This window comes from Tachyglossus aculeatus, chromosome 3 (assembly GCF_015852505.1).
Source record: "Tachyglossus aculeatus isolate mTacAcu1 chromosome 3, mTacAcu1.pri, whole genome shotgun sequence".
In the NCBI taxonomy this organism is placed as follows: Eukaryota; Metazoa; Chordata; class Mammalia; order Monotremata; family Tachyglossidae; genus Tachyglossus; species Tachyglossus aculeatus.
The window spans coordinates 85,142,039-85,214,127 of record NC_052068.1 but is presented as its reverse complement, the minus strand read 5'-3'; the positions used below and the strand labels follow the sequence as shown (position 1 = coordinate 85,214,127).

At 45.8% G+C, this 72,089-nt stretch overlaps 1 protein-coding gene across 1 annotated transcript; it reads right to left on the bottom strand.

Moving 5' to 3' along the window:
- Positions 1-26,248: 26,248 nt before the first annotated feature.
- MEX3C (mex-3 RNA binding family member C) lies at positions 26,249-59,202 on the bottom strand. The gene is made up of 2 exons (XM_038744306.1): positions 58,699-59,202; positions 26,249-27,490 (listed from the first exon to the last, which is right to left on the bottom strand). Exons 1-2 carry the CDS (start codon positions 59,156-59,158, stop codon positions 26,265-26,267), a joined length of 1,686 nt encoding a protein of 561 aa, XP_038600234.1. The 5' UTR covers positions 59,159-59,202; the 3' UTR covers positions 26,249-26,264.
- Between the last annotated feature and the right edge of the window lie 12,887 nt (positions 59,203-72,089).

Genomic DNA, 72,089 nt, shown 5'->3' with positions numbered 1-72,089 from the left:
GCTTTGGAGTCGGAGGTCATGGGTTCAAATCCCGGCTCTGCCAATTTGGGCAAGTCACTTAACTTCTCGGTGCCTCAGTTCCCTCATCTGTAAAATGGGGATTGACTGTGAGCCCCCTGTGGGACAACTTGATCACCATGTAACCTCCCCAGTGCTTAGAACAGTGCTTTGCACATAGTAAGTGCTTAATAAATGCCATCATTATTATTATTATTATTATCGTTAAAAAAGTAAATAGAATAGTAAATATGTACAAGTAAAATAGAGTAATAGATCTGTACAAATATATACAAGTGCGGTGGGGAGGGGAAGGAGGTAGGGCAGGGGGGATGGGGAGGAGGAGAAGAAAGAGGGGGCTCAGTCTGGGAAGGCCTCCTGGAGGAGGTGAGCTCTCAGTAGGGCTTTGAAGGGAGGAAGAGAGCTAGCTTGGCATCGGATGTGTGGAGGGAGGGCATTCCAGGCCATGGGGAGGACGTGGGCCGGGAGTTGACGGCAGGACAGGTGAGAACGAGGCCCAGTGAGGAGGTGAGCGGCGGCAGAGGAGCGGAGGGTGCGGGCTGGGCTGGAGAAGGACAGAAGGGAGGTGAGGTAGGAGGGGACAGGGACTGTGTCTGACCTGTTTACCTTGTACCTGCCCCAGCACTTAGAATGGCGCTTGACACGTAAGTGCCTAAAATGATAATAATACTAATGATAATAAAAGCCTCCAGTTAGACACGTGGAAAATTATAGTGCTAATTAATCTGCAAACTATTTCCCTTTCCACGGTGGTGTGAGTGGGAGGAAGAAGAGGATAGGTGGAGAAAGGGAGTGGGAGGCAGAGCGGCCACTTGTCTGGTTGTTCACCAGATGGTCTGATTTTAGCCGATCAGCCTGGTACGGATAGGGCAAGGGCCGCCTTTCTGCCCAGTATTTTTATTTTCACCTCAGCTCCTGCTGTCAAGTGTCGTGACTTGGAAGCAACGCCTCCATTCACAGGGCCTGGAGAGGGCAAGGTAACTCTGAGAACACACTCTTGATTCCGCACATTTCCACAAAAGGCCCTGTGGGCCATCATTACACTGTGTGGCCTGTGAAATGCTACAGGTAAATACTTTATTTTTTTTTTTGGCTCTGTTAGAGTGTCAGCTCTTGGTAGGCAGGGTGTCCGTCACTTCTTTATTCAGTAGTTCCCAAGGACCTAGTTCAGTGCACCGCGCCAAGTGGACACTCAAAAAATGCTACCACATCATCAATCGTATTTATTGAGCGCTTACTATGTGCAGAGCACTGTACTACCATATGAAATGTTACTTCTGGGCAGCGAAGGGGTGTCAAAAACTAGCCATTTTACGTATGAGGAAACTGAGGCACAGTTCACAAAGCAAGCAATTGGCAGAGCCGGAATTCGAACCCAGGTCCTCTGAATCCCAGGCACGTGCTCTCTCCACTAGGCCAGGCTACTCTATCGGCCCTCTCAAACGCTACTAAATAACTCACTTGGGAATCACAGATCTCCACAGTGGGTCAAGCTCATATTTGCTAATGAATATATAGTAAGATTTAGACAGGTGAGCAAAACAGGTAGTTTCAGGGGCGAATTTGTAAATTTTTGCAGCTGTAGGTGAAAAAAGACCAGTTAATATGCCTTTAGAGGGCAGTGTCTGCCTAATTTGCCCGGATACCGTAAAATCTCTTTTCAAAAAACCTCAGGCAAAGGATTTGTTACTGGACGTCGGAAAACGAGGGGATTTGTGACCGGTTCGGTTCTATTGGGAGCATATGCAGACAATTCTAAAATGTTACAACAAAGTTTCAGATTGTGACACGTCACTGTGAACGACGGCGGGCTGCAGCAATCTTGTGCAGTTAGGGGTGTTGTTGTTTGACTGCTGTCTCACAGATTTTCCTAAGCATCTGTTTGCTAGAAACTGGAAATTGCCAGCTGAAATAGCAGCTCGCCTTTAAGTAGGGCAGATTAGAATCCACCAAGCCTGGCCCACAGGCTACGGATGCGTTTGACACTAAGCCATATTTCCACGCCTCTTACCCTGTTGGACAACTATAAGCCCAATCAGGGGTATTCACTAAGTGCCTAAAGATTGTGAAGCACCGTACTAAGCACTTTGGAGAAAACGAAAGGAAAACACATGGTCCCTGCCTTCAAGGGACTCACCATTTAACGGGGGGGGCCGGCAAAAAAATAATTTACAAGTAGTAGGAGGCTATAACAGTAAGCAGTGCAAATAGAATAATCGATCAATCGAGTGCACTTGTTAAGCGCTTACTGGGTGCAGGACATTGTACCAGGCACTTGGGAGAATACAGTATGAAAGAGTTAGTAGACACGTTCCCTGCCCAAAAGGAGTTTACAGTCTGGAATAATGGCACAATCTAAGGGAAAGCCAAATATAAACGCTTAGCTCAGCAGCCCACCGGGTCACTTTTTCCACTAATCATCATCATCATCAATCGTATTTATTGAGCGCTTACTATGTGCAGAGCACTGTACTAAGCGCTCGGGAAGTCCAAATTGGCAACATATAGAGACAGTCCCTACCCAACAGTGGGCTCACAGTCTAAAAGGGGGAGACAGAGAACAAAACCAAACATACTAACAAAATAATAAAATAAATAAAATAAAACTAATGGTTCTATCTGAATAGGAAACAATTGCCCCCGAGTTAAACTTCGCTAGAACATGCATTTCCTTCAGGGCCCCTAATATTAGTCCAAGCCAAGATGTCTGCCAGAAGTCACTGCCTGCATGAAAACTGAGATTTAAGGTGAAGATCGGTCCAGTTCCTTCACGCAAGAGAGCTGGGGGTTGTTGAGTAAACAGCATTCCTTCAACATGCTTCATCCCAGAACTTGAATATCATAAGGCCCAACAGCCCCTCAAAGCAGATACCCTTTTTTTTGTTGTTGTTATTAAGCGCTTACTATGTGCGAGGCACTGTACTAAGCACTGGGCGGGATACAAACAAATCGGGTTGGTCACAGTCCCTGTCCCGCATGGTGCTCACAGACTCAATCTCTATTTGACAGATGAGGGAACTGAGGCCCGGAGAAGTGAAGCGACACGCCCAAGGTCGCACATCGGACAAGTGGCAGAGCCGGGATTGGAACCCAGGTCCTTCTGATTCCCAGGCCCGTGATCTTTCCGCCAGACCACACCGTTTCTCAACCTTCTCAGCAAACGGCAGTTTGCAAAAGCCTCGGCTTGCCCCAAACCACACGGCAGCTTAAGGAACAGTTGAGGAGGGAACACGGGCACTCTGACTCATAACCCTTGGAAAACCCTCAGAGATTATTCATGTTGTGTCACGGACAGACCACCTATAGCTCGGATGATCAAAATAAAGGAAATGGGGGGTGGAGAAGGCGAGGCCAGGATGGAGATGAGCTCTGACACGGGGGGGGGAAACCATTTTCCAGGGCAGCCCTCGCTGGGCTGTACGCTTTCAAAGCCAAGTGCGATAGAAAGCCCCAGAAGTCAGACTTGGGGACTGTTACGGAGCGATTACCATTAACGTTCGTCAGTTTATGAGCATTTATTCCAGTCAGGTTTACTGATTTATCCACTTGGTGCTAGGCTCCTTTTGGGCAGAGACCGTATCTTATGTTTCCATCGGACTTTCCCACCCCACCCCGTTCCTCCCTTCAAGGCCCTACTGAGAGCTCACCTCCTCCAGGAGGCTTTCCCAGACTGAGCCCCTTCCTTCCTCTCCCCCTCGTCCCCTTCTCCATCCCCCCGTCTTACCTCCTTCCCTTCCCCACAGCACCTGTATATATGTTTGTACATATTTACTACTCTATTTATCTTACTTGTACATATCTATTCTATTTATTTTATTTTGTTAGTACGTTTGGTTTTGTTCTCTGTCTCCCCCTTCTAGACTGCGAGCCCGCTGTTGGGTAGGGACTGTCTCTACGTGTTGCCGACTTGTACTTCCCAAGCGCTTAGTACGGTGCTCTGCGCACAGTAAGCGCTCAATAAATACAATTGATTGATTGATTGATTGAAGGGATGGGAGTTTGGCTGGTTGTAGCGCATAGAGCACGAGCCTGGCAGTCAGAAGGTTATGTGGTTATTCTATTTATTTTATTCTGTTAATAGGTTTTGTTCCCTGTCTCCCCCTTCTAGACCGTGAGCCCACTGTTGGGTAGGGACTGTCTCTAGATGTTGCCAACTTGTACTTCCCAAGTGCTTAGTACAGTGCTCTGCACACAGTAAGCGCTCAATAAATACGATTGAATGATTGAATGAACTTTCCCAAGTGTTTAGTAAAACGCGGTACACACAGGAGGCACCATTATTATTATTACCATTACAACCACGACCATTACCACTTCCAGTTCCCTTTACAGTTCCCCCAACCTTAACAAGCAATAATTATGGTACTTGTTACGTGCTTTATATGCGCCAAGTGCTGCTCTAAGCACTGGGGTAGATACAAGTTAATCAGGTTGAATACAGTCCCTGTACTACATGGGGCTCACACTCTAAATCCCCGTTTTACAGATGAGTGCAGAAAATGACTTGCCCAAGGTCACACCGCAGACATGTAGCAGAGCTGGAAGTAGAACGCAGGTCCTTCTGATTCCCAGGCCCGTGGTCAATAATAATAATAATTTTGGTATTTGTTTAGTGCTTACTATGTGCAAAGCACTGTTCTAAGTGCTGGAGCACTGTTTCACGCTGTGGTATTTACTGAGTGCTTATTTTGTGCAGAGCGCTGTACTAACCACCTGGGAGAGTACAAAAGAGTTTACAGACAATCCCTGCTCTCATTCATTCATATTTATTGAGTGCTTACTGTGTTTGGTTGTATTTATAACTCATTTATTTGTACATATTTATCCTATTTATTTTACTTTGTTAATATGTTTTGTTCTCTGTCTCCCCCTTCTAGACTGTGAGCCCGCTGTTGGGTAGGGACCATCTCTATATGTTGCCTTGTCCTTCCCAAGCGCTTAGTACAAGTGCTCTGCACCCAGTAAGCGTTCAATAAATACGATTGAATGAATGAATGAATGCAGAGCACTGTACTAAGCATTCGGGAAGTACTCTCAAGGAGTGTAGAGTCTAGTAGAGGAGCCAAGACTTCGGGGTGTTTATTTCAGTTTTCTCTCAAGCTGATCTCTCCTGATTAGTCCAGAAGGGAGGCTGAGGGCCAGTTGAGCCCAATGTTGGGTAGGGACTGTCTCTATATGTTGCCAATTTGTACTTCCCATGCGCTTAGCACAGTGCTCTGCACATAGTAAGCGCTCAATAAATATGATTGATTGATTAAAAGGAGGCACGGAGGAAGAGGGTGAGCATAGCATTTGCCCGCAACTTGTCCATCGGGAGGGATGTCTATTGTTAACCTCAAAGTTTCCCTCCCGCCAGCCCCAGTAACCTTTCCTATCTATAGACGCCGACCCTGTAGGCCAAGTTTAGGCCACAGAACGTCCAGTTCAGAGGCAGGTGCCCTCGACCACATTGTCGCGTCTCCAAAATCCCAGGGGTCAGCATCTACAACAGGAGCTCTGTGCACTGCTCTAGACTGTGAGCCCGCTGTTGGGTAGGGACCGTCTCTATATGTTGCCAACTTGTCCTTCCCAAGCGCTTAGTACAGTGCTCTGCATACAGTAAGCGCTCAATAAATACGATTGATTGATTGATTGCTCTACCTGGATGGTAGAGCCAGAACGTGAGCTTACATACTCCTTGAATGGAAATCTTAGAGAACAAATAAGCCCCATGTGGGATAGGGCTGATTAGCTTGTATCTACCCCAGTGCTTAGTACAGTACCCAGCACATACTAAACACTTAAATATCATTAACAAATTAATGAAAAGCACATGCAGCTTTCAAGTATCTTTGGGGCAGAAGGAGGCTAATTTAACCAGAAACTACTTCACCTCAAGGGCTCGAAATCCTCCCCAGCCACCATCTTTACCAAAATTGTCTCCCCCTCGTCCCCGTCTCCATCCCCCCCATCTTACCTCCTTCCCTTCCCCACAGCACCTGTATATATGTATATACGTTTGTACATATTTATTACTCTATTTATTTTACTTATACATATCTATTCTATTTATTTTATTTTGTTAATATGTTTGGTTTTGTTCTCTGTCTCCCCCTTTTAGACTGTGAGCCCACTGTTGGTTAGGGACTGTCTCTAGATGTTGCCAATTTGTACTTCCCAAGCGCTTAGTACAGTGCTGTGCACATAGTAAGCGCTCAATAGATACGATTGATGATGTTAGCAAGCAGCACACTACTGCTGGAATTTCATCTCCTTTCATTTTCTCTTGCCCTCCCATTCCGCGGAGGAGGTGGTCGGTGACAGCAGGAAAGTAGAACCCGAGAAGCGAGGAATCCTTATCCCCAAATAACTGACTGTTGGGAAACCCCCTTTCCCAAACAGTTGTCAGCCTGGTGCGGCTGGGTTGGGGATTATGTTTTAAGCAGGAGCACTTTCCTGAGTAGGATCAGAACAGTCTGGAATAGGTGTGGAAAAAGGCCCCTTGGCGGGGATTTCCAAATCCCTAAACTGCTTCAGTTGGGAAAAGTCCGCTAGACTGCACGGGGGAAGCCCAGAAAGTCAGATTACGCACAGAGCGTGGCTTTAGGGGATACAGCACGGGCGTGGGAGTCGGAAGGACCTGGGTTCTAATCCCAGCTCTGCTGTGCAACCTCGGGCAAATCACTTCACTTCTCTGGGCCTCAGTTCCCCCATCTGTAAAGTGGGGATTAAGACTGGGAGCCCCGTGTGGGCCAGGGACTGTGCCCAACTTGATAACTTTGTATCTACCTTGGCCCTTAGGACAGTGCCTGACACAGTAAATGCTTAAAAAATACTGTGAAAAAAAAAAAGGATTGCTATTGCCTTTGAAATACCCCACCTTTCTTATACAGTGCCTGACACAGTAAATGCTTAAAAAATACTATGAAAAAAAAAAAGGATTGCTATTGCCTTTGAAGTACCCCAGCTTGCTTAGTACAGTGCCTGACACAGTAAATGCTTAAGAAATACTATGAAAAAAAAAGGATTGCTATTGCCTTTGAAATACCCCAGCTTGCTTAGTACAGTGCCTGACACAGTAAATGCTTAAAAAATACTGTGAAAAAAAAAAAAGGATCGCTATTACCTTTGAAATACCCCAGCTTGCTTAGTACAGTGCCTGACACAGTAAATGCTTAAAAAATACTATGAAAAAAAAAAGGATTGCTATTGCCTTTGAAATACCCCAGCTTGCTTAGTACAGTGCCTGACACAGTAAATGCTTAAGAAATACTATGAAAAAAAAAAGGATTGCTATTGCCTTTGAAATACCCCAGCTTGCTTAGTACAGTGCCTGACACAGTAAATGCTTAAAAAATACTGTGAAAAAAAAAAAAGGATTGCTATTACCTTTGAAATACCCCAGCTTGCTTAGTACAGTGCCTGACACAGTAAATGCTTAAAAAATACTATGAAAAAAAAAAAGGATTGCTATTACCTTTGAAATACCCCAGCTTGCTTAGTACAGTGCCTGACACAGTAAATGCTTAAAAAATACTATGGAAAAAAAAAAAAAGGATTGCTATTGCCTTTGAAATACCCCAGCTTGCTTAGTACAGTTCCCGACACAGTAAATGCTTAAAAAATACTATAAAAAAAAAGGATTGCTATTGCCTTTGAAATACCCCAGCTTGCTGCTGATTCCACTAAACTGCAAAAGTCAAGCCCGTTTATGACTAATTTACATGTATGTGAATGCATGTCTGTGCACATGCATACACACACACACACACACACACACACACACACAGAGAAATCAGCAGTGGCATTTAGTGAGCATTTACACTGTGCAGGGCACTGTACTCAGTTCATTCATTCAATCCTACTTATTGAGCACTTACTGTGTGCAGATCACCGTTCTAAGCATTTGGGAGAATACAAGAATAAACACATTCCCTGCCCGCAGTGAGTTTCCAGAGAGGGAGACAGATTAATATCAATTACAGATGTGTACATAAGTGCTATGGGGCTGGGAATGGGGGGGCAAGTCAGGGTGACACACAAGGGAGTGAGAGAAGAGGAAAGGAGGGCTTAGTCTGGGAAGGCCTCTTGGAGGAGGTGTGCCTTCAGTAAGGCAGAGTGTCAGATGGAAGGACTGTAAGCTCATTGTGGACAGAGAACGTGTCTACCAACTCTGTTGGGCCGTACCCTGTCTGCCGGCGACCGGAGACGTCCCCCTTATTTATCTTTACGTGTACAGCCCTGGGAGTGAGAGGACCTGGGTTCTAATCCTGAGTCTGCCAATTGCTGTGTGACCTTGGGCAAACTGCTTGGTTGTCTGGGCCTCCGTCACCTCATCTGTAAAATGGGGATTAAGATTGAGAGATTTTGACACCTGTCCACATGTCCACCTGTTCTGTTGTCTGTCTCCCCCTTCTAGACTGTGAGCCCATTGTTGGGTAGGGACCATCTCTATGTGTTGCCAACTTGTACTTCCCAAGTGCTTAGTACAGTGCTCTGCACACAGAAAGCGCTCAATAAATATGATTGAATGAATGAATATTATTTTGTTAATATGTTTTGTCGTCCGTCTCCCCCTTCTAGACTGTGAGCCCATTGTAGGGTAGGGACCGTCTCTACATGTTGCCAACTTGTACTTCCCAAGCGCTTAGTACAGTGCTCTGCACACAGAAAGCACTCAATAAATATGATTGAATGAATATTTATTTTGTTAATATGTTTTGTTTTGTCGTCCGTCTCCCCCTTCTAGACTGTGAGCCCATTGTTGGGTAGGGACCGTCTCTATGTGTTGCCAACTTGTACTTCCCAAGTGCTTAATACAGTGCTCTGCACACAGAAAGCGCTCAATATGATTGAATGAATGAATGAATGAATATTTATTTTATTTTGTTAATATGTTTTGTTTTGTCATCTGTCTCCCCCTTCTAATAATAATAATAATGTTGGCATTTGTTAAGCGTTTACTATGTGCAAAGCACTGTTCTAAGCACTGGGGGGGGATACAAAGTGATCAGGTTGTCCCATGTGGGGTTCACAGTCTTAATCCCCATTTTACAGCTGAGGTAACTGAGGCTCAGAGAAGTTAAGTGACTTGCCCAAGGTCACACAGCAGACATGTGGCGGAGCCGGAATTCGAACCCATGACCTCTGACTCCAAAGCCCGTGCTCTTTCCACTGAGCCACGCTCCTTCTAGACTGTGGGCCTATTGCTGGGTAGGGACCGTCTCTATGTGTTGCCAGCTTGTCCTTCCCAAGCGCTTAGTACAGTGCTCTGCACACAGAAAGCGCTCAATAAATATGATTGAATGAATGAATATTTATTTTGTTAATATGCTTTGTTTTGTCGTCCGTCTCCCCCTTCTAGACTGTGAGCCCGCTGGTGGGTAGGGACTGTCTCTATATGCTGCCAACTTGTACTTCCCAAGCGCTTAGTACAGTGCTCTGCACACAGAAAGCGCTCAATAAATACGATTGAATGAATATTTATTTTAATTTATTAATATGTTTTGTTTCGTCGTCCGTCTCCCCCTTCTAGACTGTGAGCCCATTGTTGGGTAGGGACCTTCTCTATGTGTTGCCAACTTGTACTTCCCAAGCGCTTAGTCCAGTGCTCTGCACACAGAAAGCGCTCAATAAATATGACTGAATGAATGAATATTTATTTTAGTTTGTTAATATGTTTTGTTTCGTCGTCCGTCTCCCCCTTCTAGACTGTGGGCCCACTGGTGGGTAGGGACCGTCTCTATATGTTGCCGACTTGGACTTCCCAAGCGCTTAGTCCAGTGCTCTGCACACAGTAAGCGCTCAATAAATATGATTGAATGAATGAATATTTATTTTGTTAATATGTTTTGTCGTCCGTCTCCCCCTTCTAGACTGTGGGCCCACTGTTGGGTAGGGACCGTCTCTATATGTTGCCGACTTGGACTTCCCAAGCGCTTAGTCCAGTGCTCTGCACACAGAAAGCGCTCAATAAATACGATTGAATGAATGAATGAATGCTTAGTGTAATGCTCTGCAAGCAGTAAACGCTCAATAAATATGGATTGACTGGGCGAGTACCACACAACCGAGTCGGCAAACACATTCTTTGCACACAGTGAGCTTACAGTCTGGTGGGCTAGTATCTTCCTTTAGGGGAAATGTCGGGCTTCTGTTGCAACTCCTGACTCGGAGATAGATCAGAGTCCTGTAGACACCTACGTCTTATCAGCCCACAACGCTCTTCCTTAGTTGTGCTGCAGCCACTCCCTGGGATGTGCCCAAAACATAGGCATCAGAAATGGAAGGGACACCTGCTCTTGGCTAGCTTGCTCACTTAACTGTTCGTAGCTTCTTGGTGTGGCAGGAAGCTACAATCCTGCACCCTCTCCAAACCTAATGGAGGAAAGATCAATCAATCAATCAATCGTATTTATTGAGCGCTTACTGTGCGCAGAGCACTGGACTAAGCGTTTGGGAAGTCCAAGTTGGCAACATAGAGAGACGGTCCCTACCCAACAGTGGGCTCACAGTCTAGAAGGGGGAGACAGACAACAAAACCAAACATAGTAACAAAATAAAATAAATAGAATAGATAGGTACAAGTAAAATAAATAAATAATAGAGTAATAAATATGTACAAGCATATATAAATATATACAGGGCAAGATAGGGGAAAGATCAATCAATCGTATTTATTGAGCGCTTACTGTGTGCAGAGCACTGTACTAAGCGCTTGGGAAGTACAAGTTGGCAACATATAGAGACAGTCCCTACTCAACAGTGGGCTCACAGTCTAGAAGGGGGAGACAGAGAACAGAACCAAACATACTAACAAAATAAAATAGAATAGATATGTACAAGTAAAATAAATAAATAATAGAGTAATAAATATGTACAAACATATATACATACAGGGCAAGATAGGGGAAAGATCAATCAATCATATTTATTGAGCACTTACTGTGTGCAGAGCACTGTACTAAGCACTTGGGAAGGACAAGTTGGCAACATAGAGAGACAGTCCCTACCCAACAGTGGGCTTACAGTCTAAAAGGGGGAGACAGAGAATAAAACCAAACATACTAACAAAATAAAATAGAATAGATATGTAAGTAAAATAAATAAATAATAGAGTAATAAATATGTACAAACATATATACATATATACAGGGCAAGATAGGGGAAAGATCAATCAATCATATTTATTGAGCGCTTACTGTGTGCAGAGCACTGGACTAAGCGCTTGGGAAGTACAAGCTGGCAACATATAGAGCCAGTCCCTACCCAACAGTGGGCTCACAGTCTAGAAGGGGGAGACAGAGAACAAAACCAAACATACTAACAAAATAAAATAAATAGAATAGATATGTACAAGTAAAATAAATGAATGAGTAATAAATATGTAGACACATATATACATATATACAGGGCAAGAGAGGGGAAAGATAGGGGCAGCATTGCACCAGAAAGCAATAACAAAACCAAACATACTAACAAAATAAAATAAATAGAATAGATACGTACAAGTAAATGATAGAGTAATAAATATGTACAAACATATATACATATATACAGGGCAAGAGAGGGGAAAGATAGGGGTAGCATTGCACCAGAAAGCAATAACAAAACCAAACATACTAACAAAATAAAATAGAGTAGATATGTACCAGTAAAATAAATAAATGATAGAGTAATAAATATATATAAACATATATACATATATACAGGGCAGGAGAGGGGAAAGATAGGGGCAGCATTGCACCAGAAAGCAATAACAAAACCAAACATACTAACAAAATAAAATAAATAGAATAGATATGTACAAGTAAAATAAATAAATGATAGAGTAATAAATATGTACAAACATATATACATATATACAGGGCAAGATAGGGGCAGCATTGCACCAGAAAGCAATAACAAAACCAAACATACTAACAAAATAAAATAAATAGAATAGATAGGTACAAGTAAAATAAATAAATGACAGAGTAATAAATATGTACAAACATATATACACATATATACAGGGAAAGATAGGGGCAGCATTGCACCAGAAAGCAATAACGAAACCAAACATACTAACAAAATAAAATAAATAGAATAGATAGGTACAAGTAAAATAAATAAATGATAGAGTAATAAATATGTACAAACACATATACATATATACAGGGAAAGATAGGGGCAGCATTGCACCAGAAAGCAATAACAGAACCAAACATACTAACAAAATAAAATAAATAGAATAGATATGTACAAGTAAAATAAATAAATGATAGAGTAATAAATGTGTACAAACATATATACAGGGAAAGATAGGGGCAGCATTGCACCAGAAAGCAATAACAAAACCAAACATACTAACAAAATAAAAGAAATAGAATAGATATGTACAAGTAAAATAAATAAATGATAGAGTAATAAATATGTACAAACATATATACATATATACAGGGAAAGATAGGGGCAGCATTGCACCAGAAAGCAATAACAAAACCAAACATACTAACAAAATAAAATAAATAGAATAGATAGGTACAAGTAGAATAAATAAATGACAGAGTAATAAATATGTACAAACATATATACATATATACAAAGCAAGATAGGGGAAAGATAAGGGCAGCATTGTACCAGAAAGCAATAACAAAACCAAACATACTAACAAAATAAAATAGAATAGATATGTACAAGTAAAATAAATAAATGATAGAGTAATAAATATGTACAAACATATATACATACAGGGCAAGATAGGGGGAAGATCAATCAATCAATCATATTTATTGAGCGCTTACTGTGTGCAGAGCACTGTATTAAGTGCTTGGGAAGTACAAGTTGGCAACCTACAGAGACGGTCCCTACCCAACGGTGGGCTCACAGTCTAGAAGGGGGAGACAGAGAACAAAACCAAACATACTAACAAAATAAAATAAATAGAATAGATAGGTACAAGTAAAATAAATAAATAATAGAGTAATAACTATGTACAAACATATACATACATACAGGGCAAGATAGGGGAAAGATCAATCAATCATATTTATTGAGCGCTTACTGTGTGCAGAGCACTGTACTAAGCACTTGGGAAGTCCAAGTTGGCAACATAGAGAGCCAGTCCCTACCCAACAGTGGGCTCACAGTCTAGAAGGGGGACACAGAGAACAAAACCAAACATACTAACAAAATAAAATAAATAGAATAGATATGTACAAGTCAAATAAATAAATGATAGAGTAATAAATATGTACAAACATATATACATATATACAGGGCAAGAGGGGGGAAAGATAGGGGCAGCATTGCACCAGAAAGCAATAACAAAACCAAACATACTAACAAAATAAAATAAATAGAATAGATATGTACAAGTAAAATAAATAAATAATAGAGTAATAAATATGTACAAACATATATACAGGGCAAGATAGGGGAAAGATAGGGGCAGCACTGCACCAGAAAGCAATAACAAAACCAAACATACTAACAAAATAAAATAGAATAGATATGTACAAGTAAAATAAATAAATGATAGAGTAATAAATGTGTACAAACATATATACATATATACAGGGCAAGAGAGGGGAAAGATAGGGGCAGCATTGCACCAGAAAGCAATAACAAAACCAAACATACTAACAAAATAAAATAGAATAGATATGTACAAGTAAAATAAATGATAGAGTAATAAATATGTACAAACATATATACATATATATAGGGAAAGATAGGGGCAGCATTGCACCAGAAAGCAATAAAATGCATTATCCCTTTGGAGATTTTCAGGATTTTGTTGCAAATCTCTCTCTCTCTCTCTCACTCTCTCTCATATCTGGAGCTCGAGAGCAGCTATTAAATCATGCCCCCAACTCTGTTCCTTGCTCAGACCGTTTCCAGAGGTCTTCAGTGCTGCCCATCAAAATAGAATTAAAAGGTTCAGAAGAACATCCGAGCACCGTCGTGGGGGTGGGCATCATGCTAGGAGAGGTGCAGGGAGAAAGTATTCCTTGTTAGGCAGGTGGATGAGAGGAGGGGGCCGGAAAGCAGCGGGGGGGGAACCCGCCTGACCCCCAAATCTGACTGCCTGAGCCCCCAAACTGTTGACGCTCTCAGCTCTTCATCACAGGCAGGTGGAAAGAACAGGAGGACTGAAGGAGGGCCTCAGAGGAAAGATGAAACCGCCGCATTATCCATGGACTGAGGATCGCGGCCCCGTTGTGAGGCCAGATGAAGGATCGGCAACAGCACGCGTCAGTCTCGGGGGGCTGCTCGCCACAATTTTGCCCCCCACGCCGGACGGGCATAGCCCACGGGCCTGGGTTCTAATCCCAGCTCCACCACGCGACCGTGTGACCGAAGTGTGTGAAGATGGGCTTAGAAGACCCTGGGAGACAAATAGGGAAGTTTGCTGAGACTCCCGTGTCCCACTTGGCACGCGGTGCCATCTCAGAAGGGGCTAGGGAGTGGGTATATAAAGAGAAGATTTTCTGAATGTTACCTTGTCGCACACCCGATCGGGCTAGGTCCAAGAGGCTGAGGAGTAAAGATGGGTAGAGGCTTGAAGATGGGAAGGAAGCGGTGCAACCAAAAGAGTCGAATGAGGAAAAGTGGAATATTTTCACTAAAATTGTATTTGAGCAATCAGCCGACAATATTTCATTGCACACCGTGTGTGCAGTGCTCGGAAGAATAGCATAGAGTCGATAGCATGATCCCTGCCCTCAAAGAGCTTACAATTAAAATAAAATACGGGGAGGGGGTAGGATGAGTACCCAAGTGCTTAGGGGGTGGGAATAAATGCCCGGGTGACACCGTGGGGATGGAGAATAAGGTGAGGACATGAGAGATTAGTCAGGGAAGGCTTCCTGGAGACGTGACTAATCCAAAACCGTAGAAATTTGAGGTGAAACTGTGTGCACTAAGCACTTCAGAATAAACCCCCCCCAAAGAGGAGTTGGCCCACCCACACCTTACAGAACTATGGAAAAATATGCACAAAGCTTGGCAGGCCTGTGTGCATTGAGGCAGGGAAAAAAAATGCCTACTTTGGTCACCAAAGTCACCGTGCCTCAGCCTCCCATCAAATTCAGTACCTGCTCTCCCTCCCACTAAGACTGTGTGGGACAGGGACTGTGTCTGACCTGATTATCTTCCCCAGTGCTCCGCATGGAGTAAGCACTTCACAAATACCACAGTTATTCTTATTGTTATTCCACCCCAGCGTTGAACTTACGGAGCTTCGAAGAACAGGAGGAGGGTTCCAAATTGGCATCCATCAGGGACCCCTCTGGGCATCTGGTCCACAGAGATCACTACGACACTGAAAGAACACCACCTGATCAGCATCGAAACCCACTCATCGGCCCCTTTCCCCTCCCTCTCTTCCGAGGGGCCCCAGGGGTTCATCTCCTACCCGCGGGAGACCGGCACAAGGCTGGATGGATTTGGGGGTGGAGGGGGGAGAGCACAAGTCTACAGCATCGAGGGAAAGATATTAACCCAAACCCACCTTATTCACGATCCTGGGGGGACAGATAGTCAGGCAACGATGGTCTCTCTCCAGAAGAAAGTGCACTACGTGGTCCACAGATCAGAAAGTTGCTGGGTGAATGCAGGGGAAGATTTTGCCTTCAAAAAAACCCAAACAGGCCATTTTGTTAGGCGGACCAAAGTAGGCATTTTTTTCCCTGCCTCAACGCACACAGGCCTGCCAAGCTTCGTGCTTATTTTTCCGTAGTTCTGTAAGGTGTGGGTGGGCCAACTCCTCATTGGGGGGTTTATTCTGAAGTGCTTAGTGCACACAGTTTCACCTCAAATTTCTACGGTTTTGAATTGGTTACATCTCCAGGAAGCCTTCCCTGACTAATCTCTCATGTCCTCACCTTATTCTCCATCCCCACCGTGTCACCCGGGCATTTATTCCCACCCACTAAGCACTTGGGTACTCATCCTACCCCCTCCCTGTATTTTATTTTAATTGTAAGCTCTTTGAGGGCAGGGATCATGTTATTGATTCTATGATATTCTTCTGAGAACTGCACACACAGTATGCAATGAAATATTATTGGCTGATTGCTCAAATACTATTTTAGTGAAAATATTCCACTTTTCCTCATTCGACTATTTTTTGGGGGGGTTACACTGCTTCCTTCCCTTTTTCAAGCCTCTACCCATCTTTACTCCTCAGCCGGTACCTCTTGGACCTAGCCTGATTGGGTGTGTGACAAGATAACATTCAGAAAATCTTCTCTTTATATACCCACTCCCTAGCCCCTTCTGAGATGGTATCACGTGCCAAGTGGGACACAGGAGTCTCAGCACATTTCCATATTTGTCTCCCAGGGTCTTCTAAGCCCATCTTCACACAGTTCTTCCCAGTTACTCCTCATAATCAAAAAGCATCCCGTCTCAGCACGTCTTGCTTCATCAAGCTAGGGGAGGGACACGGTTCTGGATAACTGGGCTCAGATTCTTGACTCCCTCCTCATATCCAACAAAAAATTACTCTCTCCGCCTTCAAAGCCTTATTAAAGGCACATCTCCTCCAACAGACCTCCCCTGATTAAGACCGCCTTCCCTCTTCTCCAACTCCTCTCTGCATCACCCTGGATTTGCTCCCTTTATTCATCCCTTTATTCATCTTAAATGCCAACATTATTATTTAGTATTATTATTAACCCCCCTCTCAGCCCCACAGTATTTATGTACATATCTGTAATTATTTGTACTAATTTCTGTCTCCCCCCTCTAGGCTGTACGCTCGTTGTGGGGTGGGGATGTGGTCTCTATCATTGTACTGCACTCTCCCAAGTGCTCCACACATAGTAAGCACTCAATAAATATGACAATGAATGACTCCTCTTCTACTCTCTCTTCTCCCGGTCCTATTTGCTGGTTGCCAAAGACCATCCCATTGCCTCCTGCCTCTGTTCCCAGCAGGGCCATTACTCAGCTGGGCAACAATTATATCCTCCTACAGGTAGGACAGGCATCGCTTGGTTGTCAAATCACGCAGGTGCTTGAAGGCTAATAATTAGTGCATCTTTCGTAAGGCTGTTTATATTGGAGCAGGGTGGGGAGAATGGCCCTTTAAGGGAAGCTGTCTGGCCTTGTAGAAAGAGCACATGCCTGGGAGTTGCCTCTAATCCTTGTCTTCTGTGTGACCTTGGGCGAGTCAGTTTCTCTGTGCCTCAGTTCCCTTATCATCTGCAAAATGGGGATTCAATACCCACTCTCCCTGCTAGACTGTGAGCCCCATGTGGGATCTAATTAGCTTGTGCCTACCCCAGCGCTTAGTACATAGTAAGTACTGAACAAATAGCGAGATTATTTTTGTTACCACAAGGAAGTGGTAATGGTATTTTCCGAGCACCCACTGGGTGCAATGCACTGTGCTAAGCCTCTGGGAAAGTAGAATCAAAAGACACATGTTTCCCCGCCCACAAGGAAGACACGTAAAAAAGAAATGTACTATTTCAGTAACCAGTTGGAATAGTTGACTATATATTTGAATAAGTATGTGTACACAAGTGCCGATGAGAGGGATAAACAAATACAGAAGTGCTAGGGTTGGCTGGTGAGGTTTTACGACACTTGGGATGTCGGGAATTGATGAAGTCCTGTTGGAAGAGATGGCCTGATTTGTGGAGGGGAGGAAGATCCAGAGCAAGGGAACAGTATGAGCAAGTGGATGAAAATAGGGGAGCAGAGAGAGAAGCAGCATGGCCTACTGGGAATCAGAGGTCGTGGGTTCTAATCCCAGCTCTGCCACATGTCTGCTGTGTGACCTTGGACAAGTCACTTAACTTCTCTGTGCCTCAGTTATCTCATCTGTAAAATGGGGATCAAGACTGTGAGTCCCATGAGGGACATGGACTGTGTCCAACCTGATTACCTTGCATCTACCCCAGTGTTTAGAACAGTGCTTCACAAATAGTAAGCACTTAAATAGCACAATTATTATTACTTGGTTGGGGAGGAATGAAAAGAGAGCAAACTGGGGAGTAGCAGGTGAACAATGCAGATACACAGGATGGGCAGAGTTGGGGAGCCTTAAAGCCAACTACAGGGGGCTTTTGCTTAATGTGCAGGGAAATGGGAGGGCAGTGGAGGCTTTCAAGTAGAGATGTGTGTCAAGCAAAGGTTCAAGATGATCCCTACACCACGTTATTGAATAGGTTGGTGAGGGCAGAAACTGATGCAATAGTTAGCCAAGATATGACTGAGCTTGGACCAGGGTGGAGAGGAACAGGCAAGTCAGATCCAGGAAGGGTTGCATAAGAACAGGCAGGACTTGGCAGTAGATCGAATGCGAGAGCCGAAAGACACCGATGAGTCAATTACCAGACCAAGTCTTCAAGTTCCTGGCTCAGCGAAATCGGCGGCGTTCTCAACAGAGATGGGAAAGCTACAAGTGGGTTTAGGGCAGGAAGGCAAGGAGTTCCACCTCAGGCATGTCGAGGATGAGGTGCTGGGTGACTGGAGACATCCTGGAGCCAAGGGGAGAAACAGGAGTGCAGGTTAGAAGGAGTGAAAGCCCATAAGGTATGAGCTCAATTCACAGGAGGGCCCGTGAGGGGTGCAAGCTCAGTACGAAAGCAGCAGGTGATGGCGAGAAAAGCCAGACTCCGGCTCACCCTAATGGAGGCAAGCCGGCTTGTTCTGACCAACAAAACGGACGGGAACCCAGGAGACGCCGTGCCCCGGCTCTCAGCGGACGGGAAGGCCCCCAATGGACTGTTGGTCAAGGCTGAGAACAGAAGACATTTCTAACCAGAACGGCGGTGTCGGGGGGCTGCCGTAGTGATGGGGCTCTCCGGAGGCGAGGGGAGGAGTCGGGAGCGAGAGGCTGCTCGGCCGGTACGTACCTGGAGCCTGAAGCGGAAGAACTATCAAATCAGTCATCTCAGTCCTCTTCCCACTTGCTCTGTCAGTGGGTGGCAGCCTTGACTCCTCGCTCTTTCAAACCCCATATTCCATCTGTTGCTAAACCCAGTCATTTTATTTCTTCAACATATCCTGGATCTGCCTCTTCCTCTGCATCCAGATGGCCACCACCCTGCTTCAGACACTTGCTATATCCCACGTGAACGACGGCATCGGCCTCCTCACTGCTGTCCCTGCTTCAACCCCCTCCGCTCTCTGGAGTCGCTCTGCTGTTCGTCTTTCTGAAACGGGGTTTCTAAACCCGTCTCTCCACTCCTCGAACACAATCTTCAACGGTCACCCATTCAGTCGTATTTATTGAGCGCTTACTGTGTGCAGAGCGCTTTACTAAGCACTTGGGAAGTACACTTTCTAGACTGTGAGCCCGCTGCTGGGTAGGGGACCGTCTCTATATGTTGACAACTTGTACTTCCCAAGTGATTAGTACAGTGCTCTGCACACAGTAAGTGCTCAATAAATGATTGAATGAATGAATGAATACAAGTTGGCAACATTTAGAGTCGGTCACTACCCAACAATGGGCTCATTCCTCTCCATATCAAAAGAGAAACTTCTGATCACAGACAACTCATCAACTTTCCACTTCTTGGACTTAACACCTCTCTGACCCAACCAATAGTCCCTCTCCGTCCTGCCCACACTCACCATCTCATAGTAGCTCATTCTCAACTCTCCATCCTTCGGCCCGAGTCACGACCTTCCCCCTGCCCGGAGCTGCCTTCCTTCGTATCCGCCGGACTTCAACCCTCCCCACCTTCGAAGTTGTTCTGAAATTCCACCTTCTCTGAGAGGCCTTCCTCCCAGATCACATCCTCTGGGCTACCATCTCAGCACTTGTCAACTCATTCATAGTATTTGTTGAGCACCAGTTGTGCCCAGCACTACGCTAACCCCTTGGGAGGATATCATGCATACGGGACATAATTCCTGACCACAGATTATAACAGGCAAGACATAAAATGTATAGATAGTTGGAAGCAGCGCTCTAAGTAGTAGGTTGTGTAAACACATAAATACATTTGTATAAGTGCAGCAGGAGGCTGTGAGTGCAAGTGTGCCACGATGAGTTGGGAGGTTGTAACGTGAAATCAGTGAAAGTCTCCTGCTGTCTTATACTTCTGTATACATTCATGTACATACTTAAGCCCTTCTATAACTCATTTTTGTGCCTTCCCCCATTAGATTGCAAGCTCCCTGAGGGCAAGGGGACATGTCTTTTGCTTCTGTTCTACTTCCTAAGCACCCTGGAGTAGCGAGTTGCACTCAGGAACTCAATTAGGGCCACTGCTTCCACTACTACTGAATGGCTTTCTCTGCTGTGGAGAAAGTCAAACTAAATCTCATTGGCAGCACTTCAGAGATCTGCAGTTAATAATAATAATAATTACGGTACTTAAGTGCTTACTGTGAGCCAAGCGCTGTTCTAAGTGCTGGGAAAGATACAAGTTAAGCAGGTTGGACACAGAACCTGTCCCATGAGTGCCCCATAAGACTAAGGGCTCTCAGACACCAGCTATCAATTTAGGTTCCTTCTGGGTGGCCTGGTGAGCAGGGAAGGTGTTTACTGTTATCCTGTACTCTCCCTAGCGCTTATTACAGAGCTCTGCACAAAAGTAATAATTGGGATTTAGCTTGCTGTTTGCAGACTAGGCTAGTCTTGGACGGAAAGAGCAATTTCAAGATACGCACCCGATCGAACTCACTTACTGGACGGGTGTTGGAAAGAAACTTCCAGTGTGTTCACATAATACAGTACGCTGCCCTTGGCAATACGCAAACAATGCAGTGGCGATACACACCAACCTGCCCTCTCCCAAATGAATGATTTTTAAAAGGCACTGGGGAAGGGAAGGATATCTTACAGATAACCTTGGGACCCTCCAAATATTCTGACATAAAAATATTGCCTCTCTGTCCCCCCACCCTCAACCAAAGCTTCATGGTTCAACTTTTCATCAGTAATCACGATTTCTTCTTTTTTGGGTACGTTCTACATTTTAACCTTCACTAGCTAAGAAGAAGGAACTATAAAATGTTTATAGCTGAACAAGTGACCTATAAACACTGGCAAAGCATTTCATATAATTCTTGTTGTCCATGCCCAACATTCTTCATTCCTTTGAAAACCACAGAATCCCATGATTTTTGAAGAAGCTCACTCCCTGATTCCCATCCTTAAAGATGATTCACCCTTGCCACCACTACCCCATTCTGGTTTTGTGCTGAGAGAATGCTGGTATTCCCCACCTCTTGGAAGGCTGGATATTGACACAAAACAGGAACAAATGCTCTTTTGGTTTGAGCATCTCACACGGGGAAGATGGAGTAAACACGCTTATGATTCAACTCTACTTCTATGGAAGTGGTTCTATTCAAGTTTCAAAGAGCATAATATTTTTCACCAAACAATTTTCAGTGATTTGATACTAAAACTAACTTGGCAAGCAGATCTTGGAATTGCCCGCTCTCACTAATCTGACAAGGCCAGGTCTTTCCAGTGCTTCATTATCTAACATTTGTGTAGCCCAAGAGGTGACGTAGCTGCTTCATCTCTGATATTTACTATTTAATATGGATTACATTATGTACATATGCCCAGAAGCCATTAAATACACTTTGAAAAACAACATAGTTCTGACCTTCATTTACTACTTTTCCCTGTACAAACAGCAGGCTTTAGGCTCTCAACCCAATTATAAATGTCTCTTGTAAGAAAAGCTCACTATTGGAGAGTTAGCCTATTATATAATTAAGGCTCAAAAACTTCCCTTCAGATTTTGGGGACTAGTCTCCCTTAATGGTCATGCTCATTAAAATCCATACCGAGTGCAGATTTTTAATTAAGCACGGATCACAGGTGAGCACATGAAACAGCGTGGCCTGGTGGATAGAAAATGGGCCTGGGAATCAGAAGGACCTGGGTTCCAATCCTGCTTCTGCCACCTGTCAGCTATGTGATCTCAGGCAAGTCACTTCACTTCTCTGGGCCTCGATGATCTCATCTGTAAAATGGGAATTAAGACTGTGAGACCCATGTGAGACAGGGACTGTGCCCAACCTGATTTAGCTTCTATCTACCCCAGCACTTAGGACAGTGCCTGGCACATAGAAAGCACTTAAATACCATAAAAAAAGAACTCTCAATTGGGAGTAGTAGATTAAAACACCTTCCTAAGCATTCCCACCCTTCAGAAAATACTTGCCATTAAGGGTTTAAGATTTTCAGAGACAGACTATGCATTTACTAGAAACCGAATCCCTCGACTTTCTATGTGGCTTTTCAGGTTTTGTGTTTTCTTTTTTTACCTGTAATCTTTTCCATTAGGATGCTGATAGAAGTTTCACAAAAAAATATTACAGTTATCCTCTCAGTGAGATCTGAACTGCCAGATCACCATTTCTGCCCCTTGGGCACACCCAACGGTTTCTCAGGGGTCCCAATGCCTCCCTACTCATTTGCCTCAAAATTAGCCAAGGAAATGATTTCCCTGCATAGTCAGAAAAATATTAATCTGTCAACTAGCATATTTTTACCAACACTCCAAACCGCCAAATGATCAGTCATCAAAACCTGATGTTCACTGACATTAGGTTCCCCAAATGGAAGCTGTTATTGAATTTAAAAATCTGATTTTCAGGTCCAGCTGAATTCACATTGGGCAAATGAACATCATCTATAGAAGGCTTAAAATTCAGTAGCTAGAGGAAGAGATGAGAACAAAATTACAGACTGACCCAATAATTCATCTCATTGCAAAAGGGTTTTTTAAGCTGATCATTATTTCATACATTAGCTCAGAGTCAGAGATCACCCTAATTTCTGATGAAAACAGTCACAAGAAGAACCTGGGAAAGGACTAGCAGTCACAACTCTTATAGCATTTAAAGGCCAAAAAGAAGTCAGTCCTTTGCCTATAATATGAAAAAGCCCTTGGGGTTACTTAGTAGTGACCAAGTCTTGGGTCAAGAAATAGCCTCACGGTTTCCCAAGTTTACTCTATCCCTACAGCAGACTGAATTTCTCAGTAAGCCTTTTAGCTTTTCATGGGCACAATTCTAGATTTCTTTTCGCCACCAGACTCCTCTGAACTTTATAAACTCTATAAACTCATTGTAAAAGAATCCCACTTTATCACTCTGGACCTTCGATTCTCCGGGATTTCATTGAATTTTTTTTTCTTTATTCAAAGCCTGGTAAGTTACAACTGCTATTTTTCCAGACAGTATTTTTATCTTAGTCCCCATCTGAGGAAAGACAGGTTTGTGACTAACTTCATAATTTTTAACCAGTACTCCCAGGATTCTTTGGTTTACTTCCAATTCATGACGGATTTTCCAGTTTTACAAGTCTAGTCAGGAAAGTTAGATTTTGAAATACATTTAAGGGCCACAGAAAAATAATCACATTGCTGCCTGACCTTGCCCCCAGCAGGAATTGAATTCTTAATTTTCTCTACTGGTCGGTTTCTGAGAGCACAACTACTAAAGAACGCCTGGAAGATATACCCATCTTACGCTTATTTGTCACAATTGCATAATCATCAATTGCATAGTCATAATTGCCCAATCAGCCTTAACTGATTTCAGGGCAAGAACCTTCTATTGTTCCATCTGCTAAAGTACTTCATGTAGATTGCTAATTTGCATTTTTACAAGCCACATTAAAATCCACCATATCTGACTCAAACACTTCCCCTGTGGTTGCCCAACATCAACTTACTGGTTAAGAAAGCTGATTTTAGCTTTAGGGCTTCAGTTCTTAAACAGAAGCAAAACTCCTCTATTCAAATACATGTTTAAGGTAATAAGGAAGGCATGTGCCTTCAGTTTGGCAAGAAACAAAAATGGCAGTAATTCACTGATTCCCCATCTTATCAGTTGTTAGAGTAGCACTTCTCAGCTATAAAACCCTTCAAACAGATGTTAAAAAAAGCCAACCTTTTAAATCAGTATCTTTTTTTTTTAATCAAATCAAATCCTCAAGTTCTCTTGAAACCAATCAGTTTTCGATCCCAACTAAAAAAGGGTTACTCTGTACATTTTTACCAAGTACCAACAAAAGTCAATCCGGTTCCCCAAATTCAAACACCTGAACTAAAAATCCTAAACTCTCAGCTCCAATCATTTGTTTGGGGACGGCTTTTCAAAACTCTCCTTATTCTGTATAGAAAAGGGACGGCCAACTTCGGTCATCAGTAGATCGAGGTTCAAAAGAGTAAGTCAAAAATACGGCCGCACTAACAGACAGGAATAAAAATGTCTTAAGATGGCTGGGGCCTTAAGGAAAAGGGGACGGAGGAGGAGAGAGAAGCAAACTCCAGCGGTGGCATTATAGCTCTTCCTCCCCCCGCCCCACCCGCAAACTGCTGAGGAACCCACGAAAACAGCAAAAACCAGAATACGTTCAAGTTAATGGAAACAAGTCTTTATTAAGTAACTTTTAATATCAGAAAAATAAAACTCTTATAATTCTCTTTACAGCAAATATATAATATCAGTGCTTTGGCCATCATAAGTTAAAGGCCCTTTATCATAAAATATATGGTTTTTAAACTTTACTCAAATTGAATTTATAATCCCTATGACCTCCCTACATATACATAACAAAAAAAGTGTAGTAAAATTAGCAAATACTAAACTATATCGATAGTTTGTCATTCTTAGTTTGTGGTTTATAGAAAGGTACACGCACCTAATGTATGTCGATTCCTTGGCTTATTAGTTGCAGTGTACAATGCAATAAAATACAAAATACATGCTTGTTGAACATTCGTTCGTATCTACAAGACGGCAGCTAAAGATTAGGTTTCAATACTGACATTTATCTAGTCTACAAGCAATTAGCATTAAAGTTATGCATTACATCATAATATGCCATCAAGGCAACTTTTATACTGAAAAAATCAAAATAAAAACCGTTATTTGTAAACTTTTATACGAAATGTAACTCTTCAAGTGGAAATAAAAAATAAAATTTCTGTTCATTTACTAGTTCAATACACGTAAGATTTTGATTTTTGTCATACTGAGAAAAAAAGCTTTTCTGCCTTGGGAAAATAATGCTTCAAAAAAATAATTAGTAGAAAAAACCCACTAGGAGACCATTTTGTCCTTTTGATACCAGCACAGATTTGGGAACGTACTGAGGATGATGAAGCTAAAAGACATCCACAGGCTGAAATGTAAAAAAAAAGCACGAAACAAGAGCAATCTTTCCTTGCAACTGGAAACACAGTTTTGAAATGAAGTAAACTGACTGCAGGAGACTGTCACAGCTGCTTTGTGAATTATACCGAGGGCACTGCCATCCGTCCCCCCACCCCCCCCACCCCGCCCCTTCCCTTCGATTACGAAAAATAAAATATATTTATAATGTGCAAGACAAGTATGGATTGAACATAAAACTGTTTCACATTTAGATCTCTAGACTCTAAAAGAAATGAATAATAGCTTGATCAGACTAATGAATGGAATGTTAGCATCCTCACTATTAGCCAAAATGTGCACCCCAAAGCCCTTATTGAAATGGGACAAATCCAGACGACTTTCCACATGACATTAAGAGATGCAATGGGTAGGAATTCACAATTGAGACAAAAATCCATTCCTTAACCTTTGATCAGACCATCCATGAGCACTCTGGGCGAGATGAAGGTCAATGCGGGTGTTTTCTTCCCAAATGATTAACAGCCATCAATTTTAACTGCCATCAGCCCTATCCATACCAGCAAGTCAAGTTATGCATTTAAAAAGTCACTTACAATACTGCAGAATTAGGCATAGGTCGCTGTAAAATAAAACAAACAAACCTGTTTTTTTGTTTTTTTTTTTCCAAAACTGGCAGTGTAAAGAAGGCAGCACTGGAAGTGTCTGAAACATCGATAATGCCACGTACCCTCCAGAAACTTGGGGAAAATACGGGTAGGCCCATGGGATTCATTGCCTTCAAATCTTAGAGGTGGTCAACTTAACTCGCGGGCCCGGGAAGCCCACGGTTTCATCCCCCGACGAGCTGAGTTTAAACCCAACTTCGTCCCGTAATCTCAGATCAACTGCGTCTCTGCTCGACAGGACACCCATTTAAGTCAGACTGGACAGAGACCACTTAGGTTTAGTGTTACCACAGCAGCCTTTCGGAAAGTATTATCAATTGACTAACAATTTCTGCCTAATCCCAAGAAAGCCTGATAACAGTCATAAGAATTCATTAGGAAGTTTACTGGGGGTACCACTTACACCCATGCCTTTAAGAGAGTCCATATAGAGCTAGAATATATTCATACACATATATAGGTGTATATATATATTTTATATATATATATATATATATATAATTAAGAGTGAATTTGGATTGCCTGAGTAACAGCTGTCTGGCAAACTGGACAAGATGGCGTTCTCTTTTCACAGATCTTGTTGGCACATTCCATGCAGAAGAGGTTGTGACCACACGGAACTAGGGCAGCAATCACTTCGTTCTCAAAGCATATCACGCAGTCGTGCTTCCGTCTCGATTCGGGGGGCGAGCTCGACGTGGAGCCGCCGTTGGAAGAGGAGTAACTGTTGGTACCATTAGAAAAAGCAGGGATGTAGATGGGAAGGCCAACGTGGTGCCCCGTACTGGGTGGGTCGCTTCTCACCCTCCGAGCGAGCGGATGTTCCAGGCTTTCGGGAAATGTAGGAGACAGGCGAGGGGTGGATGGCTGACTTCCTCTACGCTGGGTCTTCAGGTTTCCGGAAGGGTCGCTCCCGAAGCCGGAGAGCGGGTTCACGGGTTCGAACGGGGTCCATATGGTTTGGGAAGCTGCGGCTAAGGAGTCAAAGGCGGGAGAGTCAACCGCGAGGTCTTCGGAGCCCACAGACGGCAGGGTTTCTCCAAACCAAAAGTTCCCTGTGCTGAATGGACTAGTTGGGCTGAAGTCAGCCAACCTATTGCTGCCGAAGTAGGAATCTGTGGAGCCGCTTCCTAGAGAGCTGGAGCTATCGTTTCTGTAATTGGATATCATTCGGGTGCGACTGGGAGGGACGGGATTGGAAGAGAGCCACGCCGAGCCCAGAGTCCCCCCTTCAAAACTCACGTCGGTACCGTTGTAATGGAAATCGTTTTCTTCGTTCAGCTCGATGTAGTTGCCGGTGCGCATGGCGATGTGCATCTCGATCTCTTCCCGGGCTCGATCCACGTTTTCGGGCATCCCCGTCACCTCGAAGACGGGCTCCTTGTCTCGGCTCGGGGTGACTATGTACGTATGGGTCTGCTGCTGAATCCTTTTGATGGTGGCTCCTTTGGGGCCGACCACCAGTCCGACGACTCGATAGGGCACCCGGACTTGGACCGTGGTCTGACCTGGCAGGTTGGGAGTGCAAGGCAGCCCGCCCAGGGCGGGACCGTTTTTGTTGCGAGATGCTCGGATCATGGAAAAGTGCTCGGCGGCTGACAGTATTTCCCTCTTGGCCATGGCCACGTCTTCTTTCCGTCCGGTGACAACAAAAATGGGTTCTTCACCGCGCACCGGTGTTTTGATGTAAGTATTAGTCTTGGCCCTTAGTGCTTTAATCTTACAACCTGTTTGGAAAAGGAAAGAAAAAGCAGAAACGTTTATTCCATGTGTCTCGAAGTTCAAAATAACGGGAGACTGGGTCCCTCCCACCGGCTAAAACAGAACTTCAACCCAATTTCAAGGGGTGTACATGCATAACTACATAATTCAATTGCCTCAAAGTCAAAATGACTCAAGGAAACCTATTGCCCAACTGACCAGCACTGACATTTTAAAAGAAAAACCAGCTTAACATTAATTAGGTAAACACCGAAATGAAATTTAACAGCCTGCATCATGGATGGAGAATTGCATCACCTCCGCTTATTACATTCAGTATTTCTAAAAACCACACTTTAACCCACTGCCTTAAAAATGCACACTTATTACAGTGTTCACACACCGTGGCAAGATTATTCGCTTGTCAGTCAAGATCATTTCAGTTTGGTTTATGAAAGAAGCACATCCATACTAGGTCATTAACTCCCATCATATAATTCTAAAAGGATGTTTCACATTTACTTTTACGACTTCACTTCCTCCTCCTCGCTCTGTTAGTCACTGCAGGGTGATAACACAAAGCCCAAAGGGTGCTTCTCCCACACAAGGTAAAGGGTTAGTCAAAAGTCAAAGGTGCGCTTAAAAAAAAAATTGATTAAAAAAACCTTAATCACTGGTCTTTTAGTTTCACGCCACAGGTGAATTTTAGGTTCTTTAGGTACCTTTGAAGAACAATAGCGGAAGCTTGGGATAAAACAGTCATTCTGGTTTTGGAAAAGTGACTTTGCAGAAGTTGAGTAGTTAAAAATCACACCCATCAAGTCAGTGTACTAAGTGCTTACATTTTAGGAAGAGTTACAACTAGAGAGGCAGCAGGGCCTCATGGAAAGAGCAGGAGACTGGGAGGAGGCAGGGGGCCCAGGTTCTGGTCCCAACTATGCCAATGACCTGCTCAGTGACCGTAGGGTAAGGCACAACCTCCCTGGGCCTCAGTTTCCTCATCTGTAAAATGGGGGTAAAAGAGATGGTGAGCCCTGGGGTGAGGGGACGGGGTGGTGCCAATTTGATAAATTTTGTAAACTACTCGAGCGCTCAGCATATAGCGAGTGATGAATTAGGAACCATAATTAATGAAGCACCGCTCTGTGTCACTAGGGAGACTGTGTGGAAATGGATTAAGGACTCCAAGGGATTTACAATCTAAGAAGGAAGAGATTAGGATGGGGAGGAAGAGAGAGTGAGAAGTCAGAAGTCAGAACAATTAGAAAATTACAGAGCAGGTTGAAGCTCAGCTATTTAAGGGTTTCAGTAGCAAAGTCCAACCCTCTGGCCCTCCCCAACTCCAGGCAGAATTGTCACTGGTGAGCACCTACCCTAACTTTTCAGCTGGCTAACTGTTGCGAAGGTTGGGTTTCTCCCTCCGTGGAGGGTGAGGAAGGAGGGGAGGGAGGGGAACGAGGGAGGGGCTTGTCGCCTCAGCCTTCAAGGCCCTCTCCCTTCCTAGCCCTCAGAGGCCATGGGAGGGTGAGATTTTGGAATTATGAGCTGCCAGTTTTCTGCCCACTTCAGTTTTGCCTATTTTTGAAAGAAGTCCCATTAGAGCTTCCAGTCCCTCTTTCTTCCCCATCTACCTAGTTTTCTAATACAATGTGGAATTCATACTGGAAATGCCAAGTAGAAAGAGCCCAGGGCTGAGAGTCAGAGGATCTGGGTTCTAATTCCATTCTGTTCCTCGCTCGCTATGTGTCCTTAACTTCTCTGTGCCTCCATTTCCTTATCTGTAATATGGGGATTCAATACATGATGTCCTTCCTGTGTGGACTGTGAGCCCCATTTGGGCAGGGACTGTGTGCACCCTGATTACCTTGTATCAGCCCCAGTGACTAGTACAGTGTCTGGCATAAACTCAGCACTTAAATACCTCAATTATCTTTAGCCCTAAGCTTCTAATTCTACTTGGGTGCCCGCTGGAGCTGGAATAGGCTGTTGACAATAATACTGTGTGCAAATGTGATCGTTAAGAACGATATATGACCAACAACCCCTTCTACTAGTATGTAAAAATTGTCCTTTGATAGCTTGTCAAATTTTGTCACCTGCAGGACTGTGATAAGCAGATGGAATTTCAGTTCTCCCAACATTTCCAAGTTTTTACTGCATTCATAATAATAATACCAGTGATGGTATTTTATGAAGTGCTTACTATGTGCCAAGCACTGTTCTAAGCAATGGGATAGATACATATTAATCAGGTTGGTTCACAGTCTCTGTCCCCCGCAGGACTCACACTCTACATAGGAGGGAATGGGATTTAATGCCCATTAGATAACAGGCACAGAGAAGTTAAGCAACTTCTCCCAGGTCACCCAGCAGACATATGACAGAGCCAGAATAAGAACTCAAGTCTTCTGACCCCAGGGCCCGTGCTCTTCCCTCTAGACCACACTGCTTTTCAAGATTATGACTTTAAATGTCTAAGGACAATAACTGAGGCATGAGAATAGCTGTATGTGCAATAGCTTACTATGCCGTTGGGCACAATAAGTATTTTCCTAGTCACTAGTCATTCCAGGTTTGACTTGGGGATTTTATGGATCTGCATTCCCATCTTACTGACACTTGCCTTTAGATTCCTCTCTCTAAGTTGGCAGATAACACCAAGTTTGAGGGTCACCTTCCCCTCTCATCTCATGTGGAAGAGGAGAAACCTCTCTGCTCAACACCCCTTTAGAGATTGGGGAGGAGTTGGGATGGAGTGGATATGGCACAGTCCTACATCCCTCCCACTCCTATATCCCTTTCACGCCATGATCCGGCTAGGCTCTTGGTGAGGGACCAGGTTGAAAAAAAATCGTGCCAGGCATCCCTGGCGAGGAATTTAAAGCAGGTCTAGCAGTAGAAACAGTACACGTAGGAACCCCACTATGAGTGGTTGGTAATGGTGGGGAGTTGGTGGGTTGCCACGGTGGTCTGGTGGGCCATGTGCAGTCAGGAGGCTTGTGGTTAAGTCTCTACTGCTTTAGGATACTCACTCTCCCTCTTAAATTGGAGCCCCATGTTGGGCTGGGACTATGTCCAATCTACTCGTCTTGCACCTACTCCAAATCTTAACAACGAAAGCACCCACAATCCTTGCCGAATGAATACCATAATTACTATTAGGCTGGGATCAAAATTTACAGGGATTGGCCAAATTGTATTAAAAAAACCATCAGACACAGTGCAATCCGTAATAGATTTACAAGAGGCAGTATAGTGGGTAATGAGAATGCATTGCACAGATAAAAGGAGGGAAAAATAAGTGGCTAGGAACAATTATGGGAACAGGTATAGTAGTTACAAGTTGAAGGGTCAGAAATATAGTGCTGTTGAAAAAAAACCCAAAACAAACCAGCATGGTAGATGTGCAACACTGTGGCATGAGCCAAGAGGTAATTCTGCTCAACCTGACCTGAGCCATGACTTTGTTAGCACAGTAGGTCCAGTTTATGGATAGTGATGAGGTGGGGATTTAAAAGGGTTAAGAGAAGAAATAGACAGTGCTTTTGCTAACCACTTTTGACATCAATTACTTATATTAATATCTGTCTCCCCCTCTACACCGAAAACTCATTATGGGAAGGGATGGTGTCCTCTAATTCTGTTGTACTGTACGCTCCCAGGTGTTTAGTACAGTATTCTGCACACAGTAAGTGTTCAATAAATGCGACTGATTGATTTAGAAAGTTAATACTATGGATGTGGCTGGGAGGGGAAGAGGAGGAAAAAAAAAGTCAGGATATGGTCATTCAGAAATTTTAACACCTGATGTAGGCAGAGAGACAAAATTTATTTTTAAATCCATCAGCGGTATTCACTGAACCCTTACTGTGCGCAGAGCACTGTATTAAGTATTTGGAAGAGTCCAATACAATAGGTTTGGTAGACACGATCCCTGCCTTCAAAGGGCTTAAAAATTTTATGGGAGAGACAGTTAAAATAAATTAGTTAGGGAACTTGATTGACAGTATTTATTGAGTGTTTACAGAATGCAGAGCACTGTTCTACATACAATTCAACCGAGTTGGTAAGCATAATCCCTGCCCAAAAGGAAACAGCAGAATATATGGTTACGCACATAAATTCTGTAGGGCCAGTATTTGTTACTCTTACTATATTTGTTAAGTGCTTTCTACATGTCAAGCACCGTTCTAAGCACTGGGGTAGATACAAGTTAATCAGGTTGGACAGAGCAGTCAGAACAGTCTAAGAAGAAAGGAGAACAGGCACTGAACCTCCATTTTACAGATGAGGCAACAGATATACAGTCTCCCCATCTAGGACATAAGCTCATTGTGGGCAGGGAATTTGTCTGTTATACTGTACTCTCCCCAGCACCCAATACAGTGCTCTGCACCCAGTAAGTGCTCAATAAATATGATTGGCTGACTGATGTAAAATTAAGTGACTTGCCCAAGGTCACCCAGTAAACAACTGGCCTGTGCTCTTTCCACCAGACCACGCTGTTTTGCAAAGTGCTTATCCTTGGTGCTCTTTCAAAATAATAAACACAGACAACCATTTTTAAGTGGGTTAAAGTATCTGGTGATTAGTCAGCCTCCACTTCATTTGCTATCAACCAGTTGGATTTAGAAACCAAGTGTATATAGTCCAGGCAATCCATTTAGCTGAAGAGCGCCCATACTCCTGGAACCCTCACCCAAGAACGGGCCTTGTGCCAGACATGTTTGGATCAGTGGGGGACTGAGATGAAACAGAGTGACCGAGGACAGCTGCAGGATTCAGAAAGAGCAACTTCGAGTTTTGAGACAAGCTTCATGTGTGCAGAGAGAATCTGTGAACATGACAGTCTCCTTTGGGGACAAGGGTTATATGCGATGGAGGCAGGGTGGGGCAAGAGGAAGATTAGAGAGATAAACGGCAGAGAGTAAATTGCAGATTCCATTCTTGCATTGAGAACAGCCCTCTCAGGCTGACAGAGGGCAGATTAAAAGAAGTCACGGGGCAACCTAGGTTTTTTTTTTTTAAATGGTGTTTGTTAAGTGCTTACTATGTGCCAGGCACTGTACTAAGCGCTGGGTTAGACCAAACCTTAATTAGTCTGAACGTGGTCCACATCCCTCATGGGGGCTCACAGTCTTAATCCCCATTTTACAGGTGAGGTATCGGGCACAGAAGTTAAGTGCCTGACACGAAGTCATACAGCAGATAAATGGCAGAGCCAGGATTAGAACCTAGGTCCTTCTGATGCCTAGGCCCAAGCTCTACCCATTAAGCTATGCTGCTTCTCTTGTATCTTATTGGGCTCTGGTTTCAGTTTGGGTCTGGTTGTGGTTGTGTTATGCTTGCAGGTGGTTGGTGAAAACCTCAGTTACAGTTCTGAGTGTGCTATGGTTCCACTTACAACACAGCTCATAAGAGAGATGGAAATACTGAGGCCTGACAAAAGCAATTCCCCCCAGAAAAAACCCCCACATATACACAATTTGTGGCCCCAAAAATAAAAATTAATGTTAAGAACATAAACCCAATATTCAATTTCATTACACTGAACATCATTTGATTCATGATCCCAATTTGTGTGAGGGTACAATTTAGTTTTCCACACAAGATCTAGATTAGTAGGTGGTGACAAAATTGGCCATTTCTGCATCATAACTGGGGCAAGAATCTCCCTGAGAAAGCAATCTGCTTGTAAAAAATGATATTGGATAATTGCAAAGGAACACTAATGCTATTATATATTTTCTGCTTTTAAATGGACTTGAGGTCCCTACTTATTGCTAGTCAGCATGCTAGAGTTAGACAAAATCTAAATAGCTATTAAAGTAAGCAGTACTGCAAATTAGGATGGGACCAAGGGAAATACAAAAATATTTTCGTTGCAAAGGACTCTGAACTGCTTTAGGACATAGAAAGTACAAGGAACCAAGCAAAAAAGTGAGTATGCTTGTGCAAGACTTGAATTGATCACTCATATTTACTGTGTGCAGAGCACTGAACTACCTGCTTGAGAAGACCACAACTTAACAGACATATTCCCTGCCCACAACAAGTTTACAGTCTAGAGGGAGAGGCAGACATTAATATAAATACATATAATTGCACATACGTATATAAGTGGTGTGGGGCACATATGTAGAGTAGGCAGTTGGGTCACAAGCCTTAAAAGTTTAAGAACTTAGGCAGTAAGATCTTTCTATTCCCCACATCCTCCTCCTAGCTCCAAGTTCTTTTTCACTAGATAATATATGGTATAATTTTATTAGATTTTACCTGACTTCCCCCATCCTGTTTATATATATTTTTTAATTTGAGTAATATCTGAAATAATCTGGGTTGTTTTGTTCCCTAGATACCCCTGTAACTCATCTCTGGTTCTGTAGCTTTTTTTTTAAATGGTATTTGTTAAGTGCTTGTTAGGCATCCAACACTGTTCTAAGCCCAGGGGTAGCAGATAGAAAACAGTCAAGTTGGACAGAATCCCTGTCCCACAAGGGCTCACAATCTAAACCGGAGGGAGGAGGATTCAAACACCATTTTACAGATGAGGTACAGCTTGTTGTGGGCACTAAGTGTTCACTAGTTCAGTGCCAGGCACATAGTAAGCACTTAACAAAACCCGTTAAAAAAAGGGAAATGTGCCTACCATGTTGCATTGTATTCTCCCAAATGCTTAGTAGTGTGTCCTGCCCACAATAAGTGCTCAATAAATACCCCTTGATTGCTATCATCCACGGGGCAATTCCTGCTCCTTCTCTCTCCATCATCCTGTTCTCTTTTCCCTGTCTAGGTGGAGAAGCAGGAGAGAGAGGTGGCTGCTGTTTCCCCTGCCAAGTGCAAGGGCACCCGTTCTTTTTTCCCCACCTGCCCCCACACTACCCCTTACTACTCCTTTATGGAAGGGATTAACTGCAGCAGCTCTTGTCACTACTACTTCCTCTAAAAGCATCTATTCTGTCTCAGGTGACAATGATGTCACCCCTTCTGTAGGAAGCTCAAACTTGGAAATCATGGAAACCACCCCCCTCCAACTGTTTGTAAATTTCAGCCTAGAAAACCTGGTGATTACCCCTCAATTTATTATTCTAATTCCCCCAAAATATAACCCTCCCCCCCCCCCCCACACACATGAGAAATGACGGCATTTGTTAAGCGCTTACTATGTGCAAAGCACTGTTCTAAGCGCTGGGGAGGATACAAGGCGACCAGGTTGTCCCACATGGGGCTCACAGTCTTAATCCCTTTTTTACAGATGCGATAACTGAGGCTTAGGGAATTTAAGTGACTTGACCAAGGTCACACAGCTGACAATTGGCAGAGCCGAGATTTGAACCCATGACCTCTGACTCCCAAGCCTGTGCTCTTTCCATTGAGCCATGCTGCTTCTCATGCATAATCATCCAAAGGATTTAGAACCAAACTCAAGTGTAAGAGTTGTGCAAACAATAGTTCATAAAAGTGGGGAGAAAGGGAGAGATACAGGCTTCAAACAGATCAATCAGAAGAGAAGGCCATCATTTGGGGGTCTTTTCAGCCCAGACTGAAAACATTAAGTCTCAGACCTGGAATGAGTATGGTTGGGAGCTCAGCTAAGAAAACTTGGGTTGGCCGGGGGTGGGGGGAGTCCCCATGACCCTGAACACAAAGATAAACTTGTTAAGAAACCTCATTTGGACACTAGGAAGAAAAACATATATTCTACATCAGACTCCAAACATGCTTATTTACATAAAGTTCATACATCTCAGGTGGTAAACAGAAAGAGAGAAAGAAACTGCAGAAGACTGGGAAAGCACTGGGCTCAGTGCAAGGAACACTATTCAGAAACGCAGGGCAGGAGGAGTTAAAATATCATATCCATATCAGAGAGGCTGAACAATGCCACTGTCCTAAAGCTAGTGTTCCCGGAGTGCACTTAGTGAACGAAATACACTTCCATCCCTTCAGAAACTGATGCCTGCGCAGGGGCGGCAGAACTGTCCAAGGCATCAGGGTCAAAGATCGGAAGCTGTGTGACCAAGTTGTGGACAGGGATGTCTACCAACTCCGCACACAGCATATGCTCAATAAATACCACTGATTGATAAGTTTGGGGTCCCTGGGGAAGATGGGGCACAAGGCCAGCAATGAGATATTAACTGGGTAGGAAATTTAAGTTAGTGAGGGTTTAAAAAAAAAAAAAAAGCCAGTCAACAGCCGATCCTAGTCACCACCTCTTCACCATTACCCTAAAGAAAAAAAAATACAAGGACCCAATATAATTTTCTGAATACTGATTATGGGCTTCTCGTCCCTCAATTATTTAATTTTGGATAAGGCCTTAGGAACCAAATCTGAATCCGAGCATGCAAAAGGGAAAACCTTCCAAGTCTACGGAATGCAAAACCTCAAAGAAATAAGCTAAAATATGAAATGCCAACCTTCCGACCTGGAGAAAGTTAAACGAATCTAGTGCTTTCCATAACGTTTTTCAGGTATTAATGGAATTCTAATAACCTGAATGTAGTTCAACACATGGTCAACCAAAGCTTTAAAGTCCAGCACATGCTTATAGCCCAAACTCATACACATCAGTGTTGACTGAGAAGGCTCATCTGATGAGGCTGAGGAGCAGGGAGAATACTGGAGAGGAAAGAAAATGAAAGGAATATATTCAACAGGGTAAAAGGTCTATTCAGCTATGAAATATGAAACCTTGTACAATATCATGCATGATAATTATTAGTCATTCCCAACAGTTTTGCCAGATAAGTTAGATCATAACTTACCGCTCTCCTTTGGGATAGTGCTGGGATAAGGAACAGCCCGGGTACTGTACGCATTTCATTGCTAAGGGACAAACCTGGCTAAAAGGGGAGCCAAGTGTAGGTGTCGGCTTTTTAAGCTTCTTTCTCCGGGTTATGGTTCTGAACACTGCATTTTTTAATTCATTCATATCAGGATATTAGAGGACATTCTTTCATCTTATTTTTTATTACTTACTGGGGAAATTCGGGGACCTGTGCAGTCTCTTTCCTACACAAATCAAGCCCAGGAGTCACTTGCAAGAAAACATGAGGCCCAGGCATTCCACGGGTCAATCAATGGTACTTACTGAGCACTTACTGTGTGCAGAAAACTGTACTTAGTGCTTGGGAGAGTACAACATAACAGCTGACAGCAGAATCAATGGTATTTACTGATTACAACTGTACCCACAAGGAGCTTACAATCTAGAACTGTAAGGGGCCACCTGGGGTTTATTCCTAAGGGATGACTTTTAGGGATCTGCCCCTGGACAGAGAATCTCTCCAGGTTTCAACTCTTTAGTTCCTGTCACTCTCCCCTGGCTTTCTAAGTGACATAGCCAGGTAGTAAGGGAATCATCTGGGGTCCACCTAGCCAGCCTGCTTCCAGAGGGTTAGCTGCTGGAAGTTAAGTTTCTTTCCCATTCCTACTCTGCCTTGTATGAACCTGCCCCTGGCAGATGTGAGTATCATCCCATTTGAATGAAACAGCTTAGAAAAAAATCCCTACAAGGAGGATATCCACAAGGATACCTTCCCCAGGTACCATTTACTTTTCTGTTTCTCAGGCTGTGATGGCCAGCTCCACTGGCTCCCACGTTTATGAGAGGGAGGAGGCAGCTGGGAGAACTACTCTGTGGTTTCCCCCCCTTCCCACCCCGGGAAAGTGTAAGTACTTAGCCAAAGCCAATCAGAGAGAAGGACTGGGGAGGAAGTAAGGGGGGCAGGTAGTTGGAGGGAAAGAAAAACCATTTCCATCTTGGAGGCGAGGGGTGGCAAGCCTTGTGCCTGGGAAATGGGAAATGGGAAGAGCATGTGCTGTGACCCTGGAGGGGCCCAGGGAATAACAAGGGACTAACCCGGGGGTGGGTTAGGACACCCTGGGGTCCAGAGTTAGGATTCTGGAGGAATGAGCCTGTTGTCCTTGAAGGGGAAAAGAGGACATCACAGTACTAAGTCCTTGGGAGAGTACAATATAACAATAAAAAGGAATTCCCTGCCCAAAGCAAGTTTACTGGACTACCCCTCTAAAATATGTCCTAGCACCCGAAATGGGTGGTCCAGGAGTAGTTTCATTCTAGAACTGGAGTGCCCCCCTCTCCTCAGATCTGCATTTCTTTAGCTAGCATACAGAAAACACTACTGATGATAAAAAAAAATCTATCAAACAGTATATTTCCTAAGACCTTTTAAACTCTGGACGAGCTGGACTAATGAGAAGTATTGCTTTGTCTTTCCTCCCTCTCAAAAGCTAGTGTAAAGCAATCACGAAAAGAATTACATGTAAGGGTACGGAAATCAGAGGCTTTGGAAGTGAAAGGGGAAAAAACCCCCACTATAGTAATAGACAAGCTAACCACGATGGAATTAAAACCGATGAACTAACCTTACAGGTATTTTCCTTTACTCAGGTACCAAGAATTTGCCCATTCAATCATGCTACCTATTGTGGAAGAGGAGGAGGAACAGTCACCCATTTTTCCCCCAACACCAGGAGGGAGACAGGAAGGTAAGAGGGTACTTAAATTATGAGTCAGACACACACTTAATCCACAGCTAAATCTGGTTAACCTAATCTGAAATTAGTTTAACTGGTATGGCTCCTGGAGGGTCTTTCAGGGCTATGTTTCTGCCTATGCCCTTGAAGTCTGTCAGCATGGCAGTAGTTGAGCTTTTTTTTTTAAAATAAAAAAATGCACCCATGGAAGTTCAAACAATGACTGCTCCCTCCTACCCAAACAAATAAAAGTGGAAACTGTCTAGCCACAGCAGGGTGACATGCTAAGTTTAGGAAGATTCTCCCCTCTTCTAATAAGTATAAGGGAGCATTCAGAGTAACTCTTCCTTTCCTAGGCAGCAGGGCAATCCAGGCTGCCGAGCGTTGGTAAAGCCAGGAATCCCGACATAGTGCTCAGAAGAGTGCTTGGCACACAGTAAGCGCTTAACAGATACATTCATTATTATTAAGTCCTTAACCCCCTTTCTTTTCATTTAACCTTCCAGAGCCAGTCACCAAGCAAGAAGTCCAGGAGGGTCTAAAATGCCAAACTGACTCAGAGCAGCTCCCTTTCACTCCTCTGATCTCATGGAGGCAGCCAGTCTCCCCTCCCTAACCTGGGCCGAGCTGACTAGGCTTCCACTGACCCTGTTAGTGCAGGCCCCCACCCCCGCCAAACTCCCAGAAATGTACCACCTCCCCTTCTTCTTAATGACATTTATTAAGTGCTTACTCTGTGCCATGAACTGTACTAAATGCTAGGGTAGATAAAAAGATGATCAGGTTGGACACAATCCATGTTCTACACTGGACTCACAGTTTTAATCCCCATTTTACAGATGAGGTAACAGATGTACAGAAATGGATACTTTTATGGTATGTATTAAATGCTTGTTATGTGCCAGGCAGTGTACTAAGTGCTGGGCCAGATATAAGCTAATCATGTTAGACACAGTCCATGTACCACATGGGACCCACAGTATTAACCCCCATTTTATAGATGAGGTAACAGACACAGAAGTGAAGTGGCTTGCCCAAGGTCACAAAGCTGGGATTAGAATTTAACTCCTCTGACTCCTGGGCCCTACTAGGCCATGCTGCTTCCCTTCCCCTTTCTTCCCAAATCGAAAAAGCAAAAGCACAGAATCCCCACAGTCACCTAGCCGCCTCAGCCCCTCCTGCTTGAAATGCACCGGGTCCCTGCAGCCTAAGAGAGGAATTCCTCCCCATCACCCTGGCCCCACAAAGGAGACGTTGAAATTGGATGGATTTAAAGATGATACCATATACCAAGAGAAACCAGACTCCATTCCCTGCGGCTAGCCCATTTCTGACTGGACTGGTTTGATGTCACTAGGGAAAGGAGAGTTGGGGTGAAGAAGGGGATTAGGGCACAAAGTGGCTTGTTGGTTTTCTAGTCTCACCCTTAGTGGACAAAAGTGGAGCCTGCTGAGAACTGGGCAGAAGGGGAGGGAGGAGAGGAAGAGATGGATGCAGAAGCTGGCACCCCCAGGAGTGACCCAAAAGTTTAGAACGGAATGTCAGCTGGAAGGAGGAGGAAAAGCCACCTGGACAGTGGGAGAAAGTGTCCGCAAGTCCAGTGTAGGGTAAGGGGAAATGGCTCTGGAAGCACAGGGACAAGCCTTAAGTATATGGCAGTAGCTGGTTTGCATCTTTAATTTAAATAAATACTGTGATTTGGAACCCAATGCCGGTTCTAATATTAGTCATGTTTTGGGGTAGGTTTTGCCAAAATTTGACTTCCATTACTCTCAGAGAGGGAAAGCTGGCTATACGAGAATCAGTTTCTGACTAAATATTGCATGAAAGTTGCATGCTGTGAAGCATTTAAAAATAAAACCAAAGAGTCTTGGAGCTGTACACATCTGTCATCTAGTTATGGGCTGGAAAAATATGAAACCATAAGGCCTGCCATTCATTTTGAGGAGAGTTCTAAAAATTCTACCCATCACAAAGTTTGTCCCTAGTTTCAAGTTCCATTGTACTCTTATTGTGAAACTGACAGTGAAAACAGAGGTGGAAAACAATTTCCAGTCCCTGCAGGTTGGGGAAAAAAAAAGCAACAACAAAACACACTGCCTCACTTTTTAACAAGGCAATCAGACTGTAAGCTTTCGAGGACAGGGAATGTATACCTGCTCTATTATATACTGTACTCTCCCTAGCTCCTAGTACAGTGCTCTACAAACAGTAAGCACTAATGAAGTACCGCTGATGGACTGATTCCCCATTTTCACCCTCATTTTCATCAACTCAGTTCCCACAATGGATCAACCAGGACCTAGACTGTTCTTCTCAAAAACTTCAGATCCACTGGTACTACCCCAAATTTCCTTTTCTAGATTTGCACCTAACCCAATGACTTCAGTCCATTACATTTCTCAAGGAATCCTACATGCAATAGGCAATTATTCCATCTCCTACAGTATTCAGCCATATGGCTCTAGGCCTCTATTCTTCCTTTGCTCACATCAAGAAAGGCATGCATCATTTAGCCAAGACTAGCTGCATCCACATGTTCACAAGTTCCTACTGCCTTATTTTCAAACCCAATGTAACCAATGGTATTTATCGAACACCAGGTGTAGAACATTGTAATAAGCATCTGGAGACCAGAACACAAGACATACATACCCTCCCTGCCCTCAAGGGGTCTACAAATTCCTTGCAGCTTAATTTTAAAACAGCAGCCCCACCGGGCTCCCCCCCTCCCCACCCGATTGATCTTTTAGGACCGTACAACCAAGGAAATGGAAGAAAATGCCCTCTAAACACATTATCCCCGTGGGCCCTGCTGAGAGCTCACCTCCTCCAGGAGGCCTTCCCAGACTGAGCCCCTTCCTTCCTCTCCCCCTTGTCCCCCTCTCCATCCCCCCCATCTTACCTCCTTCCCTTCCCCACAGCACCTGGATATATGTATATGTTTGTACATATTTATTACTCTATTTATTTTACTTGTACATATCTACTCTATTTTATTTTGTTACTATGTTTGGTTTTGTTCTCTGTCTCCCCCTTTTAGACTGTGAGCCCACTGTTGGGTAGGGACTGTCTCTATATGTTGCCAATTTGTACTTCCCAAGCGTTTAGTACAGTGCTCTGCACATAGTAAGCGCTCAATAAATACAATTGATGATGATGATGATTATCCATGTTGTTCGCTGTCAGTTGCTACAGACTGAGTAAAGAGTTACAGTGTGAAAATCAACTACACACTAACTGCAGTATCAACTTGCTATTTGTAAGATGGAGAGCAATGTTTCACGTGGTGTCATTCATTATAGAACTCATTTGTTGAAATTTCTTAATCTTCCATCCTGCTCCTGGGAATTTTTAAGCAATTTCTGTCTGGCCAGGTTTATCCCCATTATACTGTAAGCCCATAGAGAGCAGTGGTTGTGTGGCCTGCTTCTGTTGTACCCTCCCAAATGCCTAGCATAATACCTTGGAATCAATAGACAGTCAGCTGAAATTCACCAGAGACAATTTGGTGAAAAAGGTCCACGGATTCATTGCCTCATGCATGCATGCAAAAAAAAAAAAAAAAAAAAAGTTTTCTCACTTTGTAACATACCCAATTTCACCTTTAAACTATGAGGGTGTCTACTTGTTGCTCTGCTACCACAGCTGCATATTGTGGATGAAGACTTCTAACATAAAATGACCTTTTAATGTGCAGGAGTGATTTCCGCCCTCCTCCCCCCACCGACCACTACAATTTTGGACATATTCAATTAACTTCTACAGTCTATAAACAAGGAAAAAAACAACCAAGTTATTTCTTGCCCTAATGGCTACATGTCAGAAAAGACTTAAAGTAGCTCACCTTGGGGTACTTGGGGTGGGTGTGTGTGGGGTGGGGTGGGGGAAGAGAATAAATAGGTGAAGAAATAAACCTTTTTCCCCCACTGGTGAGAGCAGAAGGGAAGTTCTGGGGGCTCTAGGACACTGATGGAGCCCCACACAGTATGGGGAAGAGGACCAATTTTCCTCTTTGTCTCTTTCATCCTTGGGTTTCCTCCCCCCTCCCCCAGTGCACACACCCCAACCCTCAATGAGGGGAATTTCAGGGCTGATGAGACAAAAACTCCACATTCACAACGTTTGGATTTATAGTTAGCACACATGGAGCCAAGCTGAAGGTCACTTCCTCTCTGGTTAAAGTGTTGAATTCCAGATACTACAATTAAGACTATAAAAACATCCTACTCCAAAGGCATTTTACTTACAAATGAATTTTCAGTCATACAGGCAAGTGGGACCCTAGATCTCCACCACCAACCCCACCCCCACCCCCCGCCGCCTGACCCCCTTGCAGAATGAGATTCCTCACCAACTATTTTTGACTTTTCTTGGAAGGATAAGGAAAGGACAGAGGAAAGGCAATGCCTAGTCAGAGTTTCAACACCAAAAGCTGGCCTCCCAGGATTTTAGGAAAATTCTGGGGAATCCCAGAACCAAAGGGGTTTCAGGTCACCCTCAAGGGCTTATTTTCTCTGTTATAGGCACCCCACGGAGAGAAAGAGAGCTGAACCTCTCCCCCCACTACACCCCCCCACCCCTTACTTTCCTGGTTCTGGGGTAACCAGTTCCATCCAACTTCTCCGTCATTCTCCTATCCCTTTAAAACTCCAGGGAATCCTCTGAAATGCCCTTCCCTAGAAGAAATCCCCAAAAGAAAAGCCACACCCAGCTTGGATTCCTCCTGGTCAGCTGCAGCACAGACCAAATGCCCTAGGAAACGGTTGGTCTGGCTAGGAACCCTGGCTTGGTCTCGCTTAGGAGGAGGGTCACAGGTCGCCTTGGGGCAAACTTTCTAGCACATGTATAGAAGTGAGTCACTGTGTTTGCTGGAAGCAGGAGGGAGAAGTCCAAAGTGAAGTGTGGGGCTTGGCCCAAGTTTCACCCTTCCATGACTTGGGCCAGAGGGGGCCTTTGGGGTTGTGCAGCTGGGAAAGCAGAGCGATGAAAAGACATTTGTCACCAGGCCTCTTCACTTTAAAGGACATCAAGTTGGTGACAACAATGCATGACTTTTGACTGAGTAAAAAAGCATGGTAGGGGCTCCAGTAGAGACTGCACGACCAGATGCAGGTCATCAGAGTCTTCTGTGGGTTCCAGATTCCCATTGCCACTTTGAGATTAAGGGCACTTAAAATTCCCATTACTCCTACTTGACCCTGACATGTAGGTTTTTTCCATCATCACTGTAGATCATCCCTCACATATGTTCGACAAGGCTGAGCTCAGACTACATTTAAGATCCTTCAGGAAAGAGAAGTAACAGCTGTGCATCACAATCCTATGAAAAGTGTCCGAGGCATGACAAAGATGCATCCTTCCATGTCAGTGACCTCTGTGAACCGTAATTAGTTGTGATGGTCTTGGAACCGTGGACAACAAAATGGGTCTTTCTAGTCATGAAACTTGTCAGATCCTCTACCTCTAGGGCTACCCCCAGGAAGTGTGCGTGCTGTCCCCACTGTCCTATCACAAAATAATTATCCTTCTTTGAAAAAAGCCATTATGTTTACTTGGGAGTGAACTGCTTTAGATGAGCAGTTTGACTCAAATTACAATAATTTTATCCAAGCAACTACTATTGATTTCAGATGAAGGGATTTAATTTATTCTCAGACTTTGCCTATTTCTACAATTTAAAACATCTGGCTCTCCCTCCATTGTGATTTTTCTCTACAGAACAATAAGTATTGATGGATGAACATTAAAACAGAGATAGGTTTAAAGTCTCAGCAGTTGGCACATCAATTTTTTTTTAAAAGCAATCTGAGTTAAGAATAATTTTCAGAGTGATGCTTAGCACAATAAGAGAAGCAGCGTGGCACAGTGGAAAGAGCACGAGCTTTGGAGCCAGAGGTCATGGGTTCAAATCCTGGCTCCGCCAATTGTCAGCTGTGTGACTTTGGGCAAGTCACTTAACTTCTCTGGGCCTCGGTTACCTCATCTGTAAAATGGGCATTAAGACCGTGAGCTCCCCGTGGGACAACCTGATCACCTTGTAACCTCCCCAGCGCTTAGAACATAAGAGTGCTTTGCACACAGTAAGCGCTTAATAAATGCCATCATTATAGTAGCAGCTAACACTTCCTCACACCATCAATCCAGCTAGCTCTGTCCCAGAACCAAGAATTGTGACCTTTTGATTTTTTTTTCAGTTTTGAAACACGTTATGATGCTAATAATTTCAAGACTTTTCAAAAACTTAACAGCTTTGACAAATCTATTTTCGGGATTCACCATGACTGGCATTCCTCAATTCCTTAACTCACTGCTATTTCCACTGGGCTCTCACTACATATTTAAAGGGGACACCCCACCACCGGGTTATTGGACAACGGTGACGCTAGACTACTCTTTAACAAACCAGCATCAGTAAGTCTTCATTCACACCACTGTAGTTAAGATCATCAACACTACCATTAGAAAACTATTTTCAGAATCTTAAGTATCATCTTCACCAGCATTAGTCTTAGCAGATCTCTATGGCAACCACTGGAAGCATTAGAGGAAAAGTTGAAGGAGCTTTTGTGCAAAAAGTCACCAGGGAGGCACAAGAAATGTGATGAGTGTTTATTTTTTTTAAAAATTCTTGTTTCACATAATGAAACCTAGGATACATCTGCCCCTTCGGGAAAACTTCAAAATCACCAGCAGATGGGCAACTTAAACTGATAACCTAGCAGCAGCCGGGATCTGTTGGGGCTCCTTAAAGGGACAGATCCCCACACCAGGCCTTCTAGTATGTAGATCTGCATTCACGAGCATGTGACTCAGCCCTTTGTCTGGGATTGCTGAAGTTAGGCTCTCTTTCTTAGTTCTTTAAATTTTAACCACCGAGGTCAGGGATTGAATCCTCTTTAACACAGCTAATTTCCTACTCAAAACAGCCAGCCCTGAACAACCAACTGGTGTTCCGGGGCGTCAAAATGTGTTTCATAAAAAAAAAAATATATATTCCCTGGACTTCTAATCTAAAACCGGTCGTTTTCAGAGCACAAATACGGCCCTCCTCAGAGATGGAAAAAAAAATGAAGATTATCCAGGGTATTGCCCCTTTAATCCTATAAGTAATTAGTTAACAGAGCAGCAGAAACAGTGAAGTATTGAGGATGACAAACTAAAACAACAGGTCCAAGCACAAAGACACAAAACCTGACCGGTGACAGTTTTGTGTCGAATGATGGCGCGGCTCAGTGGAAAGAGCACAGGCTTTGGAGTCAGAGGTCACGGGTTCAAATCCCTGCTCCGCCAACTGTCAGCTGTGTGACTTTGGGCAAGTCACAACTTCTCTGGGCCTCAGTTCCCTCATCTGGAAAATGGGGATTAAGACTGTGAGCCCCACGTGGGACAACCTGATCACCTTGTACCCCCCCCCAGTGCTTAGAACAGTGCTTTGCACATAGCAAGCACTTAAATACTATTATTATTATTACTATTACCCAGTATGTGAGTTCTAATCATTTCAGTCCAGGAACTGTTAGACCTACAAGTACTAGCACCTTTTCCATAAACTGCATAGTATTAAGTTTTTTGATTCTGATATTTGAGTATGCCTTTGTTTAAATCGGTCTGTGCTTGAGCACAATTTAAAAGTATGTAAATAGGATGTAAGCACAAATATGCAAAAAAAAAAAAGATTTCTACACAAGTATTTGAAGAATCCAACCTTTACAAAATTCTCACTTGGGAGAGGTACCTAATGCAGCACTCTGAGCAGTCCAGGTATATGAGCAATTTTTAAGATCCTGGGGTACTTTTTCTGGGCTGCTGGAAAACAGGGCGAAGAAAAGAAAAAAGAACCCTTTCTAAATGCTACAACTTTTATTTCTCCTCATTTCCTACCTTGGGGATAAGTATAGTTTATCGGTTTAATAAGGCAGGAAGAGAAAAAGGAAGGAGATTCTTCACCCACTTCAGAAACAATCAGTAATTTAGCCTCTCCCAAAATGCCAGTTAGGAACACAAATAACTGATTAAGATTAATATAAACCCTGGAGAAGTTGCAGTATATCTATCCATCTATCTAGATAAATATTTATATATATTTTTCAGAGTGTGTGTGTATATATATATATATATATATATATATATATATTTTCCCCGGAAGGCTGTGCCTGTAGAAAGGCAGGAGTTCTAGTTTATTTCAGCAATCTGTATTAGGGATTAATTTGGGGCTTGCAGTTGGGGATGACGTGGGCCCACACAAATTCTTCCTTTTTCTCCCAGTAAATTAGAACTAGAGACAATGAACAAAAATTTAAATGTCTGGAACTGAAATTAACCTAAACACCCACCAGGATGCTGCAAGAACCCATTTCTTTACCACCAGTAGGTAAAATGAGATGTTTGCCAAATCAGGGACACTATGCCTGTTTTCCTTAATTATTATGAGGCCAAGTTTTTTTTTTTTTTCCACTACAGCCTTATCTTCCCCACGGCAAGATTTCTAATGGGAACCTTATTTAGTAAGGTAGAGCTTTTAACCATGTTGATTCTTTCTGACCAAAAAATCAAATTCTAAGGTATAGCCACCTGGTGTGCTCTCTTCCAAGCGCTTAGTGTGGTGCTCTGCACACAGTAAGCACTCAATAAATACAATTCGTTGATTTGGACATAAATTAGTTACTTCAAAATAGATATAGTTATTGCTGTGAAAAGATAACTAGTAACCAAGAGGCGTAGACCTATTTTGTGAACTCTCTAATGATCTTATCTTCACAAGATCACAGATTAGTACTGCCATCTTCCTCCCTCCTTGAAAAGTTGTCACACCTAAAATACTATCAAATGGCAAGAGATGCCCACAGATAATGACAGTCTTCTCTGCGATTCCATTTTGTTGGGTTGGCTACAATGGAATTGCAAGCATATGCTATGTGGTGCAATGAAGAGAGAGCACTACCAAAGGAAGAACTGGCCCAAGGATACACCTAAGCACAATTTAAAGCAACACGGTAATGAACAGCAGCAAGCATGTCAATCTAGTGCCTATCACACTGGGGAAAGCCCTGTAGCACGGCAATCATCATCATCTACAATGGCATTTTACTGAACACATGTGCAGAGCACTGTACTAAGCTCTTGGAAGAGTACAACAGAGTTGGCAGCCACATTCCCTACACGCATCCATGGCACTTACAAATCTGCCTATTCAATTACATATCTGTCAACTTCATACCGACACAAACCTGCTACCACCTGTTATAGCCTTTTTCTTCCACTACTGGTGAAAAACTTGTCTGCCTGTCTCCTCCTTTGACTATAAACTTCTTGAGGGTAGGGAACGTACTTTCCCATGCCCTTAGACATTCCACACACTGCAGGTGCTCCATAAGTACTATCTGAGCAATCTGGATTAGGTGAACGTGAAGCTTCCATCTAAAGTTCAAAATTGTACCGCTCTCCTGATTCAGATTCTTGGCTATTTTCAAATCAGTAATTGTTCTTCTATCCATATAATATCTACAAACTGCACATAATGGAAAAAAATTAAACCTCTCCTACATACTATATTTGCAATGAATTTTGCAGGTACTTCCATCGACTCTCCAGCTATAGGCATGTTTCACTGGACTTCAAACGATATAGAAGTTGGTTTTGCGACTGACTCAAAAGGCTGTACAAGAAGCAGAAAGAGTGCCATTTGTGATGTGGTGCCTGCGATCGTATGGGATTCTGGGTTTCAAAATGAGGCGATGCCAAAAGTATTCACCATTTTTCAGAACACACGTATCGAGGAATGGATGTGGAACTGTTAGTGGCAGTCAACTGGGCTGAAGATGCCCAATGATACTAGAAGTCAACTCCATGGAACCGAAGCCCCATTTGTTCTAACCCTTGCTTGCTATCAATATATTTACAGAGCACTGTATTAGGCACTTGGAAGAGTACAATATAACAGAGTTGGTAGTTACCTGCCGACCACAAGCTTAGCTAGTCATAAATTATTTCATCTGTGGCAATGATCACTTCCTTAACCAATTAGAGAGACCTCAAATAGAGCACTATGACAAAATAATGACTGGGGTCGGAGTGGATGAAATTCCTAAAGAAAAAAAAAGACATCCTCTTCTGTATGAATACCCAAAGAAATAAGAGAGCATTAACAAGCTAGCTAAGTTCAAATTGCTAAAGTGGCAAATGAATTACATGATACAATGGTTGTGGAAAGTTTCCACCTTACAGGTCACCTTCAGTGCTGACCGACAAGTGTCCATCAGCGGATCCATTAGCCTATCGGTTAATTAAGAGACCCAAAGCCATTTTAGTTTTAGCCAGGTGGTTTGGCTCTCGAGGACTCCAAGGGGGTCTGGATCACCCAGCGCCATGCCAATATCCCTGGGATCCTCTGTAAGAAAGGTGATGCTGATGCTACTAGTTCAATGCCCCAAACCATCAAAACCTAGCCAGAACTGAACCAACCATGAACACGGTGCGAACTGGACAGCTGTTTGAACCACGAGGACATTTCATCTATTTATCTGTTTGAGGGGAGGGGTCACCTTCCAGGGCGTTAAAGAGCCTCTAGCTAACCCCTGCCAGCCGAGGTTTTGAAAATAATTTGGAGAGCAGGGCGGAGAAAGGGTTCATCTCACAGCTTGGATCTGGTAGATTCCCACTTTTGGAGAACTTGATTTCTCTGAATCAAGGCGGTCCCCTGTGTTGCCGACAATGGTGGCACGAGTGGCCCCGATCAATCAATCAATCAATAGCTTACTATGTAGACAGCACCGGTCTGAGCTCTTGGGAGAGTACGTTACAACAGAATTAGCCGACATGCTCCCTGCCCATCATGAGCTTACAGTCCAGAGGGGGAGATGGACATTTAATATGACTTTGCCTCTCTCCAGGAGCAGAGGCAAAGTCCCCTTCCACTCGTGGCCAGCTTCACCCCTCGGGTGGTAGACACTGGAAGGGGTGTCCCCCTACTACTGTCAGCCAGTTCAACTTTTAGGGGTGGAGGAAATCCCTGTTCCTCCCAGCTGACCATCTTGCAAGATGGGGAAGGATATCTTCAGCTCTCTATAGTCTCCTGTTCACAACCAACCTCCTAGGAACAAAGCTGGGACTGTAGCCCAGACTAGTTCTTCCAAGTAACACAAAGCAACCTGGAAGTGGCTTGCATTCCCTCCCTCCCTCAGCCCCAGCACACAGTTGGAAGAGGCAGGGCTGGGGGGCCACGGTTGAGAGTCTGCAGGCTGCCATAAATTACACAGTAGGAGGAATAACCTACAGGCTTGTGGTAGGTTGGACCACACTGCTCCAAAAAAAAAAAAAAAAAGAAAAAGAAAACCCCCCAAAACAAATAAACAGAAACAAAAAACCTGAGGTCAGGAGGATGCCGACCCTTGGAGAGAAGAGGCTGTTTCACCAAAAGAAGATAAATTACTCATCAGATCCAACGCATAAGCCACTGCTCTAAAACAAAATTCACAGGGGTACAAAAATTAAGTTATTAGGTTTTTTGAGTGTTCTACTTAAATGTGCTGACTACCAGGCTAAATGGAAAAATTGATTCTACATTCCTTGGCACGATCTAGTTGCTCCCCGATCTGAGACTGCACTTTAATTGTCCCTATATTCTGAGATTTACATTTGCATTTCTTTGAGTGTTCACGAAGGAAAACCGAGGCTTTTAAGGGCTGTTCAAATTCTGTCTTATCTGACAATATGGACACGGAGTACATACATGGGCCTAGGAGCCAGAGAACCTGAGTTTTAATCCCTGTTCTGCCACTTGCCTGCTATGTGACCTTGGGCAAGTCGTTTCACTTCCTCTGTGCCTCAATTCCCTCACCTGTAAAATGGGGATTAAGACTGAGCCCCAAGTAGGACCTGGACTGTGTCCAACCTGATTACCTTGGATCTAACCCCATCATTCAGTACAATGCCTAGCACGGAGTAACTGCTTAACACCATTTTTAAAAAAGTACAGAAATCTGGGATTAACTCAGTCACTTTAGCTGTCACCTACCCTAATAATAATAATACTAATAATGGCATTTGTTAAGCACTTACTATGTGCGAAGCACTGTTCTAAGCGCTGTGGGGGGGCAAGATGATCAGGTTGTCCCACGTGGGGCTCAGTCAATCCCCATTTTACAGATGAGGTAACAGGCGGAGAACTTAAGTGACTTGCTCAAAGTCACAGCTGACAAGTGGCAGTCAGGATTAGAACCCATGACCTCTGTCTCCCAAGCTCGTACTCTTTCCACTGAGCCAAGACTTGACCTGCTGTATATAAAACAAGACTTCTTATTTTCAGACCTTTGAAATGTTCCGCGAGTCTTCCATTTTAAACAACGGCAAGTCACTGGCAAACGTTTACAAGTCTAAGACACTCACCAAATGAAACTTCCAGAGGACCCTTACTCCATACAATCCAGGATGTGCCCTTAAAGTGGATCCCGATCACATCTCGAACATCCCTTCACTGTGGAACCCAAGCGTCCCCCTTCCATTCGCTGTCCTTAAATGTCACTAACGGCACAATGATGAGACATATGGGGAGGAGGTGGCACAGACGGAAACCTCTTTCTGAATCTGCCCGTCGCGGCCATGTTTGAGATTTCATTCTGTTCCCCCATGGCTCAAGCCACTATTCCCTAAAAAGTCACCTTGAAATATGGAGCAAGAATGGCAACCCCAAGTGGGTTTTTTTCAGGTTATACTACAGAAACGGTTTCTTTTTTTCGATCAAATTCATCGGCTTTGATCCGAACTATCCAACTCCGTTAATGAGAGACTTGAAATCATCTACTCTCTCTAGATTTCAGGGAATTCCTCAGACGCGTGCAGGGGGCAAACCTGTGAGACGAAGCCACCATTTTGACGCGCCTCTTATTTGTGTCTACTTCAAAGATGAGATCACTTGTGCCGCAGCACCCTCATCTCTCACTTGACCCCGGCGGCCCATCACAGTAAGGCGAGCCACCCGGGGAAGGCATTACAGGGAAGGATTGATCGTCGACCCGGTTCGACTGGACCGTACGGAAGTTAATTCGGGCAGACGAGGCTCTCCTGAGACCGAGGTTGATTTCTGCTCTCTTAAGGACCTTCTGGTCTGGGTCAAAAGATGCCCCATCTGGAAGGGTTTCCAGACCTCTCTTTTACCCCTCTCCCCATCCAGCCCACCTCCACAGCACAACTCCTGGAATCTGAGACACACAGGCTCTTTGTCTGAACAACGTGGGAGGAGTTTAATCTGCAGGGCTAGGGAAACGAGGAAGACAATTTACTGAATATTAGGTCAAGAGGCAGACTGGATTGACTCGGTGACCCTGTCGGGACATCTTGCGGAGCGTTTTCCTCTAGATCCGAAGGGGCTTGCCCCGGGGCGCTTTATTCATTCATTCATTCGATCGTATTTACTGAGCGCTTACTGTGTGCAGAGCACTGTACTAAGCGCTTGGGAAGTGCAAGTCTTTAGAAGAGAACTAGGCTCTGCACACAGTAAGCCCTCAATAAATACGATTGAATGAATGAACTAGGCATCATTCTGTGATGCCCCGGGACCACTTTACCTTCGGAGGGGCGACGGCATTCGAGTTTCCAAGCATCACAAAGGGAAACCCAGGACCGTTGACCTCATCTGCCTCCTCCCTCCCAAACCAGCTCCCCGCCCAACTAACCCCTCGTTCGGAATCATCCCCGTTGCTCTTCCCAACGGGTTCGGGGAAAAGGTGGGGGGCTATAGGCTCCCGGAGGGTCCCCCACGAACGGTGTGGGGGGGACGGGAGGGGTCTCGGCATTTGGGAAGCTTTGCCGCATCCCCCGGGAGAAGCACTGTGGCTTAGCGGAAAAGGCGAGGGCTTGGGAGGACGTGGGTTCCAATCCCGGCACAGCTATTACTGGGTGCGGGGCACTGGACTAAGCGCTTGGGAAGTACAAGTCGGCAACACAGGGGGCCGGTCCCGAACCAACACCGGGCTCGCCGTCTAGAAGGGGGAGACGGACGACACCAACCTGCTGTGCGACTTTGGGCAAGTCGCTTGGCGTCTCTATGCCTCCGTTCCCTCATCCGGAAAATGGGGATTAAAAGTGTGAGCCCCACGTGGGGCTCTTAAGCGCTTGGTCCAGCGCTGTGCACGCTGTAAGCCCTCCATAAATACGACAATGAATGAATGTGGGACAACCTGATTACCCCGTATCTCCCCCAGCACTCAGAACAAGTGCTTGGCACACAGTAAGTGCTTAAACACCACCATCACCATTATTATTGCTATTATTACCAGTAACAGAGGGGTCCAGGCGTTTGGGCAGCTCTGCCACACTATTTTACTTGTACTTATTTTGTTAATGATGTGTATATAGTGATAATTATATTTGTCCTGACACCTGTCTCCATGTTTTGTTGTCTGTCTCCCCCTTCTAGACTAGGAGCCCGCTGTTGGGGAGGGACCGTCTCTCTATGTGGGCCGACTTGTACTTCCCAAACGCTTAGTGCCATGCTCTGCACATGGCAAGTGCTCAATACATACGATGGAGTGCATGAATGAGTGAATGAACCAACGAATTCTACCCTGTGAGCCCGTTGCTGGGCAGGGGCCATCTATGTGGTCGACTTGGCCTTCCCAAGCGCTTCGACCAGTGCTCTGCACACAGCAAGCGCTCAATACAGTGCAATGAATGAATGAATGAACAAACTCTAGCCTGCGAGCCCGTTGCCGGGCAGGGGCCGTCTATGTGGCCGACTTGGACTTCCCAAGCGCTTCGTCCAGTGTTCTGCACGCAGCAAGCGTTCAATAAATATGACGGAATGAATGAATGTGGAGCAATGTCCAGTGCTCTGCACTCAGTAAGTGCTTATTCATTCATTCAATCATATTTATTGAGCGCTTACTGTGTGCAGAGCACTGTACTAAGCGCTTGGGAAGTCCAAGTTGGCAACATATAGAGACGGTCATTCATTCAATCGTATTTATTGGGCGCTGACTGTGTGCAGAGCACTGTACTAAGCGCTTGGGAAGTCCAAGTTGGCAACATCTAGAGCCGGTCCCTACCCAACAGCGGGCTCACCGTCTAGAAGGGGGAGACAGACAACAGAACAAAACCTATTAACGAAATAAAATAAATAGAATAGTAAACGTACTAGTAAAATAAATAAGAGTAATCAATCCATACAAACATATACAGGCGCTGTGGGGAGGGGAAGGAGGTATGGTGGCGGGGGAGAGGAAGGAGGGGGCGCTCGATAGGATGGACTTCATTCATTCATTAATTCAATCGTATTTATTGAGCGCTGACTGGGGGCAAAGCACTGGACTAAGCGCTTGGAAAGTCCAAGGTGGCAACATCTAGAGCCGGTCCCTACCCAACAGCGGGCTCAAGGTCTAGAAGGGGGAGACAGAGAACAAAACAAAACCTATAAACGAAGTAAAATAAATAGAATAGTAAATAGGTACAAGTAAAATAAAGAGTAATCAATCTGTACAAACATATATACAGGTGCTGTGGGGAGGGGAAGGAGGTAAGGGGGGGCGCTAAGATAGGATGGACTTCATTCATTCATTCATTGTCATATTTATTGAGCACTTACTGTGTGCATTCAACCATTCAATAGCATTTATTGAGCGCTTACTATGTGCATTCATTCAATCGTATTTATTGAGCGCTTACTGCGTGCATTCATTCATTCGTATTGAGTGCTTACCGTGTGCATTCATTCATCCATTCAATCGTCTTTATTGAGCACTTACTGTGTGCAGAGCACTGCACTAAGCGCTTGGGAAGTATAAGTTGGCAACACAGAGACAGTCCCTACTCAACAGTAGGCTCACAGTCTAGAAGGGGAGGACAGACAACAAAACAAATTAATAAAAAAGAATGGTAAATATGTAATATACGATTGAATGAATGAGTGCATCCCGTCGAGCTGGTCCCGACCCAACGGCAGGGGATGGAGGGATGGATTCATTCATTCAATCGTATTTACTGAGCGCCTACTGTGTGCAGAGCACTGGACTAAGCGCTTGGGAAGTACAAGTTGGCAACATAGAGAGACGGTCCCTACCCAACAGTAGGCTCACAGTCTAGAAGGGGAGGACAGACAACAAAACAAATTAATAAAATAAATAGAATGGTAAATATGCAATATACGATTGAGCGAATGAGTGCGTCCCTTCGAGCTGGTCCCGCCCCTTTGGTGGGGTGTAGAGGGATGGATTCATTCACTCATTCATATTGATTGAGCGCTTACTGTGTGCAGAGCACTGGACTAGGTGCTTGGTTCATTCATTCAATTGTATTTATTGAGCGCTTACTGTGTCCAGAGCATTGTACTAAGCGCTTCATTCATTCATCCGATCGTATTTATTGAGCGCTTACTGTGTGCAGAGCACTGGACTAAATGCTTGGGAAGTCCAAGTCGGCAAGGCAACATACAGAGATGGTCCCTACCCAACAGCAGGCTCACAGTCTAGAAGGGAAGGACAGACAACAAAACAAATCAACAAAATAAATAGAATGGTCAATAAGTAATATACGACTGAATGAGCGAGCGCACCCCGTGGAGCCGGTCCCGCACCAACGGCAGGGGAGGGATGGATTGATTCATTCATTCATTCAATCGTATTGATTGAGCGCTTATTGTGTGCAGAGCACTGTACTAAGTGCTTGGGAAGTCCAAGTTGGCACCATATAGAGACAGTACCTACCCAACAGTAGGCTCACAGTCTAGAAGGGGGAGACAGACAACAAAACCAACAAAATAAATAGAATAGTCAATATGTAATATATGATTGAATGAATAAGCGCATCCCATGGAGCCAGTGCCAACGGCAGGGGGTGGAGGGATGGATTAATTCAATCGTATTGATTGAGCGCTTACTGAGTGAGATGGTCCCTACCCAACATTCATTCATTCATTCAATCGTATTTATTGAGCGCTGTGTGCAGAGCACTGGGCTAAGCGCTTGGACAGTCCAAGTCAGCACCATTGAGAGATGGTCCCTACTCAACATTCATCCATTCGTATTGATTGAGCGCTGACTGCATGCAGAGCACTGGACTAAGCGCTTCATTCATTCAACTGTATTCACTGAACACTGTGTGCAGAGCATTGGACTAACCGCTTCATTCATTCATTCATTCAACCGTATTGATTGAGCACTGACTGTGTGCAGGGCCCCGTACTAAGCGCTTCATTCATTCATTCGTATGGATTGAGCGCTGAAGGCGTCCAGGGCACCGTATTAAGCGCTTCATTCATTCATCCGTATGGATTGAGCGCTGAAGGCGTCCAGGGCACCGTATTAAGCACTTCATTCCTTCATTCATTCATCCGTATGGATTGAGCGCTAACGGCATGCAGGGCCCCATGCCCCGTACTGAGCGCTTCATTCATTCATTCACTCGGACTGAGCGTTGAAGGCGTGCAGGGCACCGTACTAAGCGCTTCATTCATTCATTCATCCGTATGGATTGAGCGCTGACGGCGTGCAGGGCACCGTCCTAAGCGGCTAAGCGGCGGGGCAGTCCATGCCGCCCCCACCGGGGGCCGGTGCCTGCCCAACGGGGGGGGGGGCTGACGGTGTATTGGACGCCCCGCCCCCCTCACCCTATTGATTGAATGCTGTGTGGAGGTCACCGTACTAAGCGCTTCATTCACTCATTCATTATTGAGCGCTGACTGCGTGCAGGGCACCGACTAAGCACTTCATTCACTCATTCATTCGAATGGATTGAGCGTTGACGGCGTGCGGGGCCCCGTACTAGGCGCTTCATTCATTCATTCATCCATATTGATTGAGCGCTGTGTGCAGGGCACCGTATTAAGTGCTTCATTCATTCAACCGTAGGGATGGAGCGCTTACTGACGGCGTGCGGGGCGCCGTCCTAGGCGGCGGGACAGTCCAAGCCGGCCCCACGGGGGGGGGGGGGGCTGATGGTGTATTGGACGCCCCGCCCCCTCACCCTATTGATTGAACGCTGTGTGGAGGGCGCCGTACTAAGCGCTTCATTCATTCATTCATTATTGAGCGCTGTCTGCGTGCAGGACACCGTCCTAAGCGCTTCATTCATTCATTCATTCGTTATTGAGCGCTGTCTGCGTGCAGGACACCGTCCTAAGAGCTTCATTCATTCATTGTTGATAGCTGTCTGCGTGCAGGGCACCGTACTAAACGCTTCATTCATTCATTCATTCATTCACTCAACCCCAGGGATGGGGCACCGTCCTAGGCGGCGGGGCAGTCCAAGCCGGCCCCACGGGGGGGGGGGGGGGGGGGGCTGACGGTGTATTGGACGCCCCGCCCCCTCACCCTATTGATTGAACGCTGTGTGGAGGGCGCCCTACTAAGCGCTTCATTCATTCACTCAACCCAAGGGATGGGGCACAGTCCTAGGCGGTGGGGCAGTCCAAGGCGGCCCCACCGGGGTGCCGACGGTGTACCGGACGCCCCGCCCCCTCACCCTATTGATTGAACGCTGTGTGGAGGGCACCGTACTAAGCGCTTCCTTCATTCATTCATTCAACCGTGGGGATGGAGCGCAGACTGACGGCGCGCGGGGCGGTCCAAGGCGGCCCCACCGAGGGGCCGACGGTGTATTGGACGCCCCGCCCCCCCTCACCCTATTGATTGAACGCCGTGTGGAGGGCGCCGTACTAAGCGCTTCATTCATTCATTCATTCATTCAACCGTGGGGATGGAGCGCAGACTGACGGCGCGCGGGGCGGTCCAAGGCGGCCCCACCAGGGGGCTGACGGTGTATTGGACGCCCCGCCTTCACCCTACTGATTGAACGCCGTGTGGAGGGCGCCGTACTAAGCGCTTCATTCATTCATTCATTCAACCGTGGGGATGGAGCGCTGACCGACGGCGCGCGGGGCGGTCCAAGCCGGCCCCACCGGGGGGGGGGGGGGGGAGGGCGACGGTGTACTGGACGCCCCGCCCCCTCACCCTATTGATTGAACCTTGTGAGGAGGGCGCCGTACTAAGCGCTTCATTCATTCATTCATTCACTCAACCGTAGGGATGGAGCGCTGACCGACGGCGCGCGGGGCGGTCCAAGGCGGCCCCACCGGGGGGGGCCGACGGTGTATTGGACGCCCCGCCCCCCCTCACCCTACTGATGGAACGCTGTGTGGAGGTCACCGTACTAAGCGCTTCATTCATTCATTCAACCGTAGGGATGGAGCGCTGACTGACGGCGCGCGGGGCGGTCAAGGCGGCCCCACCGGGGGGGGGGGGGGGGGGGGGGGCGACGGTGTATTGGACGCCCCGCCCCCCCACCCTACTGATGGAACGCTGTGTGGAGGGCGCCGTACTAAGCGCTTCATTCATTCATTCATTCAAGCGTGGGGATGGAGCGCTGAGTGACGGCGCGCGGGGCGGTCCAAGGCGGCCCCACCGGGGGGGGCAGACGGTGTATTGGACGCCCCGCCCCCTCACCCTACTGATGGAACGCCGTGTGGAGGGCGCCGTACGAAGCGCTTCATTCATTCATTCATTCAAGCGTAGGGATGGAGCGCTGACTGACGGCGCGCGGGGCAGTCCAAGGCGGCCCCACCGGGGGGCCGACGGTGTATTGGACGCCCCGCCCCCCCCACTGATTGAACGCCGTGTGGAGGGCGCCGTACTAAGCGCTTCATTCATTCATTCATTCATTCAACCGTGGGGATGGAGCGCTGACTGACGGCGCGCGGGGCGGTCCAAGCCGGCCCCACCGGGGGGGGGGGGGGGGGCAGACGGTGTATTGGACGCCCCGCCCCCCCTCACCCTACTGATGGAACGCCGTGTGGAGGGCGCCGTACTAAGCGCTTCATTTATTCATTCAACCGTGGGGATGGAGCGCTGACTGACGGCGCGCGGGGCGGTCCAAGCCGGCCCCACCGGGGGGGCTGACGGTCTATTGGACGCCCCGCCCCCCCTCACCCTACTGATGGAACGCTGTGTGGAGGGCGCCGTACTAAGCCCTTCATTCATTCAATCATTCAACCGTAGGGATGGAGCGCTGACTGACGGCGCGCGGGGCGGCCCAAGGCGGCCCCACCGTGGGGCCGACGGTGTACTGGACGTCCCGCCCCCCCCCCCTCACCCTACTGACTGAACGCCGTGTGGAGGGCGCCGTACTAAGCGCTTCATTCATTCATTCAACCGTGGGGATGGAGCGCTGACTGACGGCGCGCGGGGCGGTCCAAGGCGGCCCCACCGGGGGGGGGGGCGACGGTGTATTGGACGCCCCGCCCCCTCACCCTACTGATGGAACCTTGTGAGGAGAACGCCGTACTAAGCGCTTCATTCATTCATTCATTCAACCGTCGGGGTGGAGCGCTGACTGACGGCGCGCGGGGCGGTCCAAGGCGGCCCCACCGGGGGGGGGGGGGGGGCCGACGGTGTATTGGACGCCCCGCCCCCTCACCCTACTGATGGAACCTTGTGAGGAGAACGCCGTACTAAGCGCTTCATTCATTCATTCATTCAACCGTCGGGGTGGAGCGCTGACTGACGGCGCGCGGGGCGGTCCAAGGCGGCCCCACCGGGGGGGGCCGACGGTGTATTGGACGCCCCACCCCCTCACCCTACTGATTGAAAGCCGTGTAGAGGGCGCCGTACTAAGCGCTTCATTCATTCATTCATTCAAGCGCGGGGATGGAGCGCTGAGGGACGGCGCGCGGGTCGGTCCAAGGCGACGGTGTACTGGCCGCCCCTCCCACACCCCCGCGGTCGCGTCGTCCCCCGCTCACCCTGGCGCCCGACGATCTCGGCGACGTGCTCGGAGCTGGGCACGGGCACGCACTCGGTGGTGTTGACGCTCTTCCTCCTCAGCAGCAGCGCCGCCTGCTCCCCGTTCAGCGCCGCCGCCGCCGCCGCCGCCCCGTAGGCGTGGGACAGCATGGCCGCCATGACGGCGCGGGGGGGGTCCCCTCCGCCGCCGCCGTACGGCCCCGCGCCCGGCAGCAGCGCCGAACCGGGGGGCGGCTGCGAACCGGGGGGCGGCGGCGGCGAGGACAGCAGCAGCAGCCGGCCGCCGCCGCCGCCATCCTCCTCCTCCTCCTCCACGTCCTCGTCCCCTTCGTCGTCGTCGTCGTCGCCGCCGCCCCGGGGCGGGTCGTCGAGGCCCAGCGCGGACAGGCGGTCGCGCAGCCCGTCGGGGTCCGAGGGCGGCGGCGCCACCACTAAGGCGGCGGAGCTGCCGCTCGGCATGGCGCTGTCGATGGTGGCGGTCAGCCCGTCATGGCGGGGCCCGAGGGCGTCGGGCCGTGGGCCGCCGGCGGCTCCCCTCAGCCTTTCTTTTGTCTCATGGCCCCGGACACGGCGGCCGACGCCCCGCGCCGCCCCGGCGCGCCCTGATTGGCCGCCGCCGCCCGGCCCGCCTCCCCATTGGCTGCCCCGCGCCCACCGGCCGGCGCGCGCACGCGCGGGGGAGGGCGGCGGGGGCGGGTCCCGCCCCCCCTGAGGCGAGCCGGGCGCCCATTGGGCGCCGCCCCCGTCCGTCGGCCCGAGGTCGTTGAAGGTGGGGGGGGCGGGGCGGCCGGAAGGGGCGGGGAGGGCGCGCGCACGCGCGGCGGTTGGGCTCGCGCATGCGCGCGGGGTCAGGCGGGGTCGCGGGGGGCCGCGGGGCCCTAGTCATTCATTCACTCGTATTTAATCAATCAGTCAATCAATCAATCAATCGTATTTATTGAGCGCTTACTATGTGCAGAGCGCCGTACTAAGCGCTTGGGAAGGACAAACTGGCAACACGTAGAGACAGTCCCTACCCCACAGCGGGCTCACAGTCTAAAAGGGGGAGACAGAGAACAGAACCAGACATACCAACAGAATAAAATAAGTAGGATAGAAATGTACAAGCAAAATAAATAAATAAATAAATAAACAGAGTAATAAATGTGTAATTATTAATAAATAATAAATCAATCCATCCATCGATCAACAGCAATCGTATTCATCGAGGGCTCCCTGGGTGCAGGGCACTGTACCGAGCGCTTGGGAAGTCCAAGTTGGCCACATCTAGAGAGGGTCCCTACCCAACAATCAATCAATCGTATTTACTGAGCGCTTACTGTGTGCAGAGCACTGGACTGAGCGCTTGGGAAGCCCAAGTTGGCCACATAGAGAGACGGTCCCTACCCAACAATCAATCAATCAATCAATCGTATTTATTGAGCGCTTACTGTGTGCAGAGCGCTGGACTTAGCGCTTGGGAAGTCCAAGTTGGCCACATATAGAGACAGTCCCTATCCAACAATCAATCATCAGTCGTATTTATTGAGCGCTTACTGTGTACAGAGCGCTGGACTGAGCGCTTGGGAAGTGCAAGTTGGCGGCATGTAGTGACGGTCCCTACCCAACAATCAATCTTCAATCGTATTTATTGAGCGCTTACTGTGTGCACAGCGCTGTACTGAGCGCTTGGGAAGTGCAAGTTGGCAGCATGTAGTGACGGTCCCTACCCAACAATCAATCTTCAATCGTATTTATTGAGCGCTTACTGTGTGCACAGCGCTGTACTGAGCACTTGGGAAGTGCAAGTTGGCGGCATATAGTGACGGTCCCTACCCAACGATCAATCAATCAATCAATCGTATTTATTGAGCGCTTACTGTGTGCAGAGCACTGGACTGAGTGCTTGGGAAGTCCAAGTTGGCCACATCTAGAGACGGTCCCTACCCAACAATCAATCAATCAATCGTATTTATTGAGCACTTACTGTGTACAGAGCACTGGACTGAGCGCTTGGGAAGTGCAAGTTGGCGGCATATAGTGACGGTCCCTACCCAACAATCTCTCATCAGTCATATTTATTGAGCGCTTACTGTGTGCAGAGCACTGTACTGAGCGCTTGGGAAGTCCAAGTTGGCCACATATAGAGACGGTCCCTACCCAACAATCAATCAATCGTATTTATTGAGCGCTTACTGTGTGCAGAACACTGTACTGAGCGCTTGGGAAGTCCAAGTTGGCGACATATAGAGACAGTCCCTGCCCAACAATCAATCATCAGCCGTATTTATTGAGCGCTTACTGTGTGCAGAGCGCTGGACTGAGCCCTTGGGAAGTCCAAATGGGCAACATCTAGAGACGGTCCCTGCCCAACAGTGGGCTCACAGTCTAGAAGGGGGAGACAGAGAACAAAACCAAACATGCTAACAAAATAAAATAAATAGAATAGGTATGTACAAGTAAAATAAATAAATAAATAGAGTAATAAAAATGTACAAACATATATACATGTATACAGGTGCTGTGGGGAAGGGGAGGAGGTAAGACGGAGGGATGGAGAGGGGGACGAGGTGGGGAGGAAGGAGGGGGCGCAGCCTGGGAAGGCCTCCTGGAGGAGGTGGTTCTTTATGGAGCGCTAACTGGGTGCCTTCATTCATTCATTCATTCAATCGTATTTATGAAGCGCTAACTGGGTGCATTCATTCATTCAATCGTATTTATGGAGCGCTGACTGGGTGCCTTCATTCATTCAATCGTATTTATGAAGCACTAACTGGGTGCATTCATTCATTCAATCGTATTTATGGAGCGCTGATTGGGTGCATTCATTCATTCATTCATTCAATCGTATTTATGGAGCACTGACTGGGTGCATTCATTCATTCAATCGTATTTATGGAGAGCTGACTGGGTGCATTCATTCATTCAATCGTATTTATGGAGCGCTGACTAGGTGCATTCATTCATTCAATCGCATTTATTGAGCGCTGACTGGGTCCACTCATTCATTCGCATTTATTGAGGGCTTACTGTGTGGTTCATTCATCCATTCAATAACATTTATTGAGCGCTTACTGTGTGCATTCATTCATTCAAATTTTTTAAGCGCTGACTGTGTGCATTCATTCATTCAATCGTGTTTATTGAGCGCTTACTGTGTCCATAGCACTGGACTGTTCATTCAATCGTATTTATTGAGCGCTTACTGTGTCCAGAGCACGGGACTGTTCATTCATTTATTCAATCGTAGTTATTGAGCGCTTCCTGTGTGCAGAGCACTGGACTGTTCATTCATTCAATCCTATCTATTGAGCGCTGACTGGGTGCATTCATTCATTCATTCATTCATTCAATCCTATTTATTGAGCACTCACTGGGTGCATTCATTCATTCATTCAATCCTATTTATTGAGCACTGACTGGGTGCATTCATTCATTCAATCCTATTAAGCGCTGACTGGGTGCATTCATTCATTCAATCCTATTTATTGAGCGCTGACTGAGTCCATTCATTCATTCAATCCTATTTATTGAGCGCTGACTGGGTCCATTCATTCATTCAATCCTATTTATTGAGCGCTGACTGGGTCCATTCATTCATTCAATCCTATTTATTGAGCGCTGACTGGGTCCATTCATTCATTCAATCCTATTTATTGAGCGCTGACTGGGTGCATTCATTCATTCAATCCTATTTATTGAGCGCTGACCGGGTGCATTCATTCATTCAATCCTATTTATTGAGCGCTGACTGGGTGCATTCATTCATTCAATCCTATTTATTGAGCGCTGACTGGGTGCATTCATTCATTCAATCCTATTTATTGAGTGCTGACTGGGTCCATTCATTCATTCAATCCTATTTATTGAGCGCTGACTGGGTCCATTCATTCATTCAATCGTATTTATTGAGCGCTGACTGGGTCCATTCATTCATTCAATCCTATTTATTGAGCGCTGACTGGGTGCATTCATTCATTCAATCCTATTTATTGAGCGCTGACTGGGTGCATTCATTCATTCAATCCTATTTATTGAGCGCTGACTGGGTGCATTCATTCATTCAATCCTATTTATTGAGCGCTGACTGGGTGCATTCATTCATTCAATCCTATTTATTGAGCGCTGACTGAGTGCATTCATTCATTCAATCCTATTTATTGAGCGCTGACTGGGTGCATTCATTCATTCAATCCTATTTATTGAGCACTGACTGGGTCCATTCATTCATTCAATCCTATTTATTGAGTGCTGACTGGGTGCATTCATTCATTCAATCCTATTTATTGAGCGCTGACTGGGTGCATTCATTCATTCAATCCTATTTATTGAGCGCTGACCGGGTGCATTCATTCATTCAATCCTATTTATTGAGCGCTGACTGGGTGCATTCATTCATTCAATCCTATTTATTGAGCGCTGACTGGGTCCATTCATTCATTCAATCCTATTTATTGAGCGCTGACTGGGTCCATTCATTCATTCAATCGTATTTATTGAGCACTGACTGGGTCCATTCATTCATTCAATCCTATTTATTGAGCGCTGACTGGGTGCATTCATTCATTCAATCCTATTTATTGAGCGCTGACTGGGTGCATTCATTCATTCAATCCTATTTATTGAGCGCTGACTGAGTGCATTCATTCATTCAATCCTATTTATTGAGCGCTGACTGGGTGCATTCATTCATTCAATCCTATTTATTGAGCACTGACTGGGTCCATTCATTCATTCAATCCTATTTATTGAGTGCTGACTGGGTGCATTCATTCATTCAATCCTATTTATTGAGCGCTGACTGGGTGCATTCATTCATTCAATCCTATTTATTGAGCGCTGACCGGGTGCATTCATTCATTCAATCCTATTTATTGAGCGCTGACTGGGTGCATTCATTCATTCAATCCTATTTATTGAGCGCTGACTGGGTCCATTCATTCATTCAATCCTATTTATTGAGCGCTGACTGGGTCCATTCATTCATTCAATCGTATTTATTGAGCACTGACTGGGTCCATTCATTCATTCAATCCTATTTATTGAGCGCTGACTGGGTGCATTCATTCATTCAATCCTATTTATTGAGCGCTGACTGGGTGCATTCATTCATTCAATCCTATTTATTGAGCGCTGACTGGGTCCATTCATTCATTCAATCCTATTTATTGAGCGCTGACTGGGTCCATTCATTCATTCAATCCTATTTATTGAGTGCTTACTGTGTGCAGAGCACTGGACTATTCATTCATTCATTCAAATTTAAGAGCGCTTACTGTGTGCATTCATTCATTCAATCGTATTTATTGAGTGCTGACTGTATGCATTCATCATCATCATCATCATCAATCATATTTATTGAGCGCTTACTATGTGCAGAGCACTGTACTAAGCGCTTGGGAAGTGCAAATTGGCAACATATAGAGACAGTCCCTACCCAACAGTGGGCTCACAGTCTGAAAGGGCGAGACAGAGAACAAAACCAAACATACTAACAAAATGAAATAAATAGAATAGATATGTACAAATAAAATAAATAAATAAATAAATAGAGTAATAAATATGTACAAACATATATACATATATACAGGTGCTGTGGGGAAGGGAAGGAGGTAAGACGGGGGATAGAGAGGGGGACGAGGGGGAGAGGAAGGAAGGGGCTCAGTGTGGGAAGGCCTCCTGGAGGAGGTGAGTTCTCAGTAGGGCCTTGAAGGGGGGAAGAGAGCTAGCTTGGCATCGGATGGGCGGAGGGAGGGCATTCCAGGCCCGGGGGAGGACGTGGGCCGGGGGTCGATGGCGGGACAGGCGAGAGCGAGGTACGGTGAGGAGATTAGCGGTGGAGGAGTGGAGGGTGCGGGCTGGGCTGGAGAAGGAGAGAAGGGAGGTGAGGTAGGAGGGGGCGAGGGGATGGACAGCCTTGAAGCCCAGGGTGAGGAGTTTCTGCCTGATGCGCAGATTGATTGGTAGCCACTGGAGATTGTTGAGGAGGGGAGTGATATGCCCAGAGCGTTTCTGGACAAAGATAATCCGGGCAGCAGCATGAAGTATGGATTGAAGTGGGGAGAGACACGAGGATGGGAGAACGGAGAGAAGGCCGATGCAGTAGTCCAGACGGGATAGGATGAGAGCTTGAATGAGCAGGGTAGCGGTTGGGATGGAGAGGAAAGGGCGGATCTTGGCAATGTTGCGGAGCTGAGACTGGCAGGTTTTGGTGACGGCTTGGATGTGAGGGGTGAGTGAGAGAGCGGAGTAGAGGATGACACCAAGGTTGCGGGCTTGTGAGACGGGAAGGATGGTGGTGCCGTCAACAGTGATGGGAAAGTCAGGGAGAGGGCAAGGTTTGGGAGGGAAAACAAGGAGTTCAGTCTTGGACATGTTGAGCTTTAGGTGGCGGGCAGACATCCAGATGGAGATGTCCTGAAGGCAGGAGGAGATGCGAGCCTGGAGGGAGGGGGAGAGAGCAGGGGCAGAGATGGAGATCTGGGTGTCATCGGCGTAGAGATGATAGTTGAAGCCGTGGGAGCGAATGAGGTCACCAAGGGAGTGCGTGTAGATCGAGAACAGAAGGGGACCAAGCACTGAACCTTGGGGAACCCCCGCAGTGAGAGGATGGGAGGGGGAGGAGGAGCCTGCAAAAGAGACTGAGAAAGAACGACCGGAGAGGTAAGAGGAGAACCAGGAGAGGACGGAGTCTGTGAAGCCAAGGTCAGATAACCTGTTGAGGAGAAGGGGGTGGTCCACAGTGTCAAAGGCAGCTGAGAGGTCGAGGAGGATTAGGACAGAGTATGAGCCGTTGGATTTGGCAAGCAGGAGGTCATTGGTGACCTTTGAGAGCGCAGTTTCCGTGGAATGAAGGGGACGGAAGCCAGACTGGAGGGGGTCGAGGAGAGAGTTGCTGTTGAGGAATTCTAGGCAGCGCGTGTAGACAACTCGTTCAAGGAGTTTGGAAAGGAATGGTAGGAGGGATATGGGACGATAACTAGAAGGTGAGGTGGGGTCAAGAGAGGGTTTTTTTATTCATTCATTCATTCATTCATTCATTCATTCATTCATTCGTATTTATTGAGCGTTGACTGTGTGCATTCATTCATTCAATCGTATTTATTGAGCGCTGTGTCCAGAACACTGGACTGTTCACTCATTCAATCGTATTTATTGAGCATTTACTGTGTCCAGAGCACTGGGCTGTTCATTCATTCAATCGTATTTATTGAGCACTGACTGTGTGCAGAGCACTGGACTAAGCGCTTGGGGAAGCCTAGATGGCAACATATAGAGCCGGTCCCGACCCAACGGCGGGCTCACAGTCTAGAAGGGGGAGACAGACAACAGAACAAAACATATTAACAAAATAAAATAAAATAAAATAAAATAAAATCGAGAACTTACTGCGTGCAGCCGAACAAAACCTATTGATGAAATAAAATAAATAGAATAGTAAATACGTACAAGTAAAATAAATGGGTAATCAATCTGTACAAACATATACAAGTGCTGTGGGGAGGGGAAGGAGGTAAGGGGGGGAGGGGGAGAGGAAGGAGGGGGCGCTCCATAGATAGGAATTCATTCATTCATTCATTCATTCATTCATTCAATCGTATTTATTGAGTGCTTACTGTGTGCAGAGCACTGTACTAAGCGCTTGGGCAGTCCAAGTTGGCAACAGATAGAGGCGGTCCCTACCCAACGGCGGGCTCACGGTCTAGAAGGGGCATTCATTCCATCCCATTTATCGAGAGCTTACTACGTGCACAGCACTGGGCTAAGCGCTTGGAAAGGACAAGTCGGCCACATAGATGATGATGGTATTTGTTAAGCGCTTACTATTCATTCATTCAATCAATCGTATTTATTGAGCGCTTACTGTGTGCAGAGCACTGGACTAAGCGCTTGGGAAATCAAAGTTGGCAACATAAAGAGACGGTCCCAACCCAACAGCGGGCTCACAGTCTAGAAGGGGGAGACAGACAACAAAACAAAACATATTAACAAAATAAAATAAAATAAAATAAAATTGAGCGCTTACTGTGTGCAGAGCACTGGACTAAGCGCTTGGGAAGTCCAAGTCGGCAACATCTAGAGACGGTCCCTACCCAACAGCGGGCTCATAGTCTAGAACGGGGAGATAGACAACGAAACAAAACATATTAACAAAATAAAATAAAATAAAATTGAGCACTTACTGTGTGCAGAGCACTGGACTAAGCGCTTGGGAAGTCCAAGTTGGCAACATATAGAGACGGTCCCTACCCAACGGCGGGCTCATGGTCTAGAAGGGGAATTCATTCCATCCCATTTATCAAGCGCTTACTACGTGCACAGCACTGGACTAAGCGCTTGGGAAGGAAAAGTCGGCCACATCATCAATCATCATCAATCGTATTTATTGAGCGCTTACTATGTGCAGAGCGCTGTACTAAGCGCTTGGGAAGTACAAACTGGCAACACACAGAGACAGTCCCTACCCAACAGTGGGCTCACAGTCTAAAAGGGGGAGACAGAGAACAAAACCAAACATACTAACAAAATAAAATAAATAGAATAGATATGTACAAATAAAATAAATAAATAAATAGAGTAATAAATATGTACAAACATATATACATATATACAGACATATATATATACAAACATATATATATACACATAGATGATGATAGTATTTGTTAAGCGCTTACTATTCATTCATTCATTCAATCATATTTATTGAGCACTTACTGTATGCAGAGCACTGGACTAAGCGCTTGGGAGGTCCAAGTTGGCGACATAGAGAGACGGTCCCTATCCAACAGCGGACTCACAGTCTAGAAGGGGGAGACAGATGACAAAACGAAACATATTATCAAAATAAAATAAAATAAAATTGAGCGCTTACTGTGTGCAGAGCACTGGACTAAGCGCTTGGGAAGTCCAAGTTGGCAACATATAGAGACGGTCCCTACCCAACAGCGGGCTCACAGTCTAGAAGGGGGAGACAGATGACAAAACTAAACATACTAACAAAATAAAATAAATAGAATAAATATGTACAAGTAAAATAAATAAATAAATAGAGTAATAAATATGTACAAAGCACTGTTCTAAGCGCCGGGGGGCGGGGGGATACAAGGTGATCAGGTTGTCCCCCGTAGGGCTCACAGTCTTAATCCCCATTTTACAGATGAGGGAACTGAGGCTCAGAGAAGCTAAGTGGCTTGCCCAAGGCCCCACAGCTGACAAATGGCAGAGCTGGGATTCGAACCCATGACTTCTGACTCCGAAGCCTGGGCTCTTTCCACTGAGCCACGCTGCTTCCCCATAGAGAGATGGTCCCTACCGAACAACGGACCCCTCGTCTAGAAGCAGAGAAGCAGCATGGCTCAGTGGAACGAGCACGGGCTTGGGAGCCAGAGGTCATGGGTTCTAATCCCGGCTCTGCCACTTGACAGCTGTGTGACTTTGGGCAAGTCACTTAACTTCTCTGTGCCTCAGTTACCTCATCTGGGAAATGGAGATGAAGACTGTGAGCCCTACGGGGGACAACCTGATTACCTTGTATCCTCCCCCCCCAGCGCTTAGAACAGTGCTTCACACATAGTAAGTGCTTAACAAATGCCATCATCATTATTATTATTATTATTATTATTATTATTATTGCAAGTCGGCAACATATAAAGATGGTCCCTGCCCAACAACGGGCTCCCCATCTAGAAGCAGAGAAGCAGCGTGGCTCAGTGGAAAGACCCCGGGCTTGGGAGCCAGAGGTCCTGGGTTCTAATCCCTGTTCTGAAACTTGTCAGCTGGGTGATTTGGGGCAAGTCACTTCACTTCTGTGGGCCTCAGTTCCCCCATCTGGAAAACGGGGATGAAGACTGTGAGCCCCACGGGGGACAACCTGATCACCTTGTATCCTCCCCCCCACCAGCGCTTAGAACTGTGCTTTGCACATAGTAAGCGCTTAACAAATGCCATTATTATTATTATTATCAATCAGTTTGCCATTCAGCAGAGCCTGTTGGAGTCCAATAGGAGACCACCCACCCCGCACCCTCCGCTCCTCCGCCGCTAATCTCCTCACCGTACCTCGCTCTTGCCTGTCCCGCCATCGACCCCCTGCCAACGTCCTCCCCCGGGCCTGGAATGCCCTCCCTCTGCCCATCCGATGCCAAGCTAGCCCTCTTCCTCCCTTCAAGGCCCTACTGAGAGCTCACCTCCTCCAGGAGGCCTTCCCAGACTGAGCCCCTTCCTCTCCCCCTCCTCCCACTCCCCATCCCCCCCGCCTTACCTCCTTCCCCTCCCCACAGCACCTGTATATATGTATATATGTTTGTATGTATTTATTACTCTATTTATTTTATTTGTACTTGTTTATTCTATTTATTTTATTTTGTTAAAATGTTTGGTTTTGTTCTCTGTCTCCCCCTTCTAGACTGTGAGCCCACTGTTGGGTAGGGACCGTCACTATGTGTTGCCAATTTGTACTTCCCAAGCGCTTAGTACAGTGCTCTGCACGCAGTAAGCGCTCAATAAATATGATTGAATGAAATAATGAATATTGCAAGTCGGCAACATGTAGAGACGGTCCCTACCCAACAACAGGCTCCCAGTCTAGAAGCAGAGAAGCAGCGTGACTCAGTGGAAAGAGCCCGGGCTTGGGAGCCAGAGGTCCTGGGTTCTAATCCCCGCTCTGCCACTTGTCAGCTGGGTGACTTTGGGCAAGTCACTTCACTTCTCTGGGTCTGTTACCTCATCTAGAAATGGGGATGAAGACCGTGAGCCCCACGGGGGACAACCTGATCACCTTGTCTCCTCCACCCCCAGCGTTAAAACAGTTCTTCATGCGTAGTAAGTGCTTAACAAATGCCAGTGAAGTGACTTGCCCAAAGTCACACAGCTGACAAGCAGCAGAGGCAGGATTAGAACCCATGATCTCTTTTGGACTGTGAGCCCACTGTTGGGTAGGGACTGTCTCTATATGTTGCCAACTTGTACTTCCCAAGTGCTTAGTACAGTGCTCTGCACACAGTAAGTGCTCAATAAATATGATTTATTATTATTATTATTATTATTATTATTATTATTATTATTATTATTATTATTATTAGAAATGGCCCCAGCCCTCAGGGCACAGCCCGCCCAGGCCAACCCTCAGGGCAGGCAACATTTTTGCCTCTTGCTTGCTGCTCTTCCAAGAGGGCTGGCCCTGGCCTCAGTGCCTTGTCGGAACTCCTGAACCATCCGGCGGAGGTTTGAGGCCTGGAGGATTTTCTTAATAATAATAATAATAATAATAATAATAATAATAATAATAATAATAACAATAATAATAATAATAATAATGGCATTTGTTAATTTATTGAGCACATACTGTGTGCAGAGCACTGTACTAAGCGCTTGGGAGAGGACAAATCGACAACATATAGGGACCGTCCCTACCCAACAGCAGGCTCACAGTCTAGAATTTTGTTGATAATAATGATGGCATTTGTTAAGTGCTTACTATGTGCAAGGCACTGTTCTAAGCGCTGGGGAGGATACAGGGTGATTGGGTTGTCCCACACGGGGCTCACAGTCTTCATCCCCTTTTTATAGATGAGGTAACTGAGGCACAGAGAAGTGAAGTGACTTGCCCCAAGTCCCACAGCCGACAAGCGGCAGAGCCAGGATTAGAACCCAGGATCTCCGACTCCCAAACCCATGCTCTTTCCACTGAGCCGCGCTGCTTCCCCTGTTAAGCACTCACTATGTGCCAAGCACTGTTCTAAGCGCTGGGCGGTGGGGGGATTCAAGGTAGATTGTTCTACGCGGGGCTCACAGTCTCCACCCCCATTTTACAGATGAGGGAACTGAGGCCCAGAGAAGGAAAGGACTTGCCCAAAGTCACACGGCTGACAAGTGGCCGAGCCGGGATCGGTTCAGATTCGGATGGAGAGCCCGGGCCTGGAAGTTCCCATCCTGGCTCTGCCTTCTGTCTGCTGGGTGACCTTGGGCAAGTCACGCATAATAATAATGTTGGCATTTGTTAAGCGCTTACCATGTGCAAAGCGCTGTTCTAAGCGCTGGGGTAGATACATCAGGTTGTCCCACGTGGGGCTCGCAGTCTTCACCCCCATTTTACAGATGAGGGAACTGAGGCCCAGAGAAGGAAAGGACTTGCCCAAAGTCACACAGCTGACAAGTGGCGGAGCCGGGATTTGAACCCATGACCTCCGACTCCAAAGCCCGGGCTCTTTCCACTGAGCCACGCATCTTCTCTGTGCCTCGGTTACCTCATCTGTAATAATACAAATTGTAGCATTTGTCTAGCTCTTACTGGGGGCCAGGCACTGTACTAAGTGCTGGGGTGGTCCCAGGGGCTCACGGTCACCATCCCCATTTTACGGATGAGGGAACTAAGGCACAGAGAAGTGAAGTGACTTGCCCAAGGCTACACATCAGACGAGTGGCAGACGAGGGGCGGAGTCAGGATTAGAACCCACGACCTTCTGATTCCCAGGCCTGTGCTCTGCCCATCGCACCATGCTGCTGCTCTGTAAAATGAAGATTAATAATAATAATAATAATAATGATGGCATTTATTAAGCGCTTACTATGTGCAAAGCACTGTGGAAGTTACAAGGTGATCAGGCTGTCCCACGGGGGGCTCACAGTCTTAAGCCCCATTTTACAGATGAGGTAACTGAGGCACAGAGAAGTGAAGTGACTTGCCCAAAGTCACACAGCTGACAAGTGGCAGAGCCGGGATTTGAACCCATGACCTCTGACTCCAAAGCCCAGGCTCTTTCCACTGAGCCACGCTGCTTCTCTTAAGACCGGGAACGGTGTCCAACCCGATTAACCTCGATCTACCACAGTGCTCAATACAGTGTCTGGCACGTAATAAGTGCCTAACAAATAGTGTTAAAAAAAAAATAAAAGTCACTTGTGCTTTCAGCCACCCCCTTTTCCAAGAAGAGCCATTTCTTGAGCTTAGGAGGGCCTCAATTTTTCCGTTCCACCCTCTATTCCTTTTTCATCTTTTTTCAGCTCGTAGCAGTTCTCGGTCCTCTCTGTCGATTGTATCTACTGAGTGCTTACGGTGTGCAGAGCACTGTACTAAGCGCTTGAGAGAGTGCAATATAGCAATAGAACAGGCACATTCCCTGCCCACAGTGAGCTTACAATCTGGGGCGGGGAGACAGGCATGAATCAATACACATAAATAAATTACAGGTATGTACATAAGTGCTATGGGGCTGGGAGGGGTGGTGAATAAAGGGAGCAAGTCAAGGCAGTGCGGAAGGGAGTAGGTGCCAACTTGGACTTCCCAAGCGCTTAGTACAGTGCTCTGCACACTGTAAGCGCTCAATAAATACGATTGAATGAATAAATGAATGAATGAGAAGAGGAAAGGAGGGTTTAGGGAGGGATAGCCGGAGAGTAGATGTGCCTT

What these genes read in the sequence shown, in the direction of transcription:
- MEX3C (XM_038744306.1), bottom strand. Translation starts at nt 59,158, where the DNA reads ATGCCGAGCGGCAGCTCCGCCGCCTTAGTGGTGGCGCCGCCGCCCTCG. An exon ending in CGAGATCGTCGGGCGCCAGG is followed by an intron (nt 27,491 to 58,698) that starts GTGAGCGGGGGA and finishes TTTTCCAAACAG; the next exon opens with GTTGTAAGATTAAAGCACTA.